The sequence below is a fragment of the Rhinopithecus bieti genome, unplaced genomic scaffold (genome assembly GCF_001698545.2).
Source record: "Rhinopithecus bieti isolate Rb0 unplaced genomic scaffold, ASM169854v2 scaffold_5497, whole genome shotgun sequence".
NCBI lineage: Eukaryota > Metazoa > Chordata > Mammalia > Primates > Cercopithecidae > Rhinopithecus > Rhinopithecus bieti.
The window spans coordinates 443828-514071 of record NW_016805006.1 but is presented as its reverse complement, the minus strand read 5'-3'; the positions used below and the strand labels follow the sequence as shown (position 1 = coordinate 514071).

The following is a 70244-nucleotide window of genomic DNA, read 5'->3' as shown; positions in this document are numbered from 1 at the left end:
TTTTTTTTTTTTTTTTTGGCTTAAACAGAGTTTTATAATTTCTTCACTGGACTCCTGGTTTCCTACTTGAGGTATTCTTCCTGTCCATGGATAGTTGTCAAAATTGATGTTTCTATGGAAGTATGAGGATTGGAATCTCCTATTCCACCATCTTACTGTCATCACTCTGGTAAAAATGTTAAGTGGTTATCTCTTTTGTTTTCTTTGCACTCTGCCATAATTACCAGATTCTCTCCAATGAGGACATTTTACCCTAAAGCAGTAGTAATAGCATGGACAATGAATAAGTCTAATCATTTTCAACCAAGTTCATTTCACTTTCAAGTAAATCTATTTACTCTGTAGTGTTGTAAATGCTTCCCAAATATTTAATAACTTGATGAAGTAAATGAGTATTATTTTGCTCATTTTACAGATGAGGAAACTGAGGATCAGAGAAGCTAAGTAGATCACCCAAGATAATACCTGAGATGTATGGACCCAGTGGCCAATCTCAACCACCATGTCATGCTGTCCCCAAACCCTCTGGGCCAAATTGTATGTAGTTTACAGCCTGTCCCAGGCTGACAAGGAGGTAACAATTGCACTAAGCTTTATGATTCTGAAGCCTGGAATCTGGAAGCCATGAAACTCCAAAAGTCTGAAGAGGCCCCCTCTTAGTTGTGTAACTTTGGAAAAGTCCCTTACCTCCCCTACGCCTTGGTTTCCTTATTTGTAAAATGTGTGTGATACCATCTGTATTCTTTCCTACTCCTCAGGGTTGTTATGAGCTCAGGTATATGTGAAAGTGTTACATAAACTGTGAAGGATGCAGGTAGGCAGGAAATCAAGGGAGAGATATCAAAGGGATGCCGTGTGAACAAAGGTGCATTAAAAGGACTGTGAAGGCCATTGTGAGGGAGCTGTGTGAAAGGGAATTTGGTTCCTGAGGAGGGGCAGTGGGACTAGGGTAGAAACAGGTTTGGTGTTAAATCTTGGAGGCCTTTAATGTCAGGTGATGCACTGGGATGTTACTGACAGTGAAATAAGGAGGGTGGGCTATGAAGGGTCATCCACTGCAAAAATACAGCAAGATTGCAGGATTGTCTTCAGCCACTCTGCTGGGCTACTAGGCCTGACTCCTGAGTGAGTCTGAGAGAGGGAGCTCCCCAAGACAGGCCCTCTGGGCAGGTGAGGACTCCAGTGGTGTATAGTGACTTGCTGGCAAGTTTTAGTCAATGCCAATCACAGGGAAGCTGGCACAGGAGGCCAGCATTATGGTTCTTTCCAGAAACCCAGGAAAACCAGAGTGTGAGCCTCTCCCATTTGGTGGCTCCTTCCAATTTATGGTAGCCAGCTCATTTGATCCTCCAACAGCTTGAAATGGAGATGAACTCTTATCTTCCCTCCACTAATCTGCTCTTCCTAATGTCCCCAGTGACTCTAACTTCCTCCTCCTTGAATCCTCCTTAATACGGTTGCCAGTACTTTACATTGCTGACTTCTCCCTTGCTCCGAAAAAGTTCTTTTGCTGCCAGGATTGCACTGTCTCAGCCAATTTTTTAACTGATTCTTCTCAGGCCCCTTTGCTGATTTCCTTTTTTTTCCACACCCTCCAAGATTCCATTCTTGGTCTCCTTTTCTTTTTCAATGAATTCTCCCTCTGTGGCCTCATCATCTACCAGTATGAATGCCCACTGTGTACTCATGTGTCTCAAATCATGATCTCCAGACCCTGTATTTCTTATCATGACTAAAATGAAACTCATCTCTGCCCATACCCACTGCCTCTTTTCTCACTTAATGTCATCACAACCACAAAAGGTTCTGTGTCAAAGCTGTGACAATGTACCTGGTTGGCTTTAGCAGAAAGGGGATTTTTTGGAAGCATGGGGCAATTCACTGACATGAAGAAAAGTCTTGAAGGTCAAGCCTCAAAAATAATGAAGGCCAGAGCAGCTCTGGGAAGCTGAACAGTGGATACAAGTAAATGGCTTCCCTAGGGAATGAAGACTGAAGAATGTAGTAGAAGAACATTACCTACCATGTAGTGTTTGTTGAATCTAAAATGAACTGTACAGTTAAGGAAGCCGAGGCCCAAAGAGGATGATTCAACTTCTATCCCTTCATTCTTTCTGCCATTAGGCTCGAGATTAGAATTACAGGAAGAAAGCATCTGAATGCGCTAACTAGGGTCACATAGTCTTAGCTGGGGGCAAGCACAACCCCTTCAGTGATGGTCCTACCAAACTGTACTCAATCCTGATATTGCCAATCTTGTTTTTAAAAGCCTCTAGAGAATGATTCTTTCTCCTAAAACTCAACCAACATTCTGAACCTGAAAAGGGGGGTATGAAGTCTGTGTGTAAAAAAATCACAACTGTCCATCATACTCTGGCCCAGAAACATCTTTAACTCCTGCCTCTTCCATTCTCCACTTCTCCTAAATATCTTTCTAATAACTTCCCTGCCTTCATAACTCCTTGCTGCCAGTCTCTACCTGCAAATCTATCTGCCCCACTACCAGTCATCTTCTACAATACAAACTGGGCTGGGCGCAGTGGCTCATGCCTGTAATCCCAGCACTTTGGGAGGCCAAGGTAGGCAGATCATTTGAGGTCAGGAGTTTGAGACCAGCCTGGCCAACATGATAAAACGCTGTCTCTACTAAAAATACAAAAATTAGCTGGACATACCGGTGGATGCCTGTAATCCCAGCTACTCAGGAGGCTGAGGCAGGAGAATCACTTGAACCTCAGAGGCGGAGGTTGCAGCGAGCAGAGATCGCGCCACTGCACTCCAGCCTGGGCAACAGAGGGAGACTGCATCTCAAAAAGATAAAATAAAATAAAATCTGATCAGTCCAAGCTTCTCCTTCCCTTCCCCCTCCTGCAAAAAGAACCCTTTATGGTTCCCCATAGCCATTAACTAAAGTTCTTCATATGGTTTACAAGGTCCTTCCCAAGCCTTATCTTTCCACAAGCTTCATTTACCACTCCAGCCCCACTACTCCTCAAACAGGCCTCTATGCATATGTCTGTATTCTTCCTTTCTCCTGGATGCCTTTCCCACATTCTCTGTCTCAAAGGATCCCATTCATATTCATCTTTCATAGATAGCATCAGATCTCACCTCTCATGGAGACTTCCTCAAACAAGCCAGGATGAGTTAGTTAATCCCTCTTTTGTATTCTCTTCACACTCAGTAAGGACTTAAGATTATAGCCCTGAGCACATTTTATTATGGCATTTGTTTACAAGTCTGTCTCCTTCACTGGACTGGGAGCTCCCCTAAAGGAGGCCCTGAGTTTTCCTCGGCTTTATTGCCCTACTGCTTACCATTGTGCCTAGCATGTGGTGCTTGATGAATTTTAAGTGAGTTGTACAGATGAGGAAACTGAAGCCCAAAGAGAGCAAGCTGCACGCTTAGAATGAGCAGCCTCCCTAATGGCAGTAAAGTTGGAGAGATAGTTGTGATCAGATTGGGCTTTGTAATCATCTAGGCAGTTGCTAAAGACTGGAAGTAAAGGGTGGTCACCAGCTATCTCCCTTTGCACTTTGAGAAAATAAGGCTCAACAGGCTCAAACTTAAATGGTCAAGAGGGATTTAAGTTAAAGAAGAGAAAGATCTTCTTGTTCCTGGGTCTGGTAGACAAAAAAGTGAGCTGACTCAGAACGTTTGTGCACTTTTTGCCTCTGGAGGCTTTAACAAACAAGATAGACCTTATTATCAGGGCTGAGTCGAAAGTCCTGTTAGAGGCGGACAAATGACTGAGCTGACATCTGAAGAAGCTGCCTGTTGAGGAAGCCCTTGAGGAGCAGAGGAACCAGTGAGAAGACTTCAGTTCCCAGGGAGGTCAGGGATGCTTGGGGGAGGGGGAGACAGAGGAGGGAGCCCTTCCTAATTAAGCCTCTACCCACGAGTGAATGTGAAGTTAATAAGGCGGCCCCATTCCAGGGCACCTCCACACCCAGCCAGCCGGTCTGCCTGTTTATTGCCCGTATGGAGATCATTAATGCCTCCTGACACTGGGGTCACTCCCGGGGTCAATCCCGGAGCCCGTTCTGGAAAACAAGGGGAAATGAACTTCCCAGCACATGTGGCTCAGCCTTGGCAGGGAGGGGGACTCTGGTCACCCCACACCTCAGCTCTGGGAGAGATCAGCACTCCAGGCAGTCAGACCCCCCAAAACAATCCCTTCTGCCCATGCTGGACTCGGGGGGGTGGTCCTGGGTAAAGGCGAGGTGGAGGCCCTTGTCTGGGCCGGGACAACCCCCACTGAGGCTGTCCCAACCGACAGACAGACACTAATCCCCTGGCGACGGACTGGGCTAGTGTCTGGGAGCTGCAGCTGCAGCTCAACAGGGGCCAGGCTGCCAGCCACAGGTGGCGGGAAGGCGCAGGCCTGGTGGCCACGTGGGCGCGAGCTTGGGCCTCGGCCCCACCCTCACCCGCTTCCCCCTCGTTGATTGGGCCCCTTCCCCCTCCGGCATCCAAGATGGTGGAGGGGGGCGGGTTTCCAGGGCGATCGGAGCTTCAATTGGTGGAATGCAGTATCTTTGAGCTGAAGGACAGCCTCAGTAGCCACTCAGGGAGCTCCTGCTGGTGATGGTGTTGTGTACTCAGTCACCTTACCTCACACTTAAGCAACCGAGATGACCTCAGGAATCGGTCTCCTGCAGGCTGGCGAGAGCAACAGTGAGAAAGAGGCAGCTCCAGACGGCCTCTGGGCAGGCCCCTTACCAGCCTGGGGCGTCTTCCTCGATAATAGAACTGAGAATCAGTCCCTACCTGTCCAGCAAGAAGACGGGAAAACCTCCAACTACCTTGGAGGAAATCAATAGGATTACAAGGTTAATGCCAGAGCAGGCTGAGTGATAGTTACCAAATAAATGATCTTGGGAGGACATGGCTGAGGTTAAACGAGGCCCAATAAATAAAGGAACATGTTCAAAGGAGAAACTTCAGAAAACCCAAGGACACAGGAGGCGGGGGTGTGGTGGTGGGGCCTAGGGACTCCTTCCTGTCCTCCCGTCGGGGGCCTGTTGAATCTCCCAGAGGAGCCACAGCCCCGGGCCTGTCTCTCGCAAACCTGCAGGCTCGGATCTGCACCCTGTTCCGTGCCAGTGTTGGCGTAGCTCCAGGGCACAGCACTCCTTGGACAGCTGCATACCCCCGGCTTTGGAGACTGAATGAGGGAATGGAAAGTCTTACTGTGGAGGCCTGACCAGTTAACAGAGCCCCAGCGCGCCTCTGACTCCTTAGAGAAAGGACCAACTGCAGCAAGAAGGGTTGAAGCTAGATGTGAGAAGGCACTTCCCAAACAGATCGATGGACAGAGCTTTTGGGCCTTGGAGGCAAGGACATTTCCCGTAGGCCTTCAGCTGAGTGTCTTTTCTTCATGAAATCTGCTAGAGAACAGTTTTGGTGACTGAGCAGTGAGCAAAGTCCGTTCTCCAATTTCTTCCAAATCTTCCCACTGATGCCCACATCAAGCCTCCTTCCATTCCCTTTTCTACTGTGCCTGTCTCTTTAGAATTGGGGATTGAAAAACCCAAGCACAGAGAGCAACCCTGGGTGAGTGGGGCCGGAGGCAGATGGGGGACGTTTGAGGAAGAGGGCAGCAGGGAGAAAAGGACCTTGGTGACATGGGTTAGGGGCACTCAGGAAGCTCCAGAACACGCTTCTTGGCACGGTGATTGGAAAAGAGACTTGAGCTTGGTACAGACTGATAGAAGGGCCCTGTGATGTGGGGAAGGGGCAGAAGGCACCAAGGACATGGCTTTTGTTGGAGTTTCATTCAGCTTTGTTGCCATGAGTCATTTGGCTTTGTGTTTATATAGTGCCTTCATAGTAATAAATCAGACTCAAGGAAGGAGAGAGAATGGTGTTCTGAGCCCCCCGTGCAACCCTGTGGTGTGTCCCTCCATACCCAGGGCTGAATTGCCTCTGGGGCAGTAGGTCTGTGGCCAAGTAGGTGGGGTGTGGGGTAGGAGCAGAGGGTTCTTTGCCCAGTGGCCTGTTATAAAGGATTTTATTCCAGATGAAAGCACAATTTTCCTTATTGTCACTTGTTTCTGATGTAGTCAAAAATTTCCTTTTTTAAAATTTGTATTTCGTAGAGATAGGATCTTTTTGTTGTTGTTGTTTGTTATTTGTTCATTTGGTTTTTGAGACAGAGTCTCACTCTGTCACCGAGGCTGGAGCAAGGTGGTGCAATCTCGGCTCACTGCAACCTCTGCCTCCTCGGTTTAAGCGATTCTCCTGCCTCAGCTCCCAAGTAGGTGGGATTACAGACGTGCACCACCACACCCAGCTAATTTTTATATTTTCAGTAGACACAGGGTTTCACCATGTTAGCGAGGCTGGTCTCCAACTCCTGACCTCAAGTGATCCACCTGCCTCAGCCTCCCAAAGTGTTGGTATTACAGGTGTTAGCCACCGCGCCCACTGGAGATAGGGTCTTGCTATTAAATATATTACTCAGGCTGGTCTTGAACTCCTGGGCTCAAGCAGTTCTCCCACCTCGGCCTCCCAAAGTGCTGGGATTACAGGCCTGAGCCATTGTCCTGGCCTAGTTTGCCTTTCTTGGCCAAGGCTATGTTCTCAGCTAGAAGGGGCCATCAACACCATCTTTGCACATGAAAAGCTTGCAGCAGAGTCTGTGTGTACAGCGCTCTTCATTCCATTAGCAATGTGTCCTGGTGAATGAGCAGCCCACTCCTGGGGTCCTGCTGGCTTTCTTCCAGTAGCTAACGTGGTAGGAGTCTGCAGGAGACAGAGAATGATGTTCTTAGGAACATCAAGGATACCGGAAGTGCCCTCTCTTGGAAATCTGAAGAGAGATGATTAAGTTTTTGGTCCCTTGGTGAGTATTTTATTTTTTAGCAAATGAACAATAATCATAACGAATAGGTTATGATCTTGGGTTCTCGAGGCCTATAGGTCCAATGACCTCTTTACTTACTGTGGGACCTTGGTCAAGTCCTATTTATAATGATATGTGTATTTGAGTGTTACCATGTGCCAGGCACTAGACATGTCACTCTTACAACAACAACGTGAAGGAGGTTGTGTTATCCCTGTTTAACAAATAAAACCTGCTTAAGTTAAGAGACTGGAGAGCAGTTTACTTAAAAGCATAGGCACTGAAAATTTGAACTAGTTTGGCTTTAAATCTTGTCTTCATTTCCTGGTTGTATGACGTTGGGCAAATTATGTGACCTCAATTTTTTCATCTGTAAAATTGGGTTTATGATAGTAACCACCTGATAAGGTAGTGAGGCTGAAATGAGATAATGTGCATAAAGTTCTTAGAATTCTGCCAGGAACTTTGTAGGTGTTTGATAAATGTTAGCTATAATTGTGAGCCCTCAAAGCACTTTTATCTATGTGCTGTCACTTCATCCTTTCTACTACCCTATGAGGTGGCTGTTATTATTAAATTCATTTATAGATGAGGAAGCAGAGCCTTAAAACTCTGCTCTAGCCTTAAAACTCTGACCTAGAACATGCTGTAGGTCCCTCTGTAAACAGACCTGAGTTCAGGCCTTTAAACTTCAAATTCCAAGCGTTTTCTGATACTCTCCCATTCTTGAATTCTAATTTATTTTAGCCCCTCATTCAGAAATATCCCCAAGAAGCCGAATTTAAAGCCAAATTTGGATTATCTATGCTTAGGAAGAATACAAAGGAGAAAGGAAAAAAAGGGAGGTGTTGAACAATTAAATCATATCTCTGATTTAGGAATTTTTTTCACCTAGCACAACGCTAGCAGATATACCTTCCTGTGGTAGTAAAATAAGCATATATTTCAGAGAAGTCTTACTGGAGGAAAGAGAAGGAAGTAAGGCTTCAGGAGCATGTAGTGTATGGACGGGGGAGGGGAAAGCTGACCTCCAGAAAATCCACTGAAGAAAAAGGTCTCTGAATCAGGAGGTCTAGATTGCTCAGCTATGCAAAACCCAGACTTGATCATTCATTCCTTACCTCTGTAGTGTCTCAAATGAGAGTTAAAGGAGGGATCCACCTGCGTGCTGTTGGTGAATCACTGTCTCTGTCCTCAGCCCCAAAGGGGCTCAGACCAGTCTGCCTTACCCAGCTCAGAGATCAAGGCAGCCCAGTCCTCAGTTCCTTCTACCTGGAAGTTTCTGGTTCTCCCTGATAGGAGAAGGCCTGGGAGAGCAGAGTGAGAGGTCGGGTAAGCAGACCTGCATCTGTGGTGGGAGGGGAAGCACCTGCAGCAGCAGCAGTTGCCACCTCTACCCATCCCCTGCTCCGTCCTTCTCCAACCTCCCAGAGGGAGCTCAAGCTCCTGCCCCACAGCTTTCCTGAGCTTGCTAATCTGAATGGGATGTGGGCTGAGGAATCTGGAACCAAGACTTGGGGCTACTGGGTGACAATAAAGCTACAAGGGACAGATCAATTCCCTGCTGCCTCATCCATCCTTTCCCTTTTGGAGCTTAATAAGGGTCCCATGCCTTAGACCACAGCATACACAGAAAAACGTAGCTGGGAAAGAATTGAAGAGAGATTTTGTTTCCTGGTTTTGAATGGGAAGGCACGAGCACATGCACTCTCAGGTAAGTATCTTTCATTAGGGAGGAAGGCACTCTGCACTGAACTGGTGAAGCAAGAGGATGGCCTTGAGCCCAGGAGTCTTTGAGGCTGCAGTGAGCTATGATTGCATGCCAGCCTGGGCAACAGAGTGAGATGCTGTTTCTTAAAAAAAACAAAAAAACAAAAAAACACTGAGTTGGGAACTTTTACATATACTTCAGGAGCATATTTGGCTATAAGTAACAGAGATCCATCCAGACTAACAATGATGAAAAGAAATAAGGTTTATTTTTCTTATTTATAAGAAGCAGGCTGGCACTGATTTACCTGCTCAATGATGCCATAAGGAACTCAGGCCCTTTCTTTTTTTCCTCAGATATTCTTAACACATTGACTTTCATCCTTCCTGCCTTAAGGTCTCTAGAGGGTAAGAACTTCAAGGATCTCATCTGCGGGGGAAAGGAAGACCACATCTTCCCCTTTATCAAGAAAGCAAAATATTTCCCACAACCTTTCTCCCCGCCAGTCTTCCGCTTAGGTCTCATTGGCCAACACTGGATTACATGGACAACTCTAGCTGCAAGAGAGACTAGGAAAGCAGAGAACAAGATTTTCATAGACCAGTGGTTCTCAGCCTTGCCTGGAACTCCTGGGCTCAAGCTATCCTCCCACCTTGGTTCCCTGAGTAGCTAGGACTACAAGCGGCACCACCACGTCCGGCTTTGGATCTGCTAGCAGAGATTCTGACTCAGTTGGTCTGGGTTGGAGCTTGGCATTAGCATTTATTAAGTGCTCCAAAAACCTATTTTTTTTTTAAATTGTAATTGCTTTTCACTACACTATGGTGCCAGCTCATCCTCCACCAAAAGGTCATCCTCAACCAAAGCCACCCCAGGCTCTAGGGAGCCACCCTACTGTGCTGACTGGCATCCCCCTCTTATCCTATAGCCCTTGCTATCTCTGAGACTGATTAGGTGATTAATTAATTAGTTTGCAGGTCATTCATTAATGAATTTGCAGTTAATGACGGGGTTGTCAAGCGGTTGGGTAACTAACAGAATGGTCAGTTGGCCTTTCCTCCTGTTTGTGTGTCTAACACATAGTAAGCATTTAATATTTCTTTGGATGAATGAATCCATAAAATAGAGAAAAAAATGGAGTTAATACAGTATCAAATGAGATGGCAGCTGTGAAACCACTTTGTAAATGGTAAAACACTGTACAGATAGAGCAATAAACATTTATATGAGAAACTACTTTTTAAAAATTTTATTTATTATTATTTTTGAGACAGAGTCTCACTCTGTCACCCAGGTTGGAGTGCAATGGCACTATTTCGGCTCACCGAAACCTCTGCCTCCCAGGTTCAAGCTATTCCCCTGCCTCAGCCTCCCGAGTAGCTGGGACTACAGGCATGCCCCACCATGTCTGGCTAATTTTTGTATTTTTAGTAGAGACAGGGTTTCACCGTGTTGGCCAGGCTGGTCTCGAACTCCAGGCCTCAAGTGATCCTCCTGCCTTGGCCTCCCAAAGTCCTGGGATTATAGGCATGAGCCACTGTGCCTATAATCCCAGCCGAGAAACTCCTCTTTAAAATTTAGGGCCAGGACAAAGTCTGTTCCTTCACCATTCACCAAAGAGTTACTGTTTCCACATTTCTGATATAGAGAACTACCATGTTGCTCTGCTGCTCATAAGCCAGATTTTATTCTCAATTATAGCAACCTTGTTAGCACTTAGTGATAGCATATATGCTTACCCCTTTTTCCTTGATCCTAATGTGTTTTCTACTTGTGTTTTATGAGCTAATTTTGGTTATAAACCACCTCAAGCCTTTTGGGGAAAAGAGAAAAGTAGAATAAATTTTTAAAATACTTGAGAGCTAGCCTTTATCAACCATGCATTAATATAGGCAATCCTCACAATAAGCTAGTAGGTTGATGTAATTATCCCCATTTTATATCAGCATTAAGGGACTTGCCCAAGGTCACATAGCTGCAAAATGGTGAGCCAGGAATCAGAGCCAGGTTTCAAAACCAAGGTGAGCCTGTTACCAAACCTGAGCACTTTCCCCCAAGCCAACTCAAATCAGTGTGACAGATGTGTGGTACAGTCAATTATTTGTGTAGCTAGTTGAGGAGGGTTTTCATACCTTGAACTCCTCAAAGTAGTTTTGGAGAAAAAAAAATTGGTCTTTTCCTCTTCTACACAGGCTCTTTTTCAGCAAATACTATGCAGCATCCATTATAAGCTTTTCTATTACTTTACTTACAACTAAGAAGAAAAAACGCTGCTAATTAAGCTGTGACACACCACTAACTATCAGATGCATCTCAGTTTCAGAGGTATCAGAATGTGAAAAATGTGTGTCTTAGAGTCAGTTAAATGAGGTATTCCATTCTGGTAATGGGGAATGTGCGTACAGAACCTCTCTCGTTTACTCACTTGCTGGCTGGTTTGCCCCTTCCTTTCCACTGCCAAAAGCTTACCTGTCCCTTCCATATCTCATTTCTCCACGTCATCATGAACCTGTTGATATTAATTTAGACTGTCTGCCATGAGTCTCCAGAAAGCCTTGCACTTGTAGGAAGGCTCCAGTCTAAGATTTTTTTTTTTTTTTAATTAAAGAACTATACTATAAGCTCTAAGTATGAACTTCTTCCAATGACTGTCAACAAATTCTTTCCAGAGTCTGGCCTAACTCTAGTCTTCCCATAGTACCTGCTGATTCACTGCCCTCCCTGTTCACCATTCCGCACAGTAGTTGGTTGCTTAGTCTGTATACTATTTATTTGCAAGGGATTTCCCTGCAGGCTGTTGGAGGGGTCATGGGAGGGGGCTTGCCAGCAGAAGCTGAAGCATGTCATCCAGGTCTCCCTGACACAGGAAACACGACTCCCAAGGCATCTCCTGAAATGCCAGGGCCTTCCCTTTCTCCCTTCCAGGAGTCCACAGGATTGGGGAAGGATTCCACTTCTCCACTCCTCTTAGATATTATTTCCCCTCCCTGGTTTGAGACTCCATGAGAGGAATGGTGATGGGGTGGTAGAATCTGGTACTGCAAGGGTGACAGGGACTTGAGCAGCGGCCCACTGTTGGGCTGGATTTCAGGCTCCTGACAGCAGCAGCGACTGGCTTTTCTGAGTTGGTGTTTTGCTCCCACCTTTGAGTGCAGGGTGGTAAAGGAGGCATTGATGCTGGCTTTCCATTTCCTAGCATTGGAACAGGGACAGACCCATCCAGGAAAAGCATTTCCCTGTCCTCTTCCCTTCAAGCTGATTTTTGAGGTCAGAATCTGGAAAGGGACAGAGAGGACACAGGTGGAGGGAGGGATGCAGCCCATGCTAAGCACTAAGGGACCACTCTGGGGATCCTTATTGATGAGGTTTCTGCAGCCTTTGCAGATGGGTGGGCAGGCCTGTTCCTGCCCCAGGATTCTGGGCATGTGACAGGCCAGGAGCCTGGGGCACAGGCTGGGGTCCACATGGGTCTGTTTGCCCGTGGAAAGCCTGGGTCCTGTAGGAGGTACAGACAGACAGAGAGAAACAGAGGTAAGTGGAGACAGAGAGCTCAGAGGCTGGGCAGGGAGGTCTGGGCGCTGAGCAGGCCTCCCTTTCTGAGGCGGGAAGGACTGGGTGGCTCGGAGCCGGACGCTCCCCAGTCTCCACTTCCTAGCCTAGGGCAGGCATTGGGCTTCCTCTTCAGCTCTCCAGGATCTCAAGGAGCTCCCGCGGAATCCTGGCCCTGGGCCGCAGTTTCCCCAGGAGGCTCTGCCAAGCCTGGCACCTTGCAGCCCGGCCTGGGCTCTGTCAAGGCCCAAACCAGACTCAGCTCCGACTCAGAGGCCGGCCCAGCACTTCCCTGCCGCCGCCGCCCCGCACCCGGCCACCGAGCTTCCTCCCTGTCCTCACCCCTGACCTCCGAAGCCGACTTCGAGGCACGCCAGGCCGGGTCCAGCGCCCGCGGCCCCCTGGGCCAGGACAAGGAGGGCGGGTGAGCAGAGGGGCCGTGCCCAGGGCCTGAAGGTGCGAGGCCGCGTAGTGGGCATGGTCGGGAAGCCGAGCGTGGGCCTGTGAGGCGCGTGTGCGCCTGCGACCTCCGGACCGGGGCTCCCAAATGAACGGCGCGCACGGCTGGGAGCGGCGCTCTGCGGGCGGGGAGCCCGCAGCCAGGGGTCCGTGGAGGTCGCTGCCTGGAAGCGGGCGCCGGCAGGGGGTGGCCAGGCCCGGTCATGGTGCGCCCTAGTCTTCGGGCACGGCGGGGCCGGGCGAGCCCTCCTGGTTGTCGAGCCTCGGCTGAGAGCCGGGTTGCTCGCCCTTGCTTCCAGCCTCTCTAATCTAAACCATGCGGGGCTCCCAGCCCCTACCCGGCTCGCGGGGCCGGAGAGCCAAGAGGAGGGCACTGGGCCGCGCGGTGGAGGAGCCGACTGCTCGCGTGGGGCTCGGGGTCCTGGGGACCGCGACGCCGGGGAACCCTGGAGCCCCCCTCCCTGGGGGACAGCGGGCGCGAACTGATTGACAGCGGCGACGTCAGCGCGGAGGGGGGGCGGCCCCAGAGGGAGGGAGGGAGGGGGAGGGAGCTGAGGCCCCAAAGTGCAGCCTTGGAGATCAAGGGCCCGCTCCAGAGCCGGGATGTGTCCAGTCCCGAGGGCACGACGGGCAGCTGGACCCTGACCCAGCGGCGCGGAGTCGGAGCCCCGGCCGTCCCGCGCTCCTCGGACCCGAACCTGCAGGGGACCTCGGGCCGCTGGCGCCTCCGCATGCGGCACCGCAATTAGGGTGAGTGTTGGTTCCAGCCGAGTGGGGACCAGCTGGGCGTGCGGGGCTGGGGCCACAGGGGCTCAGGGTTAGGCTGCGGGGTCGGACAGGACGAGAAGCTGGAAAGGGGCGAGTCTCGCGACCCGGAGAAGAACTTCAGGGGCGGTCAAAGTTGCAGGAAGACGGCGCGAAGTGTCTTGGGTCGGGCCGCCGCCTCGGCCAGACACCCAGTAGTTGGGGCACGAGCCCTCCTCTGTGTGTAACGCGACGAATTGGGTCTAGGGACCCAAGAGCATGGAAATATCGATAGCGCCAGCACCCTAAGAACAAGGCCGTGACAGGCGGAACAGTGGCCTGGAAATTGGTGTTTGCAGAATATGCAAGGCCAAGGAAGAGGGCCCCCGTACTGAAGCGAAAATCCATGTAGAAATGTGAGCGATCAGAACCTACTGGACTCAGAGCCTTTGATGCAAGACTAGTCAAAATTAAAGCAAGGAACATTATATATAAATAATGATCGATAATTAAAGATTATTAGAATGTGAACAATTACCAAAGAAAGGGCTAATCGGCATAACTGATATAACACGTGAACTTTCAAATAATACAATCGTAGTAACTTTTAGAATCAAGTGAAAATAGTAATCACGATTTTTAAAAAGATTAAAGCAAAGTAATTCTAAATGGAGGAACAATGTAAGGAGTATTGTATTAAAGCCAATTGCACTACTATAACATATAGTAATAGTCTAACAAATTACCGAACTGTTGGAAACTAGGAAACGAACTGTAGGAGAAAGATGAACAATGAAAATACTATTAAGGGAAATACTATTAATGGTAGTGATATAATAATACAATGTATTATTGATACTATAGTGAACTATTAAAACAAATATTAACTAAAATCTTAGGAGCAATAGTAATGTAAATAAAGACACATTAACAAGAATTGCTGGAGTAATATGACAATTTATGACCAATGTATTAATAGTCACAAGAACATTATAAATAATGGTTGAGTAATAAGAAGTATTGTACCAGTGTGATGAAAAATAATCAGAGTATTAAGAGCTACAGCAATATTACAAAGTATGACAAAACAGCAAGAAGTAATGATGTGATGAAAAATAACTAGCGAGTTAAGATCTGTAACATTACAAATAATGACAAAGTAACAAGATACTGTCAGGGTGTGTTGAAGAATAATACCTGGAGTGTTATGAGCAAGCCTAACAAAACAAATTGTGGTTAGATAACAAGAAGTATTATAAGGATGTGAAGAAAATTAACATGAATTTTCAGAACAGTTATATGACAAGTTATGGTAAACAAGAAGTTATTGAAACAGCGTGGCAAAGTATAAACAAAATGAAGAGCAAGCAACGGAAACGTATTAGGGATATAAAGCAAAAATAAAAAAATAATAGATTAACGTGACCTATTGTACACTATGTCAACTAGATATTGGTAATAGTATTATGAATGTGCCAGGCGACCCTGAAATGATGGTGCAGTGTCAGGAAAACAACAAATTTAGTAACAGTAAGCTAACGAATCAAACCAGGGCTTTAACCATACAGTATTAAAGATACAAAGGGGTAATAATCCACGCGATAGGATATTCTCAAAGTTCCCGAACTGACCAAAATACTACTCTCATAATAAGGACAATTAAAATATTACAAAACAGTACGAAATATTAACAATTCCCCTAGTGCAAGAAACATATCCCCAGTAACCTAAAAGTGAAAAGAAAAATGCTGTCGTCTTTGGAAAACGAGGCGACTGAAAGCAACAGATCCCATCGCAAAGGGAGAGGTGGCTGCGGCGCGGAGGAGCGGATGTGAAAGACCAGCGCGGACCGCTATCCTGGGCTGAGTGCGGGACCCCGCGGTGCGGGCGGCCGAGCGCGCCCAAGCTCGAGGTCCGAGAGGACCGCGGGGACGGCCGCCCCGGGCCAGCCGGGTGGGGAAAAAAGGAAATTGGTGGGAAGAGGGCAAGCTGTCGCGAGGTCGGGATGTGGCTTCGTGGCGGAGAGAAAAGGAAGAGGCAAACCCTGAACCTGGGAAGGAGAACACCGCGCAGGCCTCGTCCCCAGTCCGAGCTGCGGGGCCCGAGTCAGTGGACGCGGGCTGTGAACCGGCCCCTCACCCGGCAGGACTAAGCGCGTAGGACTGAGAGCGCGGGGCGCGAGCCGCAGGGCTCCGCTGCACGGCTCCGGGTGTGAGAGAGCCCAGCAGAGGACCCCGTGGCCATGCGGGCCAAGCGCGAGACGGCCCCTCCTTGCNGTCGGGATGTGGCTTCGTGGCGGAGAGAAAAGGAAGAGGCAAACCCTGAACCTGGGAAGGAGAACACCGCGCAGGCCTCGTCCCCAGTCCGAGCTGCGGGGCCCGAGTCAGTGGACGCGGGCTGTGAACCGGCCCCTCACCCGGCAGGACTAAGCGCGTAGGACTGAGAGCGCAGGGCGCGAGCCGCAGGGCTCCGCTGCACGGCTCCGGGTGTGAGAGAGCCCAGCAGAGGACCCCGTGGCCATGCGGGCCAAGCGCGAGACGGCCCCTCCTTGCGACCCCGCAGGCCGCCACGTCTGGGACCAGCCGATCGCTCGGTCGCTGGCGCCGATCCGGCCGGGGTCCTAGATATAGTTGGACCCAGCGCGCTGGCCAGAGTGGGCAGCTACCCTATTGGGGCAGCGGCCCCTTGTGTGGGGACTCCTGGGTTTCCGAGGCTCGGCCCCGCGTTCGCACGTGGTCCGAGGCGGGTGCTGGCGCTGGCAATGTCCAGCGAGTCTCACTCTCTGCGGGCTGTGGCCGAAGACCGGCCCGCCTGTCAGCCTTATCTTTATGGGTTTTTCCCAACCCGGAGTGGCCCCGGCCCCTTTTTATCTCCTCGGTTGCACTTGGCTTGTTTACTTTGCGAGGCCCTGGGAGTCGAAGTCTGAGACGGGGATGAGGAGGCCTCTGAACAGGATGGGAGAGAGGCCTGAGCCCGGGGATGCTCCGGGAGGGCCCGGGGAGAACGGGAAGAAGGTAGGAAGAGAAAGGCGGAGCATTCCGCCTCAAGAGGGGCCGCCAGACCTACAGAAAGCCCCGCTGGAGCGCCCAGGTCCAGCAGGATGGGGAAGAGCAGGAAGGTGGAAAGGCGTAGCGGAGCAAGCGGGGCACACCCCTAAAGGATGCTTCGGGCAGGGAGCAGGCATCTGCGTAGGCGAGAGAATCAGCCAAGACACCCGAAGAAATGTAGCTGTGCCAGGCAGGGCTAAGAGGTTCCTGTGAATGGGCCCAGCCTACTGGCCTGGTCCTTCGCTGGGAAGACTGTGGGTCTTTAGGCCCAAAGCAGAGCCCTGTGGCGCTAAAGTGTGCCTGAGTGAGCCTGTGAATTTGAACCCGAGCGCCAGGCAGGGGAGGCCTGGGCGGAGGGCAGAACCTGGATCAGTCACCCAGTAGAGTGTGGCTGCTCAGGCGGGTGGGATGCTGTGTGAGGGGCTGTGTTTCGGTGTGAGCATGTCTGTGCTAGAATGGGAAGAGGATGTGTGTGGACGGGGACTGTGTTGGAGTGAAAGTCTTTGGTTCAGGAAGTCTCTACCTCAGTGCTGTCTGAGGGGTTGGGTGAGGGCAGATGGGTGAGCTGGGCCTGAGGGCCCGAGGCCCTCTCTGCACACAGGTGTGGAGCTGCAGGAGCCTGGGCCCTACCCTCCAGCCTGGCTCTCCTTTCCTGCATGGCCAAGAAGTGTCCTGGTTGTCCTGGGCCCACAGAGAGGCCTGGACCCCAGTTATTGGGGAACAACCGAGAAGACCCAGGCCTCAGGCTCCACTAGAGCCCAGTAGGAGGGAGGGACTCGGGGTGCAGCTGTGGCAATGCCTAGAGGGCGGTCCCTCCGCTAGACCTACTCATCACAGAACCCCACACCCAGGGGCAGGCAGACATTGAACTGCCGCAGACCCTCCCAGGTCCACAGCCTGAAGGGAGGAGGCGAGGGACCTGCCCTCCTTGCGGGCTCCCTCCTCCAGCTCAGGAGGGGGCGGGGTCCACGTGCTCCAGGGCGGCCTCCGCGCCCCGCACGAAGTCCCGGGATCGGCTGGAGAGGGCCGCGCGGCCTCTGGCGAGTGTGGACCTGGGCGAGTGATTCGTTGTGTGCTGTGCCCGCAGGAGATGCTGCAGGATAAGGGCCTGTCCGAGAGCGAGGAGGCCTTCCGGGCCCCGGGCCCAGCGCTCGGCGAGGCCAGCGCAGCCAACGCCCCCGAGCCCGCGCTGGCAGCGCCGGGCCTCAGCGGAGCCGCGCTAGGCAGCCCCCCTGGCCCAGGGGCTGACGTCGCCGCCGCCGCCGCGGAGCAGGTAGGGCTGCGCCAGCCGTCGGGTAGAAGTCGGGCGTCGGTCTGTCTGCGGGGTCGTCTGTGTCCGTCATTCCGTCCGATCGTCGACAGGACTCACTTTCAGGGGGACCTGGCTACGTTCAGGACGGTCTGCCTGTTAGTTCTCCACTGAACAGGGCTGGCTTTCTCTGCCTTCTGGGTCGTTCTCCACTTTGAGCCCTCGGTGCTACTGTGGGACAAGCAAGAGTTAGAGCTAGAGATAGAGGAGAGGGGCAGTAAGAACGAAGGAGACCCCCGGAGCATCGGAGCGAGCCTTGACCAAGTGTCCAGCTCCAACAACCCATAGAGGGCCTGGGACCGAACGGGGGGCAAGAGAAGGCGACCCCGCCAGTGCGCACGGGAGTCGCTGCGGTGCTCCAAGGCCTCTGGGACGTCGCCGAGGGCTTCACAGTGATAATCGGATGATCACAGCGCGCGGGATGCCGCCTGGGGATCTGTGTGCACTATCTGCAGGCGCGCACCTGGCCGAGGGTGCGTGCGCCTCTCCCTGTCTGTGTCTGCCCGGGGAGCCTGTGGTGATGGCCCGCCACGGAAATGTTCATGAGTGTGCAAGAGTGTCGTCTAACCTGCGCTGGCCACTATGTGTGTCCTCTGCGGGTTCCTTCGTAGGTGCAGCTTCAAAGGAGGGAGTTTTAGCCACCGATTAGTTCTTTTAAATTTACGAGTAGTTCAAAATCATTCTGCGAAACGAAATCTGGAGCCGTGGGCTCCGGGCGGGCAGGGTGCCGCACAGCTCTTCGGGTCTGGTTCATCATTCCTCAGGCTCCGCGTGGAGCCCTGGGCCAGGCAGACACAAGTTTCTCTCCCTCCCATCCCCAGACCATCGAGAACATCAAGGTGGGGCTGCATGAGAAGGAGCTCTGGAAGAAGTTCCACGAGGCCGGCACTGAGATGATCATCACCAAGGCGGGCAGGTCAGCGCTGCGAGATTTACTTCCGGGGATGGCGGTGGAGAGCAATGGGGACCAGGGGGGTCCCTTAGAAGTCCTCTCGGCCCCAGCCTGGTGGCCTATGGGAGTCCTGTCTGCCTCCTCGGGCCTCAGTGCCACCTCCCTCCGCAGCTTGGGACTGGGCCGCCAAAGCCCGCAGGGGGCCACCGCAGCAGCCCGGGGCTTGCGGGAAAGACCGAGGGGGAGGGGCAGCGCTATGCAAATGAATCCAAACAGGGATCGCGACGCCCAGAGTCCCAGCTCCAGCACTTTTGGCCCCCTGGGGGGCTACTCTGCTCTCCTTTCTTTGAGGACCTGAGGAGGTTTCTCAGGAATGCATTGATTGCGGACCCAGAGATGCCTCTCAGCAGATGGGGAGAGCGGTTTTCATACATTTTCGTGAGTGACTGGAACCCCAAGTTTCTCATCCCAGGGGCGCCGCTCTTCTGTTTCCATCCCCATCTCTGGCCAACGGGAAAGCACCACGTTGGGCTCTCTGTGTGTTGGGGGAGCGGCTCTCGGTGGCTGCCAGAAAAGGATGATTTATAAAGTGGAAACATCTTTAAAATGCGCTGGTGTCTGTGGGAGAGAACAGGGAGGAGAGGTTGAGAGGAGGAAGACTCACAGGGGGTTGAGTGAGAGATTCACTGGGGCTGGTAGGGAGGGGGCAGGAGTGTGGAGGAGAGCGGTTATCAGGTGAAGGCGGATTGCTGTAGACAGAGACGCTGGCAAGTTCAGGTTCAGGAACTCCCTCCCCACCCATTCTGTCCCCTCCACATACACACACTTGATTTCGGTCCCTGAGGACAGATTAGGTGTGAAAATGTCCCTTTGCCTGGATATGTCTCATAATTGAGATTTTGAAGGAATAAGATGATGAAGCCTCGAGTGCCAGGAATTTGGAGTCAGAACACAGTGGGTGAGGGATCCAGTTCCAACTCAGCTACTTTCATCTGTGCAACCTCAGACAAGGTACTTAAGGGTCTCTGCTTAAGTACCCTCCCCACTCCATCTGTAGAAGAGCAGGTCTTGCCTCATACATTGTATGTAAAGCACTGAGTTCCTGTCACATGCAAGCACCCAAGAAGTGCTAGTGAATAACATTAGCGATAATTAGAGAAGTGTCTGGCATCCCACTCAGTATTTTCTTCTACTTTTTAGAGAACTCAGCTCTGCTGAACTGCTTACGGAATGATAGACTATTCAAAGGAAACAAAAAGTAGGTTGGTTTGCTGTGTGCAGTGTGTGGGGTGCTGTGGTCCTTCTTGTCTCTGCTCACTGGCAGGCCTTATAAAATTTCCTTTATTTTGTTGAGGGTGGAGGTCTGGGCACTTGGCCACCCTCAGGTCTTAGCCAGGGAGGTGGCATCACCACTCAGGGCCTCTATCAGGGAGAAAGTAGGTTTATTTTAGGGTCTGAGCTTGCTGCATTTTGGGGATGGAGATAGGGAAGGAAGACTCATGAAGGGGCTGGCAGAGGTGCCACATGGAGTAGGCATTGAGGACAGTGGAATCCAGGTGTCACAAGTCCTGCCTCTTTCTGGCTGAGTGCACTTGGGCAAGTCACAGTCTCCTTGTAGCTCAGTGGTGTCAGGGAAATGGTGACCGTAGACCTATCTGCTGTCCTTTCCTTTTCTATCACCGTGAGACTCAAACCAGGGAATCACATGGATGATGGTTGGTAAATGGGTAATCCACTTGGTCAGGTGTGAAGGGGAATGGGGCTACTCCTTGTGCCTGCTGGTGTGGAAAGAAGGTAGCAAAGAGAAAGTTTCAGAACTTACATTTTTAGGCAGCAGAAATAACTTTGTCTCTTGAAAATAACTGGTCAGCGTGTTCTCCGGGCATGTCTGGCCTCTGGCATTTTAAACAAAAGGCATTTTATGGTTTTCCTCAGTGGTGTTTCCTGCATCTGCGTGGGTCCTCCTCCTCCCTCTCCCAACACATACACTTATACACACACTTCCAGAGGTGGCCAGCTTCAGGTAGATGTTTGTGCTTGATCCTAGTTGAGGCTTAGAGGTGGACCTTAGGGAATTACGATAATACTTTTAAAATGGCTGTGATGATGTTGGCCAATTATGGATCCATCACAGCCTTTCACTTCTCTGGCAGAAACTTATCCTTGCATTGGGTCTGGTTCTTAAGAAAATCACTAGTCTCATGCCCCCAACCCCTCACCCCTCACAGACCCTATTTCCTCCTTCATAGCTGCCCCCTCCTTCAGCAACCACTGTATTGCTCTGATTTACTCTGATTTACTTTACTGAGCTGTGGTTCTTCAACATCCTGTCCAGTGCCTCTCCCTGCTCCCCAAATTCTGTGTGCCTCTACTGGAACCCTTCTTGGTACACTTCCATTTGTCAGTCTGGGCCTTGCTGCTAAACCTGGAATCATAGCTTCCTAGATAGATAGAGCTGGAGGAGAACCAAGAGAACATAACCAAACTCCAGAGAAGGGAAGTGAGGCAGTTACCAGGTCTACATAGGGAAACAGATGAGGCACTCCATCCCCAGAACACAACCCCTACTTTGATAAGTTCCCTTGATTGCTTTTTTACGGGGTCCTATTCAGTGTGGATTGTGGCTCTGCTCTAGAGACCCTGGCTAATTAGGGACATGATAACTGCCATCTGGCTGGACAGGAGCAGGCCCTGGAGAAGGGGAGCCAGAATGTTCTCAAGCCAGGTTGAGTTCTCGGGTCACAAGTTTTCTTCCTACCTTAGCCCTTTGGGTCCTTGAGAGTCTTGAAGGTCAACGGAGAGAAGAATCCCTCTCACTGGATAGTGACTTTGAACTGCCAAACAATGTGGCCTGGTGGATAAAATGCCAACCACGGTGGGAGCCACCAGTTTCTGAATACTCAGCAACCTCCATGTCAGGTGTGAAATGGGGGACACAGCCCTCCACAGCCTGTCTCAGTCTCTTGGATCTCTGTGTCCAGAGGGTTCATGCTGATAACCGCAGACAGCGGATCCCTCTCTTGGCCTGCCCACATCCCTGCCAAGCTTGATACATGTGAGAAACTGCATTTTCTCCCAAACATAGATAAAAGTGAGCTCCACAAAAAAATTTAAATATAAACCTCCCCAAAATGAAAATTGCCTAACCGTCTCACTGCCCTACTCCTAGGTCATGGTTTTGCCACCAGATAAATCTCCACTATCAGCCTTCATAGCCTGTTGAGTTCAATGTTGCTTGTGTTAGTGACAGTGAATTTGCGTTTGAAAAATGAACTACCGATGAGAACTCCTGTTGAACCTGTATTGTTTGTTATTCTGAGGCAAGGATTTGGCCCGGCTTAATCCGGGGCTTCAAAGCCAATTGCCCTCACTCTGTATACAGAGCGTCAGAGCCCAGTGGCGTGGATGATAAGAGAAGTAAGGGTTGAAGACACTGGGAAAGTGGGTTGGGGAGAGAGTGCTTTGATCTCTTTTTAAAGTATTTTCTGAAAGCAAAAGTCTATCAGAAGGAAGTGCCTTAAAAAAAAAAATCTAAGAGAAGCAACTGATCTTTCAAAACAACATCCATTCCACACACTCTCACCCCTGCCCCTCCCTCAGGGAAAAGATTTCTTAAATATGCTTTGGGTGAATTAGAAAACTGTGTGTGTATGCCTCTGTGTATGTGTGTGTGAAATGTGGAAATCGATTTATTAGCTTCGAAATCAGAACTCACTTGGCTATAAAAGGCTTGGTCTCAGTGTAGGTGGCACCAGCAGCCCTACTCCTAACCCCAGCCTTGGACTCTGGGCCCTGGCCTCTTCCCTGCACACCCAGGATTCCTCCTGAAGAGCCCCGCCCCGCCCCACATCAGGATTGGAGAAACAAAGGGTTTTCAGGGGACCCCTGTCGTTTTACTGCTGTAGGGTTCTTTTCAGACTCTGGGCTCCAAGGCGCCTGTGTATGTGTGCACACATATATAATTTTTAAACTGAATGTATTGAAGTGGAACATTCCTACAGAAGAGTCCACACGTCTTAAGGATGCAGCTTTACAGACTTGCACAAAATGAACACACTCGTGTAACCTTCATCCAGATAAGGAAATAGATCACCACCACCGCCCCAGAATCCTTGTGTGCCTACCCAGTCAGCGCCATCCCCACCCTTGAAACCACTCTCTAGACTTCTGACCCCTTCCGGCTGGTGTTCCCCTACATTAAGGGAGGGTCCGTGTAGCTATTACTGGAGTCCCCAGGGACCTCCGAGAAAGTCGGGGCTGCAGAGGGGTTGGGGATTGGGGGACCCTCCAGGTGGAGAGAATCTAGGGGTATCCCGTAGTCACTGTCCCTCTCCCCAGGAAGGGCGCTGCGAATAAGCGCCTTGAATTTGGCCACCTATTTGGCCGGGGAGCTCCCGGGGCTCTCGGAGCGCAGCTAGAACTTGCGTGTTCTCTCTCAGCAGTGAGTTCGCAGTTATGGGTTTGTTGCCAGAATAAAAAAAGCCCCAAACCCTTGCCCCGCGCCCCGCGCGCCTCCAACACCGAGAAATGTCCGAGGAAGCTTATCTTAGCAGTTCATTCTAAAGCCATTTCCGAGTATGAATAGATAAAGGCTCCAGCCCCGCACCCTTTCAGAGCCTGTTTCATGATCAGAGGAGAAGCCCCGGGCTTTCATCTCTTCCCGGGCCGGCGAGCAGGCGGCTTGTTTATTCCCCTGGCGGAGCCGTTTCCGCGTGTGCCGGGGGGAGCCCCCATCTCTCTGGGGGCGCGGGATCCCGACCGGGCGCGGGGAACTAGGGGAGCATGGAGACGGCGCTTGGGGCGCAGAGAGAAGGTGCCGGGCAAGTGGAAAGGGTGCCGAGGGGCTGAGAAGAGGGAGGGACAGGAGGACGGGGAGGGAGCAGGGAGAGGGTGGGGGTCATAGAGAGAGGTTGCAGGGAGGGGAGCGGAGGAACGCGCAGGGAGAGGGCTCGCCGGGGCGGACCCAGAGGTAGAGCACAGAGTGCCGGGGACAGGCGGGCGTCACCGCCAGCGCTGGTGGCAGGGCCTGTGTGGAGACAGGCGGCACCCGCAGTGCTTTCCCTCTTGGTCACCTCCCCCACCCACCCCAACACACAAACAGGGAGGCGTTGCTTTCCACCGTAGGGTGTTGGTTTTCAGGTGAATTCTATGCCATAAATCACAGAAACAATTTACATCTCACTCCATCATTTCAAACCTTTCATTAGAGAGGCAGAGCTCATAGGAAGTCACAGCTCCCAAACCCAGCTAGCCTCTGTCGCCTGAGGCATGACACGCTGGTGAACACCCCCAAATCAGGCATCTAGGCACCAACTTTAGTCCCTTCAGGAACCCAAGGGCAGATGCCCATGAGGCCTTGAATTCTCCCCTCGACCTGGGCAGGAAGCAGAAGGACAGGACAGAGGGGGCCTCACCTTCACAGGCAGCCCTTCCCCAACCCTGGGTGGACCCTTCCTCCTTCTGGAGCCACCTAGGCAGGGAAATGATAGTGCTTAGGGCCCCCCACCCCACCCCAGAGTGGGTTCTGCATGGCTCAGAAGCAGTCCCCCAACTGGACCCTGCCAAGACCTAGACGTCTGTTGCATTGAAGGCAATGGAACTGCCTGAGGCAGTTCAGCCCCGAGCAGAGGGCTTTTGAACTCCCCATTCAGACCAGACATCCTAGTCCCTCAGCTCCTGAGCACTGCTGCCTTAGATAGAGGGGAACTGGTGGGCAGGGGAGGCGAGGCTGGGAGGTACTCCCCTTCCCTGCAGGGATGCCACATCTCCTTATCAGTCAGGAATCTGGCCTGTGATCAGCTTCCAGGAGGGGCCAGGTCCCAAGACACCAGCTGGGGCTGCAGAGAGCAGCCTCCTCAAAGGCCTTGCCGAAAGCACTCAGTCAGTGTCAGCCGGGCCTCCTGGGCTGTGGAGATGAAGCCCAGCAGGGAGAAGGAGAGGGGAAGGCCAGGGCCCCTTAGCCTCCTCTCAGCCTAGGCTACCATGCCTGCCAAAGTGGCAGGGAGCCCTTCGCTCCCGGCCCCCTGTGTGGACACTGGCCCTGGAGGGAAGCCATGGCTGCCCTCTGCTGTTGCCACCTGGAATGATGACAGGAGACAAGCTGAGTGCAGGCCCCGGGTGCCAGGCCAGCCCAAGTATGGCCAGAACTGCCCCATTTTGTGGCTGTTTCTGTGGCAGTTACAAAATGGTGGCCTGGAGGGGGCAGGATTCTTGGCCTCACCCCAGGGAAGGGGGAGGCAAGGCAGCTGCTGCCCTTCCTGCTTCAGCTGTAGGCCCACCAGGAGAGAGGCAGGGCCGGGAAAGGGTGGTGCAAGCTCCAGCTGCGCCCCCAGGCCCCATAGCGGGGCTGGTAAGTGGGAGGCAGGGTTGGGTTCCTGAGCCCCTCACTTCCCCCATTCCTGGAGTGGGGGCGGGGTGGACATTTGAAAATGCTTTCAATTGACATCTGAGACAAATTCTTCCACACGGTTTATAAGTCCCTAGACTTGCAGCTAGAACTTCCCTCCTCCCTCCAGGCACGCACACATCCACACATGCGCACTCGCACACCCGCTCACATGTGCCTGGGCACACACACCCCACATGCCCACCTCCCCGCCCTGCGGTGTTTGCACAGGCTTCTCCTCCAGCAAGAGAGGGGCACAGGTGGGGCTGGGCGGGGCGTGGGCTGGCAAGGAAGTGAACCCTCTGCCTCAGTCGGGGTCCTGGCCTGGGCTTAGGGCCTGCTAGCTTATAGAGGCCTTGATCCTTTCTGGAAGCCCTGTCCTGTCCAGGTAAGCTGGTGCCCCTGGTGACAAAATAGGGGCCTCTGATAATCTGTTTGTGGCATCTTGGACAGCTTCTCCAGGGTCCCATACTGTCTTGGGTTAGTAAGAGGCAGAGGACCACCTGCTGGTTGTCCCAGAGTGGACCAGCCGGGCAGTGGCACAGCTCAGTGGGGCTTAGTGTCTTCACTGTGTCTTCAGCTAGGTTTGGATCCTGTTTCTCTTGGGGAACACCTTTGTGGGAGATCAGTTGGGGGTGGGGGATGGAGTCTGAGGAGGATGGTGAGGAAGTTCCATTCTTCGCTCTGCTGAAGTCAGGGACCTAGTGACCGGGGGAGGGAGCTGTGCCCAGCGCGTTTGTGTATGCACTGTGCTGTTGTGTGTGTGTATGTGCTGAGAGGTGTGCGGAAGCCCCCTCTGGAATGTGCCCTGAACCTCAAGGCCCTAGACGGCCTCAGCATGGGCTGCAGGAAATGGCAAACTTTCTGGGCTTTGGTGAACCCATTTTCGTAGAAGTAGGTCATACCACTTCTCCATTTACTTTGCTGAGGGTGTAATGCAGCAGGGGTCCGTGGTCATTCACGCAGCAATCTATGAGATAGGTGGTAATGTTATCCTTGTTTTAGAGATAAGGAAACCAAGGCACAGAGAGGTTCAAGCAAGTTGCCTAAGGCTTGTCAGTGGGGTCCAGGCTGTGACCATGGCAAGTGGTTTCAGAATCCCTGCCCTCTCTTATCCATGAGGCTCCTGGACCGACTTTCCAGGTGAGGTGTTCACAGGGAGAAATACCCCTGATAGATACACCGGAAGAACCCAAACCTAGCATGGTTTTGGATGGCAGTCTCCTGTTTTCCCACGAGCTGGTTTTAGGCCTAAGGGTTTCCACAGAGGCATGACCCAGAGGAGGCAGCTCATTATTTATGGAAGCAGCTGATGGGGATTTCCGGCCCCCTATAATTGCACCCCAGAACTTCAGTTGTGTCTGGGCTGGCAAAGGACAGGAGGGAAATTAAGGCAACAAGGTTGGCATCAGAATCTGCTCCCACAATCCTGACTGGGGTCTCTGCGCTTCAGCTGCTCACAGGCACTAGCCCCAAGTCTTAGGGGATCATGGGGGAGGGAGAAGTGAATTTGGGAAATGGGGTAAACTCTCCTCCTAGACACAGACTGAGAGCTGCAGGGCTCAGAGACAGCAGCCAGTGCCACCTTTTCCCTGCGGGCAGAGGGGGAAGTGAGTTGCGCGAGTCACACAGCTGTGACCCATGCTAGGATCGCTGGCCAAAAGGGCAGCACCTGTTAGTGGCCTTCTGCCCCCTTGCTCACTTTGTTCCACCTCTCCTGGTGCTCGGTCCACATGCTCCGCCTCACCCCTCGGCTCCCCCAGGAGGATGTTCCCCAGTTACAAGGTAAAAGTCACAGGCATGAACCCCAAGACCAAGTACATCTTGCTGATTGACATCGTCCCCGCCGATGACCATCGCTACAAGTTCTGTGACAACAAATGGTAAGTGGCTCCTTACTGCATCGCCCACCTTCCCTCAACTGCCCACTTGCTGCACGCCCCACCTAGTGTTTTGTCTGGGGGATTTCTTAGCTACCTGAGTGACTGCCCAGGTCTGCAGGCTGGAGTTCACTGCCTGGAACCGGCCTTGCAGAGGCTGAGGTGGTCAGCGAATGTCTGCATGCCTGCTGCAGGTGGGGCTGGGGTTGGGCTGAAAACCAGCTGCATGTTTGGGAGTTTGGTGGATTGCAAGGGTCTGTACTCTCCTTACGGCCATGGACAGTCAGGACTTGGTGACTATGCTGTCAGGTGACAGACAAATCATTAACACTGGCCAGATTTAGACTCTGTCAGTGCTTCACTGTGGGGAAGATGGGAGCAGTTTTCTTGGGGACTTTAAGAGCAGGGCCATTACCCGGTGTGTGGAGGCACTCTCCTGTTTCTCCATGTTCTCCTTGGCTTCAGGCCCCTCCAGCCATCCAGACAAAGTGAGGCTCCACCAGGGGGCTGGTGGATAGGAACCTTTGGCAAGGGACTGGGAGACATAGAGAGGTAAAGGGACAAAACCAAAAGGGGCCAGGTAAACAAACGCTGGGCTACCTTTCGTGAGGCCAACTCCTTAGTCTCTGACTGCCTGGGAGCTCAGAACAGCACTCCAGGAGCGAGCAGCCAGCCAGGACACTGGGCTCTGTGGCAGGTGAGCCACAGAGCTGGAGAAATTGGACTGAGGAGGCAGGATTTGGTGGCCACGTCCTGGCAAGGGCCATGCTTCTGTTTCTTCTCCCTCTCTGGGCTAGAACTCAGAGCAGGCTCTGGCTGCGGGGAGAGCTACAAAGGAAGTTCTTACCATTGTTTTGTGGACTAGCCATTTGAGAGGTCCTCTGAGAAGCTCCCTCTAAATACTATAATTTATAACATGTGACAATCAGAATCATGCGAGGTGTGGTGGCTCATGTCTGTAATCCCAGCTACTCTGGAGCCAGAGGCAGGAGGAAGACTTGAAGTTCAGGAGTCTGAGACCAGCCTGGGTAATATAGTAAGATCCCTGTCTCCGCAAAAATTTTAAAAAGTTAACTGGGCATGGATTCCACGCATGTAGTCACAGGTACTTGGGAGGCTGAGGCAGAAGGATTGCTTGAGCCCAGGAATTGGAGGCTGCAGGGAGCTATGATCATACCACTAGCATGAGTGACAGAGTGAGAATCTGTCTCTTAAAAAGAAAAAAAGTTTTAAAATCATAAGCGTAAATATACATAGGAGTGCCTAAATCTCCTCACAATATCTTTGTGATTAGCCCCAGTCCTTCAATTAAATGATCCCATTTCCCTGTAACCTCCCTTTTTTTTCTACTGCAGTAAAATCAAGAAGATTCAGAACTGCTCTCTCCTCCTCAGCATTCTCTCCTCTGTCCCTCACTCCTACCCTTGAAGTACTAATTTGACAATGTGGTGGGACCAGCAGCTATTTTTTTCTCTGGTCAATGGGGGTTTGCTCCAAGAGGGGACAGGGAATCTGGCCTCACCAGCCCCTGGAGTAATCGCCCGCTCTTATCTGCTCTGTTGGCAGGATGGTGGCAGGGAAGGCTGAGCCGGCCATGCCAGGAAGGCTGTATGTCCACCCGGATTCTCCTGCCACAGGGGCCCACTGGATGCGGCAGCTGGTCTCCTTCCAGAAGTTGAAACTGACAAACAACCACCTGGACCCCTTTGGCCATGTAAGGATGGGGGCTGCCTGGCCTCGGGAGGCAAGTCTGGGGCAGTATTAGGGGTGGGAAAGACCAGGATGGGGACGGGGAGAATCCACTCCGGGATCCAGCTCCAGGCTTTGGCACTCACTGACCAGTTTAGGGAAGGAGCTCAAGCCTTTAAGGAGTGCAGAGAGCTGGACTTCCTTGCCCACCACTTACTGGCTGGGTAACTCTGGGCAATTGTTTCAGACTCTTTGAGCCTCACTTTCCTTGTCTAGAAAATGGAGATGACCATATATACCTTTCGTGGTTGTGAGACATAAATGAGAGGGTATACAGGAAGCACTTTGCACATAGGAGGTGCTAAATAAATGGCAGCTATGATGATAAAGGTGACAGGTCAGGTCTCAGCTTCAGTTCCCCAAAATCTTCCCTTGCTGGAACATAACACAAGAGGAGTAAGCCTTTTCGAGCAACAGTCACAGATGCATTCCGAAGCCCCTCTTTGGTATGTACCATCTGCCTGGCCTGACAGCCGCCTGCTTCTGGAAGGAAAGACCTTGCTCTGGCTCCTGTGTTAGCTCCTGCTGGGTTTGGCCTGGCCCTTACAGAAGAGTTCTGAAGCCCCAGGGATGCTGCTGACGCCCCATCCAGGCTGCCCAAGCTCATTCTTTCCCCATCTGGCCCTGGCAAGTCCACAAAAAAGAGATTTTATGTGGAAATTTTAGCTCTAGTGTGTGGCAAACAGAAGTCTGGGGACCTGGTACTATCCGCCAGGGCACAGGCCCCACCCCTCGAGACTTCCCATGGTTACTGCGGAAGTGCAGGGCAGGGGCAGTGGAGGCTTCGAGATGCAGGTGTAGCTGCTGAGGTTACGAGGTGTGCAGGTATGTCCCGCTTTTACGCCCCAGCTCTGAAGCATAGTTCCTATGGAAAACTCCAGCCATGTTTCTTTTCTGATTGATGGGTATGTAACTGGCAACGAACTTCTAGTTTTAATTTCTCAGAATCTGTTCAGTTCTCTTCTGAGTCATTGGTGAGCTATAAACAAGCAGCTAGGAGAATGCTTAATTAATGCCATCAACTCCCGACTTATCTGGTTTGTGAGTCCCTATACTGGGTTTCCCATACAGGGCGGGCAGATTTCCAGTGGGGAGGATCAGCCAAGTTCCCACCTCCCCGAGCCCCAGGGCATTTCAGCTGAGAGGCAGAGGGGCTTCCTGGGTCTCCCAGGGCACCATCCTGGTCAAGACTTTGTTCCCAGTCAACTCCTACCTAACTTCCTGTGCTTGGCCAGGCTATGGCACCAGCCTCAAAGGATAGGGAGGGTCTCTGTGTTGGGAGGCTAGGGAACCTGGCCCATGACTGCACACACACACACACACACACACACACACACACCCCATGGGGGGCGAATACAGAGCTTGAGGGGAGCTGCATCTTTGGGTGGTCATTTGTCCCTAGGGATCCAAGCCTGGAGAGGATTTTGGATGCGCCAGCTTGTTGTCAGGGCTACCAGCTGTGGCGACGTCTCAGAGGACTCCTCTTTTCCCCAACCTCTAGAACGTGAGAGGGGAGGGAGTTAAGGGATGGAAAACAGGGCCTTCTATAGGAAGTGGGAGAGAGTGCTCTGGCCTTCACAGCCTAGCAGTAGCTTTTCACAGCCTGGCTAACCTCTTCAGTGGCTCTCCCTGGGTCTGTGAGTGGTTTGTGATAACCTGCATAGAAGTCAGGGCCAGTGAGGCTGCTTGATGGGCTTGTGATGCTGGACGTGCCCCTGGCTACACCTGTCATGCCTGCCTGGGGCTTCCCTTCCTTTGGCCACAGGGATACTACCCACAGGAACTCAGCTTTCTCCCTGGATGAGTGGGACGCAGAGCATCTTTCTTCTCCCTTCATCCTCACACTTACCCATACTTACAGTTTATTGGCTACAACAGCCCTGTGAGTGTGGCAGGGCCCAGGTACTGTCTTGGACCCAGACCTTCTGCTTCCCGGTCCAGTGTCCTGGGCTTCTCCACTGCCTTTCCGTACCCAGGGCTCTTGCTGCGGTATCTTCACCTATTTAGAGCACCCTTGAAGAGGGAGCAGCCCCTGGCCCTTCAGACAAGGGCTGTGGAGGGACATATCAGGGCACAGCAACCCATTTGGATGTTGACTTTCTTCTGCCCCTTGGCCCGTGCCCGTGGGAATGGTGAGCTCCCATTGAAGGGTGAAGGAGTCACCCTTCTTGGCTTCTCAGTGCAAGAGGTTGGGGAAAAGCCGCGTTGTATTGGGAATTGCCCTTCCATCTGCACAACCACTTCTACATTTTCAGCTTGCCCCGAAAGCTTCCAGGCCTCAAGGGACTTTCTCCAGCCACATGAGCTTGGACTTTTCCTGGGGATCCTCATGGTATCCCAGGAGCTTGAGCAGCTGCCTCCTCTCGGCAGCCCCCACCCCTAACTCCTGCCCAAAGGGGTGGGCTCTCTCCTCGCAAAAGGGCAAGTTGAGAGCCCATGAGAGTGGCTGCGGTATCATCTTGGGGTCCAACAAGTAGACTCATTGTCCTTCTAGCCTGGAGATCCCTGGGCCCAAGCCACCCCATTTCCTTATCCCCAGAGATGAGCAGGGTGGCTGAGAGCCCATGTGTCTGCTTGTGGGTGCATTAAGGCCTCAAAGAGCAGGAAGCCCTGACTGTCGGGGTTGGGGGTGTGGAACAGCCATTTTGGGATAATCCGGGTTTTCCTATAATTCAAGATGCCCTTCTTCCATGAATGCTGCTCTCCTCTGAAGTCTGAGGACCTTAGGTTGAAGTCTTGGGCCTGGTAGCCTGTCCTGTGTGGCAGATGGGGCCCTGACACAGGAACCTCTCAGACCACATGGCCAGAACCTCCTAAAAGACAGGACTGAGCTCTGACTAGAACACTCCTTGTGGGTTTTTGTTGTGGGATTAGGAAAGCCTTCACAGCAGAAGCCCACAAGAAATTTTCCAGTCCGAACCTTGGGGGCAGGTTCAGGAGGGCAGAGGGAGTCAGCTCCAGTCCCGCGGTTGGGCCAGGCAGGAACAGAAAGGACCGTGGGGCTGGGGCTGGATGCGCTGCCTCCAGGTGGCCTGAATTCAGCTTTGCTTCTGCTGTTCTTCTGGCCACAGAAGCTGCCTGCCCACTGTTCCTTCCTGCCTGCCACTACCTCCCGTGCCCAGCAGGGTCCTGTGCCAGGCAGCCATAAGATGGGAAGGGAAGCTGCTTCCCCCAGCTTTCTTCCTCTTCTCTTCTGAATAAGCTTCTAGAAATACCTGGGCTTCAGGAAGTTGGGGACGGCCTCACTGGGGCATAGGTGGGACCTGTATCCTGCAGCACCATGTGGAAATGGTGGCATGTGGGTATCCCAGATTGCTGAGGAGGGAGGGCCAGTTTATGATTTCTGACCCAGTGAGTCCAGCTGTCGGAGGGGCTGCATTAGCCCCTGGGCTAGAGGTGTGGACTGCAGTTCCTCAGTCACAAAGTAGCACTCATTAGTCCCCACATAAATATGTGACTTCCTGCTCTAGCCACTGGGCTTCATAATTGGCATAGGCCTGACTGCCCCACCCTTAGCCCTGGGACTATCTTCCCACCCGCTTTGCCTGGGTAGCTACTCCTGAGCTGTGGGATCCAAGCTCAAATGCACGTTCTTCAGAGAGAAAGGTTGGGGTCCTCATTCTATGCTGTCAGAGCATTATGCAACTTTTCATGCTAGTACTTGCCGAAGTTATAATTTTGTACCTATTTGCATCTTAAAATTTTATTTATGAATAGGAAGTACTTTCACAAGCTTTAAACATAAATCATTGAATAAATTAAAATGTCTACAATACGACATCTCTTTCTACTTGTTCCTGATCCACTGTTTGTTTCAACCCCCAGTACAGGCAACCACAGTTACTAATTCCCTTTCAGCATTTTTGTTTTGTTTTTGCACACAGGCAGAATGTGTAATCTGGAATCCCCTCTTTTACACACAAAAGGTGGCATACTATGGAAACATGTTTTGCATCTTGCTCTGTAAACTTAATAATATCTCTTAGAGAAGAGTGCATTCAGAGAGAGCTTCCTCATCCCTTTTGCAGCTGCACAGAATTATTATTATTTTAAATTTTTTTTGCAATGGAGTTTCACTCTTGTTACCCAGGCTGGAGTGCAATGGTGCGCTCTTGGCTCACTGCGACCTTCACCTCCCGAGTTCAATCAATTCTCCTGCCTCAGTCTCCTGAATAGCTGGGATTACAGGTGCCTGCCACTACGCCCAGCTAATTTTTGTATTTTTCCTTTTTTAGTAGAGACAGGGTTTCACCATGTTGATCAGACCGGTCTCAAACGCCTGACCTCAGGTGATCCGCCTGCCTCGGCCTCCTAAAGTGCTGGGATTGCAGGCATGTGCCACCGCGCCCGGCCTGCAGCTGCATAGAATTTTATCGAATGATTGTTTTAGAAATCATGTAGCCAGCTCTTATTGAAGGAATTAGATTTTTTTTATTCTTTGCTCTTCTGATTAAGCTTGTACATATGCCATTTTACACAGTGCCAAGTATATCTGTGAGATAAATGTCCTGTTCAAAGGGTACACGGATTTGTAACTTTGAAACTATCACCAAATTCCCCTCCATGGGAGCTGTACTGATGTATATATTTCCAGCACTGACTATGGACTTACCAATAAGGTGGGAGAACAAATGTCTGGATTTTTGTCAGTTTTACAGGTGAAAAGTGTATATCAGTTTTAGCTTTAATTTGCATTTCCTTTATTATGAGTAAGGTTAGGCATCTTCTTTTAATAAATTTCCTCTCCTGTGAACTGCTGTTCTCGTCCTTTGCTCATTTTCTTGTAGGTTTTGATATCAGTTTCTAAGAACTCTTATAAATTAGGAGGATGTAGCTCTTATCTGTGATATGAGTTACACATGTCCAGGTTATCATTTGTCATTTGGTTTTGCCTGTAGTGATATTCCCACGCCGATGCTTTTGATTGAATTGATCAGTCTTTTCCTTCTGGTTTTTGGATTTTGAGTTATTGAAAGCCCTAACCCCCTCCTTACTTATAAGGGACTTTTCTTCTAGTATTTTATGGATTTATTTTTACATTTAAACCATTGATCCTTTTGGAATTTATCCTGGCCTTGATTTGAGGTGTGAATCCAATTTTTTTTTTTTTCTAGAAAGCTGTCCAGTTGTCCCAGGATCACTAATTGAGTCGTCCACTTTCCTCCCCTGGTTGAGGTGCCTTATTTCTGAACACTAAATCCCCATATGAATGTGTGCCTGTTCACACGCCAGTCTTTTAACTGTTGAGACTGGATAATAGGTTTTAGTGTTTGGCAGGACTGGGCCTCCTTGATCTTCTTCAGAGTTTTCTTGGCTAGTCTTGTCTATTTTTTCATATAAACTTTAGAATAAGCTTGTAGTGTTAAAAGAAAAAAAGGAACTTATTTATATTTTTATTGGATGTGCTTTAAATTATAAATTTACTTAGAGAAGACTGATAGGAATCCTTTTCTATTCGCTGAAGAGTTTTCTGGTCCTTCAAGCGTATTCAGGTTTCCTTGAAGTGACCCTGCACGTTTCTCATTAGGTGCGTCACCTGATTCGTTACCATGATAAATGCAGCCTTTCTTTCACTACATTTTCTCACTGCTTATTTCTGCTCAATTTCGGGGTTACTATGTGACTTCACCACCAGATAGTAAACCATGAGGTTTCCAATCACTGTGACATCCTAGTGCCTAGCCATCGTGTCTGGCAAGCCAGTGGGTGCTGGTGGATGGTAAGTGCATGAGAAACTCCTGAAGGAGGTGGTAGTTAGACAGCAAAGCCATTTCCCCTGCCAAAGCTTACGCTGGATGCCCCCTCAAAGCTTATGCTGCAAATTTGCCAGTGGGGACCTAGAGCTATTTATCTCCCTCTTTCCTCCTTTCCTTCCACATTTGCTGATCCCTGACAATGTGCCAAGCCCTAAGCTCCAGATCAGGTCCCACCCTCCCCAGCCAGGTTGAGGTATGAACTCAGGCTTGGAAACTAGTACCAATTCTGGCTGTGCCTGAAATTGGCTGTCTGATGCTGGGCAAATGCCTGTGCCTCCCTGACCCTCAGTCCCTCGCCCGTTAAAATAAGGGCAATAATAATTAATGCCTACTTTATATGGATAATGTAAAGATTAATTTTATGGTGCATGTAAATGACTTAGCACAGGGCCTGGCACACAGGCTATGCTCAGTAAGTGCCAGCTGTTATTGCTGTTGCTGTGGCAGAGGGCAGGAAGGTTTGGAGGCCCCATGGTACCACCCCAGTGTTGCTCCCTGGACGTGAGGTCTGAGGTTCCTCTGGCCAGGGCCTCTGGAGTGGGCTGATGGGCTCCCTGATTTCGTTCTAGTTTGAATTTTCCTTGGACACACCTCTTATCATTCTGGTCTCAGTTTTCTTTCTTTTCTTCTTTGGTGTTTAAGCTGAGATCCTGTCACTGTCCTAACCTCTTGGTAGGGCTGGGGAGGATCAGAAGGATGATGGAGAAGGTAGTCACAGAAAGTAAAATTATGGTACAGGGTAAATCTGGTTTTAGTATCTGACAAAATGGACATTAGCCACACTGTTGAGGGGCTAGCATCCACATAATGTGTGTTCTGTGATGGACAGTAGGGCCTGCTGACCCAAGTCCTTTACAGTGTTTAATTGGCACCTTCTCATGAAATCTGAGCTTGTTGAGAGCGATGTGTGCTCTCTCATAGGCCATCTGGATCCTGCTGCAGACTGTGTCTCCAACCAGCTGTGTGTTCCTGGGCGAGTCACGTCTCTACTACCAGCATTCTGTTCCTCATCTGTAAAATTAGAGAGCTGGACACAAATGATCTCAATGGCCTGCCTCTCCATGCCCTAATGTTCTCTGATTCCAATGTAGATAGATCTGGGCTTTATTGGCCAAGTACGCTATGGCGATCTCTTGAGGAGAGGGATGTTTGGCGCAATTGCAGTTGTTAAAATAGAACAGGCTTCTGAATTGTGGCCAGAACATAATGAATCCCATTTCTGTGAAATGATGATGATGACGGAACCAGTCATGTAGTGGGGTTGTTGACGTGGCTGGCCCATTTGGCCCCATATCCTCTGCAGCAAATATAAATGTGAAACTCTGGCAAAGTAGTTTAATGTGGCGCCTGAGGAACTTCCGAGCAAAGCCAGGTGTGTGAGTCACTGAGTTGGTTTCACATTCTCCCGGCTGATGGGACTAAGGCTCAAGTTTATACTTGCCTTGGCTCAATGGGTGAGACTTTCTTCCAGATACTTGTCGAGGTTCTAGACTGTCGGAATCAGAAGGGGTTTTTGGGACCACTTAGTCAAAGTCCCCACTTTATACATAGGGACCCCAATGGTTGGAAAAGGAGAAGAGCTTGCTCAGGACTTGACGCAGGTGAACAGAGATCATGAAGACGTCCGCACCCTTCTTGACTTCTCTATGACTGGGGTTACCCTCACGTAGTGGCTCCCACCTGCCCCTGTAGGACTGGCAGCTTCCCTCTTTGCAGGTTTCCCTGTGAGCCTGGCTGGTTCCCTGCCTCGGAAGGTATGTTGGGCAGTCTCTCCACCCTAGTCATCAGGGACTTTGTCTGATGGGCTAAGGAGTTTGGCCTTTATTCCAAGGGTCAAGCGGGAACAATCAAAGGTGGATTGTGGATATAAGACATTTATTGAGCCCTATATACTGGCAGCAGTCATAGGAGGGGATGTGGGGGGAAGAGGAGGAAATATAAAAGGCTGTGCTCTTAAGCAATGCACATCTTCCTGAATTTCCCAGAAGGTTCTGAGCAGGGGAGTGAACTGATGGGATGTGTTGCAGGATGAAGTGAAGAGAAAGTACATGGAAGTAGGGGGAGGCTGTCCCCGCAGCCCAGCCAGAGATGGTGGGGCCTCAAGCAGGGGTGTGCAAAGGGAATGGAGGGGCTTTTGTTTTATAGATAGAGTCACAGGAATCAGTCACTGAGTGCACCTGGAGGTGGATGACAGTGAGGAGAAAGGGAGTTGATGATGATACCCAGGGCTTTGATCAGCCCACGACTGCTCATGACTGCCCAGGTGTCACAGGAGCAGGGAGGCTGCTGCCACGTGTCCTAGTGTCCTGCACAACCTTCATGAGGTGCTGGTGCCTATGGCTCTATCCTGGGTTCTCTCAGTCCAGTTTCTGTTCTCCCTTTGTGCTGCCACCTTTGGAGGGCTAGAGTGACTGGGAGAGGCCTTCATGCCAAGGAGCTGGAACACTGAGCTCATGGGAGATCGTCTCTGTGCATGTTTCATTACCACTTTTGACCTAGAAAATGCCTTAGAGATGATCTCGTCTTTAGTGAGCAAGCAAAGACCAGAGAGGAAGGGACTTGCCCACGTTCCCATGGAGGGTTTGTGGCCGTGGCCCAGATCTTCCCACTCTCAAACCCGACCTTGCCCTTACTAGATCCTGTCTGGGGGCAAAGGAGACTGGAGGTACAAAAGGATAAAAGGTATGGCCCTTTCTCCTGAGGAGTTTAGAGTGTAACTGAAGGGAAAAGAAGAAATAGGAAGCCACTAGGATGCAGAATGACAGCCAGGTAGATAACGCATGAGAAGCAAGTTTCAGAACTGGGTGTTCAGAGCAGGCCCTTGGACCTGAGCCTTCCTGGAAGAGGTGGGCCTTCCTAGAAGAGATGTTAGGCCCAGAAGGTGAGAAGAAAATGTGAAAGGAAGATCAAGACAGCAGAGGGACCTGCATGTGCAAAGGTGCGCAGGTAGAAACTGGGCACTCCTGGAGCCATCAGGCCACCTCCCAAGTATTCCACTGCCGGATCTTCTGGGAACGTGGGTCCTTTGTGGGTGCCTGGAGCTCTGTGAATAGTGCAGGGTGATGGAGTCACCTTACGGGGCTGGGAGGTGTTTTCCAGGCGCAGTTCCTTTCACCACAGGAGCATCCCCAGCATCCTGGAAAGGGACAAATAGCAAGGCCTCTCTAAGCGGGACCTGTGTCCTGTAGCCTCACTCTGCATTCCTCACATGGCAGGCGCCCAGTTGGGCGGCAGGTCCCCAGCTGCAGGACCTGCTTTGGGGTTTGGGGAGTTATGTACTCGCCTTGTGAGGGTCCAGAGGTTTGTCACTGAGGGCTGATGGGGGAGTGGCCAGTGCAGAAGGCAGAAAGTGTGGTTCCTGCTGGATGGAGTCACCCAGCTCAACTGGTGAGCAGTACCCACAACCCAGGTCCTGGCCCACCCGTTCCTCAGTTGAGCTGGCTCTCTAAGTTATCCCTGTGCCCCAGGGCACGATAAGCGCAGAGTCTTCCCAGACTAAGACTTTGGCCAAGACTTGCCATGGAAGAGCCTGACTCTGGCCTTTCTCATGGCACTCTGGTCACTAACGGGTTAAACCTTTCATTAAGCGTCAGCACCAGGCCCCATCCCTGGAAACCTAGAAGGGCGGCAGCCCAACCACCAACCCAAGGAAAGGGCACTCCCAGCTAAAGAGAAGGGAGCGCAGAGGGGAAGAGGACCCTAGGGCCTGCCTAGCCCGGCCACAGAAACCAAAGGGTTAACAGAAGCCGCAGGGCTGATAAAATGCCCCAAATTCCTGGTCCTGCCTTCAGTGGGGAGGGCGTCTGGCAAATGTCAACGATAAAAAATACATTTTAATGGCACATGATGCAGCTGCTACCGTGGGGCGCAGCCAAATGAAGCAGGTTTGGAGCAGCAACTACTGTGAGCGGCCCCAGGGGCTCTGGCGGCCGCGCCTCCAGGGCGCTTTGCTAAGCTTTGTCCAGCCACGGCAACCCACCTCCCCCAGCCCATGGCATCCTCAAGGGCCCTTGGGATTGGGGGCCTCTTGCCTTCTATGGCATTATTTTAGGAACTGTGCCGTCTCCTACCTTGGCACCTTAAACACTTGAAGAGCTTCCCTGAGGGCTGGGAGCGGCCTTGGGCAGGTCTGAAGGCAGGATACCTTTGGGTCTCCCCAGCACATCCTCAGCCAGCCTCTGTGAACATTGAGAAATGCATGAACAAGGCTAGGCACGGTGGCTCACGCCTGTAATCCCAGCACTTTGGGAGGCCGAGATGGGCGGATACTTGAGGTCAGGAGTTCGAGACCAGCCTGGCCAACATGGTGAAACCCTGTCTCTACTACAAATATAAAAAATTAGCTGGGAATGGTGGAGCACGCCTGTAATTTCAGCTACTTGGGAGGCTGAGGTATGAGAATTGCTTGACCCCAGGAGGTGGAGGTTGCAGTGAGCCGAGATTACAGTACTGCAGTCCAGCCTGGGCAACAAGAGTGAGATTCCATCAGAAAAAAAAAAAAAAAGAAAAAAAAAGAAGAAAAGAAAAGAAAGAACAAATGAGCAATGTAACAAAAAAAGTTACAGTGGGACACTTTCCTCAGCTTCCTCCCTCTCCCTCATCCTGCAAAACCCAAGTATTTCTAGAAGAGGCAGGTCATGTGTAAGAAGGGTATTGAGAAGAGGTGAGGCTGGAGGGGGACCCCTGAGGGGAGGTTACGTGTTATGATCCCGTTTACAAATGTGGAAACTGAGGCACAGAGAAGCCTAGTGACTTGTCTGAGATCAAACAGTGAGTCGGTGGCACCCTAGGGACTTTTGCTGACAGCTCAGAATTCCACCTGCTACACTGTGCTGAGTTCACAGTGGGCTTTTACACTGTTAAGGGCTTACTCCAGTTCTCCATTACCACAGTGAATAATTGGTCACATCAGGGAGGGCCTGGGGCTGGGCGTTAGTGCTGGTGCAGAGAGGCTAAGTGGGGCTGGGGTGGAGAGAGTTTGGGACCCAGGGGCTTGGTTCTTCACTTGGGAGCTCCAGTCCTGGTCCGCAGGCCCTGGATCCTGTGCTTTGAGGAGAATGAGAAAAACCAGGCCAGGGCCAGATGAATGAGGTCAAGGGCTTGGGGTTTGCGGATGGGGACCTGGAGCTCAGCATGAGATCCTTCCCTTCCAGATCATCCTCAACTCCATGCACAAGTACCAGCCGCGGCTCCACATCGTTAAGGCTGATGAGAACAACGCTTTTGGCTCCAAAAACACCGCTTTCTGCACCCATGTGTTCCCAGAGACCTCCTTCATCTCTGTGACCTCCTACCAGAATCACAAGGTACAGCCACAGCCCCACAGACCCCGCTTAAAACCATCCTGCATTCCTTCCACCATGCAGAGAGGCAGAGTATGAAGCCAGAGTCCCAGCAGGGCTTGGGCAGGCTTAGTGCAGGGCCCTCAGAAGCCTAGAGTCCCTCAGAACCGTGAACAAATCGAATGATGAACAGAAAAGGACCCTAGACACGTCCATCTCCAGCGCAGAGGAATTACGGTCTCTGTGTTTTGCGGAATGGAGAAAATTGGCAACTGTGAAAACCAGGAGCTTAGAGCCTGCCTTGTGGTTTGAGCATTGGACCCTTTCATTCCACAATCTTCTTTCTCTTGGTTCATCTCCTGGTGCCTTCAGAGAGAGGGGTAGGGAATGGGGAGAGGAGCCCTGGGGTGCTGTCAGCTGGGGTGTGGAAGCAGAGCCTGAGCAGAGGCACCTCCCAGGCTGTGGTCGGCCACCTCCCACCCTCGCTACTGCCCCACCCAGCCCAGCCATCCCCACTGTGTCCCAGTCACTGACAGCCGTGCTCTGCCACCCATCTGCTTTCCACAGTATGCACACAGGGACTGGCAAGGTAGGCAGGGGTCACTGGGGAAGGGCCGTGGCTGTGGTGGATTTTAGGCAGAAGAGTGACAGAGTCAGAACTGCATCTAGAACGGTCACCCAGAGCCTGATGTGGTAGTTGCACAGACTCAGGCGGCAGGCCTGGGATGCTGACTGGGAAGCTGTTACAGGTCCCCAGGAGAGACCCATGGGGACAGAATCCCGGCAGTGCAGAGGGCTGGGCAGCAGCAGAAAGAATCAGAGGGTGGAGAGCAAGGAGAAGGGATCAGAGCCAGGAACAAACCAGGTGGGAATGGCAAGGCCCACTTCCCCAGACCTACCCTAGTTCTGACTTTGCCTGGGGTTGGGGAGGCAGGAGGGCCAGAGGTCAGCCCAGTCTCGCCCTCCTCCCGGTGACCCTGTGTGTTTTCTCCCCACAGATCACCCAGCTGAAAATTGAGAACAACCCTTTTGCCAAGGGATTCCGGGGCAGTGATGACAGTGACCTGCGTGTGGCCCGGCTGCAGAGGTGGGGCTGCGCGGCCCGGGGGTGGGGCGGGCAGATGGGATTCAGGCATGTGGCCTCTGTGACCCTCAGTGTATCTTCACTCTCTTCCTGTCTCTCCTCCTGTCCTCCCCACCCCTTCAGCAAAGAATACCCCGTGATTTCCAAAAGCATCATGAGGCAGAGGCTCATCTCCCCCCAACTCTCGGCCACACCGGACGTGGGCCCCCTGCTCGGCACCCACCAGGCGCTCCAGCACTACCAGCACGAGAATGGCGCTCACTCGCAGCTCGCGGAGCCGCAGGACCTGCCCCTCAGCACCTTTCCTGCCCAGAGGGACTCAAGCCTCTTCTATCACTGCCTGAAAAGACGAGGTAGTGCTCTCCTGGTCTAGAAGCCCTAGGGGGTCAGAGAAGGGGTGAGGTTCTCCCCGAAACCACTCTGCAGCCCCCCCGACCTCCCAACACACACACACGCATCTGGTGCTTGTGTGGCCTGGGAGAGTGAGCCTGAAGAGTTAGGGATCACAGCTGGGCGCAGGGCCATCTTTTCCAGTGCAGGGATGCTGGTTCTCATCTTTAATGCTGCCTTTGGAACCCTCACAGACAGCTTGTAGCCCTGGTGTCCCCAGATGCCTTTCCAAGTGTTGCTTTGCAGTCACTGCTCTGAGCGCCTCATGGGATGAGCTGGGCTCTGCCTGGAAGTGCAGGAAGAGGCTGACACTTCCCGGTCCAGAGGTTTTGGGATTGGAGCTGTTATTTGTCAAAGCAACCTCAATTCCAGAACAGGGAGGACTTGGTGTCTCACATGCAGGGCCTTCCATCCGATCATTCCTTCCAGGATCTGCAGTGGCTGCTTGAGAGTTGAGATGAGCTATTGTGGATGTAGATGGGGCTGGTAAGACAAGCCACAGCACCCTCTGTGCCAGGCCTCTTCGTAAAGAGGAGGAGCCCGGAGCTAGGCACCATCACGTCTGTGCTCTGTGCCAGGTTTTGATTCCTCCATGGATAGAATTGCGATGATTCATGTTACTCCACCAGAAGACCTCACGGGGCCGCTGAAATTCCCTTCAGAATGAGCCTGGGGACTTTTGCTTGCCATCCAGAATGTTCCCTCAGCCCTGCTCCTAGGGACTAGCCCGGCAGAGCTCCGAGATCCCCTGCATCAGTCTCATTAGAACTCAGTGACCTAGACCACGGGTCGTCAAGCTGTGGCCTTTGGACCTAACCCAGCCTGCTACCTGTACAAAATAGTTTTTACATTTCAAAACAATTGAAAAAAATCAAAAGGAGAATATTTAATGAAATGTGAGCATTATGTGAAATTAAAGTTTTAGTGTCCATAAAGTTTTACTGGAACACAGCCATACTCATTTACTTACAGGTTGTCTATAGCTGCTTTCATGGGACAACAGCAGAGTTTTGTAGTTGCAACAGATACCCTGTGGCCCACAAAGCCTAAGATATTTAGTATCTGGCCCTTTGCAGAAAAAGTTTGCCAACTCCTGACCTAGAGTGAGTAAGCCACCGGCCAGGATCAAGAGCTTAGCGCAGGGAGAAGAGAGGGATTTGGAGAGAAGACAGAGAATCGGGCTGAGTGAGGGGCAAAGGAGAGAGCTGGACCAGGGAGAGGAGCAGGTCTCCCTGGAAAGGGCAGATGCCACCAGCAGGGGCAGAGGAGAGAGGTGAGCACAGGCCTTCACACCCACTCAGCCCCTCTGCTTCCAGCCCTGTGTGTGCACACACAGAGCTCCCAGAATGAATCCCTGGAGAAAACAGGAGGAGGGAGGCCAAGATGAGCCATGGATGTGTGGGGTTTGTGTTTTTTTTTTTTTTTGAGATAGAGTCTTGCTCTGTCTCCCAGGCTGGAGTGTAATGGTGCAATCTGGGCTCACTGCAACCTCTGCCTCCTGAATTCAAACGATTCTTCTGCCTCAGCCTCCCCAGTAGCTGGGATTACAGGTGCATGCCACCACGCCCAGCTAAGTTTTGTATTTTTAATAGAGATGGGGTTTCACCATGTTGGTCAGGCTGTCTTGAACTCCTGACCTCAAGTGATCCGCCCACCTTGGCCTCCCAGAGTGCTGGAATTACAGGTGTGAGCCACCGCACCCAGCCCGGATGAGTGTTCTTAAATTGGCTCAGTGGGCTGCTCCCCAGATCCTCAGGTCTGGGTCAGCCCTGGATCCCAGGGGAGGGCGCACCACTCCAGATAGTTAGACCTTCCTGGTGGAGGATGTCGAAAGGCACATACATGATTTGTGGCATCTGATGTCGTCTTCCTCCAGAGTATCTGCTTAGCCTGAAAAGTATGTCACCTTTTTCACTTATTATCAGTTCTATTTCTTAATTTTGTAGACACTGTTATGTTGGAATCTGTGTAGTAAAACTCCGATGGCTCTTCTTTAAACACATGTGAGGTTAGTTCCTCTTCTAAAAACAACAGAAACATGCCTACAAGTGGCTTTGGCTCCCTGAGGTCTTCCTGGGAGCTGAGGATGGAGGCAGAAACCTCATGGCCTTAATTTTCTGGCTCCTTCAGACAGATGTGGCCTCTGGGCCTGGGCTGGCCTGGCAAGGGCCTCCACTTTCCTTGGCCAGGGTGGGCCTAGCCTGAGAATGCCACTGCACACCAAGGCCTCTTACTCTCTCAAGAGTCAGGCTGGCGAAGGATCAAAGCCGAGTGCTGCCTGGCTAAGCCCGGCCCTCCGTGTCCGGTGATGTGGTGTCCCCCGTGGCCTCTGAGTAGGGTCCGTAATCTGACTACTTCTTGGCGGCTGCCACCCTATAAAAGCTGTGGCTGATTGAAATGGCTCTGGGAGTGCCATGGCAACATGGGGAGGGCGGGCGCCGAGGGAAAAGGACAGGCTGTCCCAGCGTCCAGCAGGGTGCCCTGGGGCCTGGGCTGGTGGAAATGGTTCTTCCTGAGTGTTACTTTGTCTTTCAGCAGATGGTGCCCGACACCTGGACTTACCCTGCAAGCGATCCTATCTGGAAGCCCCCTCTTCGGTGGGGGAGGATCACTATTTCCGTTCTCCCCCTCCCTACGACCAGCAGATGCTGAGCCCCTCCTACTGCAGTGAGGTGACCCCCAGAGAAGCCTGTATGTACTCAGGTTCAGGGCCCGAGATTGCCGGGGTGTCTGGGGTGGACGACCTGCCCCCACCTCCGCTGAGCTGTAACATGTGGACTTCAGTGTCACCGTACACCAGCTATAGCGTGCAGACGATGGAGACTGTGCCATACCAGCCCTTCCCCACCCACTTCACCGCCACCACCATGATGCCGCGGCTGCCCACCCTCTCCGCTCAGAGCTCCCAGCCACCAGGAAATGCCCACTTCAGCGTCTACAATCAGCTCTCCCAGTCTCAGGTCCGAGAGCGGGGGCCCAGTGCCTCATTCCCAAGAGAGCGCGGCCTTCCCCCAGGATGTGAGAGGAAGCCACCCTCACCACATCTAAATGCTGCCAATGAGTTTCTCTACTCTCAAACCTTCTCCTTGTCCCGAGAGTCTTCCTTACAGTACCATTCAGGAATGGGGACTGTGGAGAACTGGACTGATGGATGACTCTCACGTCTCCTCCACAGCCCCGGGACTGTGTTGCTCCAGTATTAACCTCTGTGGGTGGCCTGCACTACCAAGAAACACAGGAAGGTATTCCAGAGGGAGTGTGTGTGTGTGTGTGTGTCTGCATGCGAGCACGTATGTATTTGGAGAGCATCCATCTTCTGACATACAACTGAGGTCATGACAAGGAAAAAAAAACACCACATTTATCTAAGAAGTGATTTTGGCTGCAGGACCTGGGTCCATTGTTATCTGACATCTCTTGACATGCCCGTGGGTGGGATGGGAGTGGAGGGTTCTTATGAGTTATTGGAAAGGTTTTATAATTGTTGATTTACTCAGGGGCCAGGTGGGGAGGTCTGTCCCATGGGGAAAGATTCTCATTGCTGGGGTAGGAAGATTCTTGCTGGGGTGTGACGGCTCTGTGCACACCTTAGAGTTCCTGGCCTTCTATTTGCAAGGGGAGTTGAGAGTCTGGTTTTGGTAGCAGGAGGCCCATTCCTTGGGCTTCTGGAGAGGCTGTAAGACTGCCTGAGAGGTGGGCTCAGCTAAGCCACAACATGTACTTTGATAGTACAGCTGGCTGCTCAGTTAGTGGCCTAGACATTGATGACTGGAACTCTGAGGTCTGAGGGATGACGTTCGGAAAGGGTCATGTGCTAAATGTCACCTGAGGGGTATTTTTAAAGGTTTTTTTTTTTCCTTCAAGAGGAGGGAAAATGCAACCAGTAGCATCTCTGTCATCATTCAGGTTTTGTAGTAAAGTACAGAACCCCTTCCCCCTAGGTCCCCAACATACAGTCTCTCATTCTGGTTTGCGGAGATTCGGCCTCCCAGGCATCATACCATCTGCATCCTATGATGGGCAATTATGAAACACGCCTCAGCTGGCATCATCCCCAGGAAGCCACACTGGAGCTGATGTCTGGCATCTCCAGGGCCTGTTCCGCTCACAGAAAATCTACGCTTCTGGAGCGAGAAAGCCCAACAGAAATAAAGATAGTTGAGAAAAATTCGTTTCTTCCAGTAAACTCAGCCAGTGAGCTCAGAAGAGCAAAGAGAATTCTCCAGTGTGGCACTCACACAGTCCTCAGCCCTGCGTTTTAGCATTGAACACCAGCAGGCCGTCAATGTGGCTGGGGTGAACTCTCCATCAAACTTGGGAAATCACTAAATTTTGCATGCTGAATAGCTATTTATATATTATATAAATAAATAAATATATTATATATATATATATCTCACAAATGCAGGCCACATGTCAAATTCAGCTTTGCTTTTACAAATGAATGAACTTAATAAAATAAATGTTGGAGGAGGTATTTGGAAAGACATCTATTTAAATTTTATTACATGTTTGATATTAAAACTAAGAATGGTTTAGATAAAACATATAAATAAATATATATATATATAAACACACACACACTACAGATAAAGCTTTTTTAGAAAACACATTAGCTAACAGGTGATATGGAACTTCAAGTGTTTTGTTATATAGCATGGACGTTTTATTTTGCATATCGGAACATAAAGCCATTTTACAACTGTGAAGTGTGTGGATGCTCTTTATTACTGACTGGTCATTTCTTGGTTCTGCAATGGCCTCTGCCTCTTTTTTGCTGGTATTTTTTTTTTTTTCCTCAAGTGTCAGGTGAGGCCTTCAGTGCCTCTGAATATTTGTACCGTGGAGCCTCTGAGCTCAGAGTGAAGTCACTTAGGACCAACAGAGCAATTGTACCTTTGATCTCATGCTACCCCCTGGGTTATGAATCGGGATTCCAGGGTCCACAAAGACCCCAGAAGGGCAGGGCAGGCAGTAGAGCAAGAATCTGTCTCCTTTCAGCAGTGACCACATAAGCTGGCCATTTGAGGGAAGTGGTCTCATAAGTAGGGAATTACTGGTGGGATTTATGCAGCTGCTTCAGAAAAGGAAGTGAAGAGCAGGCTCGAGTCAGCACCGGGGGCTTCCTGGAGCAGTCAGGGGCATGAGCTCATCACCACCGTCACCCCAGAGAGGGTGAGTCAAGGCCTGGCAAAGTACCATTCGCCGGCACCTTGGCCAGATCCCTGAAGCTCGGCCACAAGATGGAGAGAGGAAAAAAGAGGTGAAATCCAGCCCAGGTTCACCCTAGATTGGAAGAGGCAGGCATAGGAAGGTGCTGCTGGCTTTCCCTCCTTATGACCTTGCCATCTGCCGTGCCCCTCATGGCTCCTTCCCCAAAGCTGCTTACCCGCATCCACCATCTCCACTGCAGGCTGGTCTGGGAACCCAGGAAAAGAGAAGTCAAGGGAGGTGTGCCCTTGAATCCTTGCCCTGTCAGGACTGAGATGAGATTTCCTGCTGGGTAAAGAGTCAACCTTGTCTCCTGTTTCCCCAGAGTCCTTTTGTGGCTCTAGGCTGCTCTCTGGCTGGACTTCTTCCTGCAGAAGAGGAAGCCAAGCTCCATCCTCCCTTAGCTGTTGGCGCACACCTTGGGCTTCTTGGTCATGGAGAAAGATGTTAACTGAGCTTGGCTCAGGGGACAGGGAAGGGGGGAATCTTCCTAACTCCCACCTGCTGTGCTCTTTTCTTTCTGGGTGAAGACAGCACATCTGGGACACTCCACACCTTCTAGAGCCCAGGCAGAGGGCTGGGGGCAATGCGGATGTTCCCAGGTTCTCTCCAAACACATGGTTGGCTGAGTCTTACATGAAGAAAGCCACTTCTTAAAGGGGTATTTTGCCTCGAGGCAGCCCACGGCTTCCTGCCAGCTTGCTGGGAAGCGTGAGGTCCCTGGGCTTCCCCACCTGGGCATGGCCAGAGCCGGGCCTGCAGTGGGATTTGTGGAACTTTCCTGCCCCTCTGAATCAACAGCTCAATAAAAAGGGGGCACATGGGATATCCTGAAACAAAGGGCACCATTCAGGAGCGCCAACAGGTCATACATCATCGGCCAGAAACCTGCCACATGAAAAGGGTCTGCTTCTGCTGTGCCCTGCCTGGGAAGGGGACAAAAGCCAATTAACATTCAGCTGCATGTCCATGGGAAGGCAGCCTTGGGGGCTGTGCTCTCCAGCCCAGGGCCAGGCCCCTGGGGGGAAGCTGGGGCAGGCCTCTCAGCAGCAACTCAGCCACCGACAGTTGGCCCTCAACCGCAGAAGAGCCTGGAATAACAAAAGGGAGAAGGGAAAGAGAAGCTGGGTCAGACTGACAAATTGTTAAAAAACCAAACCAACTTCCAGCCTTGGCTGGGCCTCAGGGGGTCAAGAGGCCTCGGCTCGCCCCACTAATGGAGCCTGCTGGAGGAGTAGCAGCCCAGCCTCACAGTGTCTTATCTTACAACATAAAATTAAAACCCACTTAAAAGGCCGGAGGGCATGTTAACATTCCCCCTGCTGTCTAATTGAAGTAGTTCCCAGCGCAAAGGATTTCACTTGAAAGATGCCTCACTCCCAGCCCGGGTCTCCAGCTCAGCCGGCAGGGGAAACGGGAGGGGCGAGGGGAACGACTGTTTGCTTGCCACCCCCACCCAGGCGGCAGGTGGCGACAGCAAAGGTTAGAACAGGCTGGGTTGTTTTGTATTTTTAAAAAAATTTACAAATTCATTAGCAGCTATGTCAGCAGAGGCCACACTCCTGACAAGAAGACCTGGTAATGATTCAAACATGGTGAGCCCTGCTGTGAAACCTGACTGTTCCTGCAGCCAAGAGATTTCCATGCCGTCCCCCAGCAAGCCCTCTCTCCCCCCACCAAATCTATGACAGGTCTCCAAGGCATACGGAACCAATCAGGGACATCCTGTCAAGGTGATGAACTTGCACTGGCCATCCCGAGTAATGGGAACCAGTCAGCCTGAAGCCGGGCTGGACTGAAAGCCAAGGTGACAGCTATTAAGCAATTGTGCGCCGAACAAAATGGCAAAGGGGCCGGGTAATCAATTCAATTTCAATGGGCGATCCGAGCAACCACAGCGGCTGTCGCAGCTGATTAGGGAGCGCCGGGCTGGAGCTTTCAATGCGAGCCCATCACAGATCAGAAACAGGCCTGGGATGAAAAGGGAAAGAGTCGTCTCCTGAGAAGCAGGCGATGAAGGACTCTGTTTTATGTGACTGTGTTCTTCCTCCTCTCCTTGAAGAAAGAGGAGAAAAAAAAAAGCAAGCAGTTTGGAGATTAGATAGTTTTCTTTCCAGCCATTTATCATTATGAAGGAAAGTAGACAGCACAGGGGCAGAAGAATCTCCAATGGGATTTCTGCGAAGTCTCACTCGGAAGGGCCAGGTTTACATGATGCAGCTCAAACAGCCCTGCTTATCACCGCAGCCTGACGGGGTCTGCAGAGCATCGAGGGTTCCTCTTCTGTAACAAGGGCGAACAGGCCCCAGTGCCCCGAGGAGTGCAGAAATTCTCCTGCAGAAACCCCAAACCAGCACACTGCATCATTTATGAAAGTTAAAGCCTGAGTCAGAATAACGGGGAGAGGAGGAAAAATGGAAAAGGAAAAGATGAGGGGATTGTGCACGGTCCCTGCAGAGGAAGCCGCAGTGGTGGCCGCCCATTTCTCCCTGGCCCAGGTCGGGGCATCAGAGGTCCTTGCTGTGTCTGCTGGCCTGTCTGCACTGGTCCCAGTCCAATGGCAGGCCCTGGCAGCCTGCTTGAGCATTCTAGGCTTGTGTTTGGTTGTTCTGTGCAAGGGTTTTAGGGTGCAGCGAAAGGAGCACTCACAGGCACAGAAGCCAAGAGAGAGAGGCCAGCCATGGGGATGTGGAGGGAATGGAAGATGCCTGAGAACAGATGGCAAGGGATGCAGAACCAGGAGGAAAAGGGCCATTTTGGAACCAAGGGTGGATGCAAACCTCTGAGGCAGGAGGGCTCAGGGCTGGGACTGGGCGGGTGGTGAGGGAGGAAGGCTGACCACCTCCTCTTTGGAAAACTAGAGCAATGGGTGCATATTCAGATAATTCTTAGAAGAATTGCAAATGCAGAATTAACCACACTAGTCATCTAAAATGCAAAGTGAAGTGATAACTGCCACTTTGATCTACCAGATTAGTAAACATTTAAGAAAAAGTGTTGGGAGCCTCTCTCAGTCATTGCTAGTGGGACTACAGATTGATACGGTTTTTCTGGAAAGAGCAATTTGGTAGCATGGACAAAGACTCTAAAAGTGTTCATATCCTAAAGAAAATAACCAGAAATGTGGGCATAGTTTAATACTGTATGATATGCATTGTGGTTTTACTTTTCAATAGCCCCAAACTGGCTGAAAGTAAATTGGTAAATTATGAGATACTCACATTCTGGAATATGATGCTGTCATTGAAATCATGTTTACAAAGGGCCCTTAATGATATGAGACTTGATTTAAAACTAAGTGAAAAAAGAGGATCCTAATGTAGAGTACAATTTCAAGAACATTTGAAGTAAAAACAAAAAGATTGGTGTGTAGCCAAACTATAGATCATTAAATAGCAGGGAACAAGGGGATGAACTATCTCTGTATATACATGAAATACTATGTGAAAAAAAGTTCCTGACATGTGGTCTCCCATGTGTGTGCAATACAAAACAAAAAAACACTCTGGAGGTCCTAACATCGATTAAGCAGAAATGTCCAGGAGATGGGGTGCATTTGTGTGTATATGATGTATGCGTGCACGGTGTATGTGTACGACGTGTATCTGTGTGTGTGTTAGGGACACAGACGCAATTTAGAAGAAACTGCTTATGATGATTCCCTCATATATCTCTGTTTTGTTTAACTTGTTACAATGGGCATGTATTACTTCTGCAATTAAAAAATTTAACTGAACTAAAAAAAAAAAATTGTGATTATAGAAGTACCCGAAGAAAAGAAAAAGAAGAAAGGCTAAAAGAAACTGTGCCCAGTGCTAACAGCAGTAACTTCAGGAAGTGGTGGATCTGCTGAATTGCTGCCTGGGTGGACGAAGGTTGACTTCTGTGCCTCCTCCCCGTGTTTGTTTTCCTCCCTTCCCTGGCTCTCCCCTTCAGACACCTTGCTCCTGCCCAGTCCTGTGATGCTGCTATTGTTCAGGATGGGGCTTTAGCATTTTCCACTCCTCTCTAGGTCCTCTCCCTGGGTGATGACATCTGTTCGCACGGCTTCTCTCACCAACATATGCCAACGAACCTCAACTCCAATCTCATTTCTCTCTCCTGATACCGTCTTCTGGACGTTTCTGCCAGAAAGAGATGTTAAGTCCTCCAATTCAGACTGGAACCCAGACTGTCCCTCCAGGTCTCCCTCATGTCCTCCGTTTTGGTAATGGCACCACCAGCCAGCATCCAGTTGCCCAAGTCAGAAACCTGGGCTTCCCTCCTCTCCCTACCTGCCCACCCCAAATGCTCACCAAACTGCAGATTCTACCTCCTAAAGATCCTCTACATCTCGGCTCAAGCCTGTAATCCCAGCACTTTGGGAGGCCGAGACGGGCGGATCACGAGGTCAGGAGATCGAGGCCATCTTGGCTAGCACGGTGAAACTCCGTCTCTACTAAAAAATAAAAAAAAAAAACTAGCCGGGCGAGGTGGCAGGAGCCTATAGTCCCAGCTACTCCAGAGGCTGAGGCAGGAGAATGGCGTGAACCCGGGAGGCGGAGCTTGCAGTGAGCTGAGATCCGGCCACTGCACTCCAGCCCGGGTGACAGAACAAGACTCCGTCTCAAAAAAAAAAAAGAAAAGAAAAGAAAGATCCTCTACATCTCTACACATTTCCTCTCTTCCAGCAGGCCTGGCAGTGTTTGCTATAACGGCAAATCCCCGGGGGTCTGGGCTGGCCAAGATGTCAGCTGTGTGAGGCTATGGAGCTTGGGGCCGCTGTGAATGGTCCACCTGGGCCCTAAGCTGTTGTTCATGGAGTGATGGTTTTCTGACATGTGGAGCCAGGGAACTGCCCAAGATGCGAGGCCACTCAACGAGAAGACTGCTGCTTTCATTGGTGACCCTGCTTTCAGCTGTGCGTGACCTGAATCTTGCACTCTGGCTGCCACGTTGTGCGTGGTGAGGAAGCAGGGCACTGCTACAGGCCATCCGCCAGAGTCACAGGCTGCTGGAGAGGCCTATTGCTTCCTAGGGGCAGGTGGGCCTGGGAGTGCTGGATCAGGGGTTTCCAGCATCTGACCCGACACCTCTTTCTCCTCCAAAGGTTCCAAATGGTCTCTTCCTTCAAACCCTTCCATAGGAGGCCACTCAGTCTATGCCAAGATGGGACAGGTCTTCCCTCTCTCTTAAGAAGAGAAAAAAACCTGGCCGGGCACGGTGGCTCAAGCCTGTAATCCCAGCACTTTGGGAGGCCGAGACGGGCGGATCACGAGGTCAGGAGATCGAGACCATCCTGGCTAACACAGTGAAACCCCGTCTCTACTAAAAATACAAAAACTAGCCGGGCGAGGTGGCTGGCGCCTGTAGTCCCAGCTACTCGGGAGGCTGAGGCAGGAGAATGGCATAAACCCGTGAGGCGGAGCTTGCAGTGAGCTGAGATCCGGCCACTGCACTCCAGTCCGGGCCACAGAGCGAGACTCCGCCTCAAAAAAAAAAAAAAAAAAAAAAGAAGAGAAAAAAACCTGAAACAAACCAAACTAAGGCCAAGAAGCCTCCAAATATGTCTCCTCGTGTAAAGCCTCCAGCCCAGGGCCTGGCACAGGGCACACTCTTGGGAAACAACAGTGCTCCTGCATCCTTCATCCCTTCACAGCCTGACCTCTCTCCCTCTCTCCAACCCTAGCAGGTACCTGCACGGACCATCGGACAGCAGACGAGGAGCCAGCCACTCGCCAACCTGCCTGCAGATAAGCTATTCAGCAAGACAAGTCTCTCAGCACGTGCTAATATAAACCTTTGGCATCGGGTGTAAGGAATTGTGAGACTCCTCCAGATATAATTGAGCGAATCATCTGTGGCATTGAGAGGGCACCGCTCTAATGGGAAGGTGGAAAGTGTACTCCTATTTTATAACTGAGCACATTGAGGCTCCTCTCAGACCCTTCCCAGCTGTCATGCTTTCTTCTTTTAGAAACACCCTCAACGGGAGAAATGCTTATCCCAGCAAGAGCCACCAGAGACCCCCTGGTTCTGAGGGTGTAAGGCAGCTTTGTGTGCCTCCTCCTTTTCCAGGCCAGGCAGGACAGTCCCAAGTAGGGCTCTTTGGAATTGGGAGCTGATCAAAAATAAGGAGGCCAAGGCCAGAGGGTCTTTGGAGGCTCGGCTGGTGAGTACTGTAGAGGATCCTCCAGCATCAGGTTTGACAGAGTCTGAGTCAGGTATTATTTATTATTTATTTTTAAACAAGATCTCCCTCAGCCACCCACACTGGAGTGCAGTGGCACCATCTCAGCTCACTGCAACCTCCACTTCCCAGGTTCAAACGATTCTCATTCTTGTGCCTCAGCCTCCTGAGTAGCTGGGGTTACAGGCATGCTCCACCACCCCAGCTAGTTTTGTATTTTAGTAGAGACAGGGTTTCACCATGTTGGCCAGGCTGGTCTTGAACTCCTGACCTCAGGAGATCCTTCCGCCTCGGCCTCCCAAAGTGCTGGTATTACGGGTGTGAGCCGCTGCGCCTGTGGGCCAGGTATTCTTTACGCCTGCTGGCTACCTGCAGCCTTAAGAGTTGATGACTTGGCCGGCTTGGTCTGAATTTTGCACTCTGATCTCCCCTTTTCCCCCGAAGGGTAAATGCTATCTCACTGAAGTAGATGTCTCAGCATCCGTGAGGTAGTGGCACCAACTCTGCCTCTTGAGCCGGAAATCCTGGGTTCAATACTTGGCTCTGTCACTTTCTGGTTTGTGCCTGTAAGCATAGCCACTCCTTCTGCGCCTGTCAATGCAATGGAGATAATATTGCAAATAACATCTGCTTCTTGGGATCATGGAGATTAAAATAACATATGTGAGAGGGCTTGGCACATTCTCTGTCCCTGATGCTCCAATACCAAACAGGAACTCAACAAATGCTGGTTCCCACCCTCCTTCCTTCCCCTCTTATGGAAGGGCATTGCTTTAGATTTCAGATTCAGAAAAGGAGGGTTGAATCTGAACTGAGTTTTAGTTTTCTCATCTATAAAATGAGAAAAGAAAAAGACATTTACATTGCGTTTCTTAGTAATCAGCCACCAGCCATTGGACTTGGCACTACTATACTAGGATTATTATCTCTAATCCTCCCCACAACTTGGTAGGACAGGCATTATCACCTCTACCTCACAGAGGAGGAAACTGAGGCTCAAGGAGGTGAAGAAACTTGCTTGAGGTTATGGGCTAAGGGTCAGAACTGGCTTCAAACCCAGGTCTCTCTAACCCGAAGCATTCGCTTTTTTCTCTAAGATGCCACTACTGCTGCCATTATCACCACTACCACTGCGTGTTCTGTGCCAGTCTTGCCTTCTTGCCTTTTCCTCTGAAGCCACTGGACCCAATCGATGTGTATTTTTAGTGACTTTGAGCTTATTAACAAAAAGGAAACAAACAAGTTTTAAAATAAGTTTATGACTTATTTTTAAATAGTCACTGATCCAAGTTCATACGAGAATTTTTTAAAGGAGAGAATGAAAAGGTAAAAAAATAAAGAGGTCTTCTCAAATTGTACCGGAGACACAATCGGACTTAACATTCGATTTTATGAAAGCTCCTTCAATTAGACCTGCTAAGCACCAACCTTGTGCAATGAAGCGTACAGAATGGCAGAGTTACCTTTTTAGAGGATGATAATTTACAGTCACCTCCACGAACTCCAACCACCCATCCCCACTGGGCCATGAAGTTGTGTTGTCTTTTGCCCTCCACTTCACAGAGAAGGGGCTGATCAAAGGAAGGCTGTCGTTGCACCAGCTCTCGCTCTCCCCATGTGGGTGAATCAGCTCGGCCCAAGCTGGTAGAGTCAGGAAATAGTTCAGGTACCTGGAAAACAACTGTTTAAAGTGTTTGGAGGAAAATAAAGAGTTTTGGGGATATCCCCAAGCCCCACTTGGCATGGGTAGCAAAGCTAGGGTGTCCTTTCCTTGCCTTTCCAACTCTTGGTCAAAATATGCTTCCTTGGGATGACTTAGAAGAGACTTGTTTGGGAATCACTTTTCTTTAACTTCCAGAATTCCTAACCAGGGTGCCTGAAGCAAGGGCTGGGTCTGTGAAATGACGCAGCTCCATTAGGAATGATGGAAACTATGTGAGCTGCTTTTAATAGCATCAAATATGGCACAGCACAGTCCTCCTTCTCCCTAGCCCCCACGTGCTGCTAGCCTGGCCCACATGTTCTGTGGCCCAGATTGAAAAGACAGTGGCTGTCTCTTTAGGGCAGCGATGGACCTGAATGTACCCGGGACACAGCATAGGAGGTTCAGGCATTAAGCTCCAGCCTGTCCCATGAGAGACCCAAATGTAATTTTCTGGCCCGAAAAAATGAACCTTTGGCTTCTTTTTCTATCAGTGTAGAGGAAAGCACAGAGCTTGGGACTCAGCATGAGGAGATGTAGTCCTAGTTGCATCTGTCACATGCTGGCCATATCTCCCCTCTCTCTGAGCCTCCTTTTCCTCTTCCACACAGCTCCTCACAACCCTTGCAGCACTAAAGTTCGATGATTCCCAAATCACGTTCGCAATCACGAATTTCTCAGCCATGGCAGGGCTCTGCCTGAATCTATAGCAGACCTCTCTGGAGCAAAATTAGGGACGGAGGAGCTAGAACTTCTTTTTCTATTTATCTTACATTTTAAACTTATTCTCATACTGTTCAAATATCAAATGTCTATAGTTGTATAGTAGTACATATGTATAATTTGTAAATCAATTTGTAAATAAGATACTGGTAGCTTGTGCTTTAAGGTTTGTTTGTTTGTTTGTTTGAGACGGAGTCTCGCTCTGTTGCCCAGGCTGGAGTACAGTGACACCACCTCGGCTCACTGCAACTTCTGCCTCCCAGGTTCCAGCAAGTCTCATGCCTCAGCCTCCCGGGCAGCTGGGACTACAGGTGCGCACCACCACACTCAGTGAATTTTTAAATTTTTAGTAGAGATTGGGTTTCACCATGTTGGCCAGGCTGGTCTTGAACTCCTGGCCTCACATGATCCGCCTGCCTCGGCCTCCCAAAGTCCTGGGATTACAGGTGTGAGCTACTTTATCCAGCCTTAAGGTTTTTTGCTAAAGGGAGGGGAGGTTTCAAAAACGTGTGGAGACCCACAGGGGGATGGGGAAGTCACCATGAGGCTCTGCTCACAGGCTGGGACCTCTGCCACTCCTGTCATGCTCTGGGCTCTCCACCGTCCTCCCAGAGGTGGATCACCAGAGCTCTGGGTGGAGAGACCAGGCCCAGGAGTAGAAAGAGAAGAGGCCTGGAGCTTCACTCCTCATTACATGTCTGCCTAATCTCTGTGAGTCTGTCTCCCCACGTTAATTAGGGGCAATAAAATACTCCCTATCTTTCAAGGTTATAGAAAAGATTAAATGAGATGATAGAGATGAAACGTGTGCTCAGTTCAAGTTGTCCCCTTCCCCCTACATAATTTGCCTGTCTGCACAGGACTCATTTTAGATGTCTAAAAGAGTGAGATTTTTCTTTTCTGGGAAATTCTATTTATTGACTTTATTGCATCTCCTGTCTCACAGTTAAGCCTCCTTTACCAGATGCCAAAGTCCAGATCTACGTGTGGTTAGGTGCACAAGGCCAGCAGCAGGAGAGCGACGCTGGAGGAATCCTGCCTGGTCCTCCCAGCCCTCTGAGCGCCCCCCACTACCAGGGGTTTGGGACTCATCCAGGATGCAGGATAGCATTCAAGGACACTTAGAAAAGAGTGTGCCTCCAGCAGGTCAGCCAGCCATCCTCACCAGTGTCTCCAGGAAGGGATGGCTTGAGCTTTGCTCCCTCATTCCAAGTCTGTTGTCACACTCGGTGACACTGGGGATACATCGATTGTCGAAAGAAAGTCCCAGCTTTGTTGCTGTCTTTTTGGAGGCCTTGGGCAAGTCCCTCTATCTTTCTTGGCTTCAATGTCCTCTGTTATAAAAAGGGATGAGTAATATCTGTGTTGCCAAACGAGATACTTCTGAATGAAAATACACAGTAAGAAATGAAAAGGATTGTGACGAGTAAGCTTCTTGTTGGTCCAATCAGTGCCAGTCCATGCTCATTTCTTCATGAAAAGACCCACTGCTTTTTATAGGATAAGGAGGGGGAATGATGATTGGCAAGGCACTGACCAATCCCATTAGCTCTGAGAGGGGGATGATTTAGCATCACTTGCCTTATCAATCTCCCTGCCCTGCCTGCATCCTTAGCTTTTGGGGAGGTCAATTTCCGGCACACACAGAAAAGCCTGTGGCTGTGGCCGGGAACAATCGGCCACAGTGCTCCTCTCGTGTTGATCCTTTCATTTCCTCCTGCCGGGGACAGCGGTTCTAAGTTTTGCGCTACTCTTTTGGACTAATCACTTACAACAGCCCTGAGCACTCAGCCCCTCTCTCACTCTTGCTGTCCAGCTACTGCTCTGTATGGCAAGGTCGCTAATTGGGACATGATCCTGGCCAAATGGCAAGAGAGATTCAAGGAGCTGGTTCCCTGGACCTCAAATATCCTGCCCCCAACTTTACAGCTCAGGCGGCCATGGAGGAAGCGTGAGTCACACTCGAGAGGTGAGGCGGCGGCTTAGGAAAGGCTTCGGCAATGACATTTTTCACGCTTTTAATAAACCCCTGTATTATTAGAACTTGCCAAAGCTGAATTTAATGAAAGTCTTAGGCCCTAAGGCCGGAATTTTTCTTTTGTATCGCAAAATGAAACCAACTGGTTCAATTCAAATTAACCCCAGAAAATGTGAAGGCTTTATATTTCTTTCTTCCCCCACCCTTCTTCTCTCTCTCTTTCTCTGTTCTCTCATTTTGAAATTTTTCTGTGATTACAATCTCTTGGAAGAAAAGGAAATGTACAGGAGGAAGAAGAAATCAAACACGAGAAACATATTCAGATAGTTACAGCCTTCTCTAGAGGATTCCTTAAGCAGAGTTACCCATTACTGATCCAAGTTCATATGAGAATTTTTTAAAGGAGAGAATGAAAAGGCAAAAAATAAAGAGGTCTTCTCAAATTGTACCGGAGACACAATCGGACTTAACATTCGATTTTATGAAAGAAAGCTCCTTCAATTAGACCTGCTAAGCATCAACCTTGTGCAATACCAGTGCCCCCAAACAAACAAACAAACAAACAAACAACCATTCCAGAAATAATAAAATGACATGTTCTTTATTTTTCAGATTTCTGAGGCTGAGCCTTTGGAAACTACCCTGGGGGGGCGGTATTAGGGGTGGTAAAGCAATGTGCCACTGGGCACCTGGCCTTCAACTATTCAGAAGCTACGGTGGCAGGAAATAGCTCAGCGGCAGCTTCCATGTTTGCAGGAGCTAATGAAAAGACATCTTTTTTCCCCCTCACAGCTACGTTCATAAACAAATGTTCACTATCCAACCTTCACTCCCTTTTGGCACATAGTTCTCAACAGAGCAGGCCTTCAAATGCCTCCTTGTCCTGTATGGAGCAGAAAGGTACAAGAGCTCAGCCTTCAAGGCCTTCCCTGCGGGCCTTCCTGAAGGCAGGTCAGTCAGCCTCAGGGCCACACGACCCCCACTGGAACTACTGGACTAGAAAGTTACCCAAGATGTCGGGAGGGAAACGACTGCAGATACCCTGCCTTCAGCATCTAGAGGCAGGCAGTTGAAGGGGGCTGGGAAAAACCCACGCCCAGAGCTGCCTTTGTTTTGGCTGATTCCTCCTTTTGGGAATCGGGCTCAGCTCTGATTCCTGCAGGGAAGTCCCTGCTTGGCACCAAGGCTGGCCTCAGGCATAAGATCCTAATTATTTGAATGGTATTTGTTTTCATAGCTCTTTTTTTTTTTTTTTTTTTAAATGTGTCCAGGTCGATGGCATTTTAATGCCTTATTAAACAGGGGTTTTACAGCAGTCTGTCTGTTCAGTCTCTGGGCCCATGCCTGCACTTTGTGTGCAGGGATTTTATCTTTCCTGCTGGCCGAAAATATTTTCCGAATTCCCTATAAAAGTTTTCGAGATTTTCTAAGACAAATAGAGCTCCACCAGCTCTAAAATGACCTTGATGCAGTCGGAATTATATTCAGACACAGGCGTTCTCCCCTGTTTACACAAAGAACTGAACCTCGCTTGTACTCATTAACTGCCGTTACGAGGACACCAAGTTTGCTCCACAAATGTGCTGGTGCATAAAAACACGACTGTACCTGGGATGGCTCACCCGCGTCCCATACTTTACTGGTTTCTTCCATCCTCTCAGATGGCTGCCTTGGCTTTGAAGGCGGCATCAATAAAGCCTGTCCTGGATGCGGTTTCCATAAGAGTGGGCAGCAGCTCCCAGCTGAGGGAGCAGCCAGGCCTGTAGCCGGAACATGGCTGTCGTGAAGACCACAGAGCCAACTCCTTTTGTTTCCTTGCCAGTGTTTAAACCTTTATGAAAATGAATTGTCTTTTTGGAAAGAAGCTGGATTTAGAAAACATTATCAAAAGCCACAAGTCAGGCTACTTAGTGTCATGGAAAAAACCTGGAACAGACATGGATTCAAATCTCCTTTCTGACATGCTGTAGGGTGAGATCTTGGGCAAAATAAAAATAAAAAATAGTACCAAGTTCTTTATTTTAAAAAATGGGGGAAATTATATATGTATATGTCTCAGGGTGGTTATGAGAATTGAAATGAAGTAACTTGGCTGGGCGTGGTGCCTCACGCCCATAATCCCAGCACTTCGAAATGCTGAGGCAGGTGGATCACCTGAGGTCAGGAGTTCGAGACCAGCCTGGCCAACATGGCGAAACCCCATGTCTACTAAAAATACAAAAATTAGCTGGGCTTGGTGGCAGGCGCCTGTAATCCCAGCTACTTGGGAGGCCGAAGCAGAAGAATCACTTGAACCTGGGAGACGGAGGCTGCAGTGAGCCGAGATCGTGCCATTGCACTCCAGCCTGGGCAACAGAGTGAGACTCTGTCTCAAAAAAGAAAAGGAAAAAGAAATGAAGTAACGTATATAAAGCACCGAGGGCAATGACTGGCAAGAGTAATTGTAAATAGTAGCTACTATCTCCATTTCCTGAGGGTCCTTAGGACTCAGATGGGCAGACGCACAGCCACTGTGTGTCCTGAGCCTTTGATAAGGATTCTGGAGGTGGGAGGGGAAAGAAGGTCTCAGAGATTGAGTGTCAACTCTGGGCCAGATACAGCGGTAGGCAGTGAAATTAGAATTTAAATTCCAATCTGACTCCAAGATCTGCAAGGGCTGATTCCACTATGCAGATTGGGGAAAGTGTTGAAATTAAATATGGGGAATTATGTCAGCTGCCTGCAACACAGCCTAAGCCTGAACCAAGCCAGATGGGGCTCATTTTGCGTAGGTGGCATTAAAAAACCCCTCCAATGGTAACTGTGTAGCCACCAGGAAGCTCCCTCTGAATTTCTATTTTGCTAGGTCATTTTGCAGCATTCCCTTTTGGTGGTATTTCACTAAAAATGCCACATTTAGTATTTAAGGCAGACAGACAAATACCCTGGGAAGGAGTTGGTAGGGATGTCCAGCCCATTCAGAACATTCCTGCTTATTCCATGTCTGCTGGTGTTAAGCACATCCCAACCAAAGATGGAGGGTTGTCTGATGGCTGCAATGCAAAAGGACAATTAACCAGGGGTTATGTTTATGCTTCTATGGTTAGCACCAGTCATTTATTTAACTAAGACTTTTATGGAATCAATGAATACTCTCAATTTCAAGGACTATTGTATGTTTCATTCCTTGAAACTCTATTTGATTCTTTCTCAAGTCAGCTTAGTCTTAAAAGTATTGCTTTTCTGATATTCACAGTCTCTTCTTTTTTGCATTTAATTATCGTAAACAATTTTAAAATAATCTCTAGATGATAATTCTGGTATCTGAAGTTCTTGTGGGGAGGAGGTGACTAATCTAACTGCCATTTATTGGGTCTACTGATATTTCACAACAGATATTTGTCTTTTATTGTTTTATAATTTTGTGAGAATTCATCCTAAGCTAGGCTTTATCTCCTGTCAGATTCCTTCAGAAAAGTTTTGTTTGCTTTTGAAGATTAACCTCTTATGTTGATTTTTACTTTGGAGATTGTTAGACTATGCAGGAAGTATAAATTTAGATGTGAAAACCAACAGAGGACAAAATTTCTTTGTCTTGTGCTGAGTGAGAGGGTTTTTTTTATTTTTATTTTTTATTTTTATTTGAGACAGTCTCACACTGTTGCCCAGGCTGGAGTGCAGTGGCACCATCTCCGCTCACTGCAATCTCTGCCTCCTGGGTTCAAGCGATTCTCGTACCTCAGACTCCCAAGTAGCTGGTACTAGAGGCTCGCACCACCATGCCCAGCTAATTTTTGTATTTTTAGTAGAGACAGGGTTTCACCACATGTCACCCATGCTGGTCTCCAATTCCTGACCTCAAGTGACCCGTCCGCCTTGGCCTCCCAAAGTGCTGGGATTATAGGCGTGAACCACTGCTCCTGGCTAGCGTGGGAGTTTTGGGGGTGTGGTTTCAGCTATTCATAAGTCTCAGTATCAACTCCTTTAATTTCTTGTCCCCATATGTCAGTTAAAACTTAACCTCCTGGCTGTCTTGAGAAGAAGAAAACTGGAGGGGTCTTACACTACAAGAGGACTTATCATAAAGCCATAGCAGTTAAGGCTGGTGCAAAGGTAGATGAATGGGCCACTGAACAGAACAGAAAGTCCAGAAACAGATGCATACACATATGATACCTGAATTAGGAAAAGGGTGGCATTGTAGTGGAAAAGGGTGGTGCTGGGCCAATCGGACATCCCTATGGAACAAAATGAAGTTTGAGTCCTGACTCATACCATACACAAAAAATAACTTCCAGATTGTTTGTGATCTATATATGAACTGAAAACAATAAAATACTTAAAAGAAAACATAAAATAATATCTCCATGACCTTAGACTAAGCAGAGATTTCTTAAAGAGGACACAAAAAACACTATCATAATGGAAAACTGACAGATTGGTCTATATTGAAATAAAAATATGTGTGTATCAAAAGATCTGCTATGATAACAGCAAGAAAGCAAAGAATAGAAGATATTGAAGACTCAAATGCAGAACGTATTTTAAAACTTCTGTAAATCAATAAGAAAAATGCAGACAACCCAATAGAAAAATGGGCAAAAGACTTGTAAGGGCTGTTTGCAAAAGAGGATACTCAACTTGCCAAGAAACATATGAAAAGGTGCTCAACTTCAATAGCCATCTGGAAATTGCAAATTATGACTGCAATACTGCTATACTCCCACCAGAATAGCTAATAAAAGAAGGTAATACTGAGTGTTAGTGGAACTTTCATCCACGGCTGGTGGGAATGTAAATCGGTACAACCACTTTGGAAAATTGTTTGTCAGTATCTACTAAACTGTCAATATCCTGTAACTATGTTTAGTAGGAACATACCCTATGGCCAAGCAACTTCCCTCTTAGTTATATCCAAAAGAAATGCATACATGTTCTTTACAAAAGACATGTATAAACAACCCAAATGTTTATCTGCAGTAGAAAGAATAAATTGTGGAATTCATACAGCAGTGGGAATGAAATCAGTTACAACTAAATGCAAAAGCATAGCTAAATCTTACAAACATCATGTTATGCAACAGAAGCCAGGCTTAAATGAGTACACACCTCATGTTTTCATTATACAGAGTCCAAACAGGCAGAGCTTCTTCAATGTTGTTAGAAGTTAGAATAGAGATTTCCTTGGAGGGATGAGTAGTGACTGAATAGGTTACAAGCGGGGGCCTCTGGAGTGGTGGTAAAAGTCTGTTTCTTGGTATGGGTACTAATTGCATGGTTGTGTTCACTTTGTGAAAATATATCCAGGTATATAACTTTAACTTGAGCAAATTTTTGAATGCCTGTTACACTTAAAAAAACTTTACTCAAGCCAGGTGCGGTGGCTCATACCTGTAATCCCAACACTTTGGAAGGCCGAGGCGGGTGGATCATGAGGTCAGGAGATCCAGACCATCCTGGCTAACACAGTGAAACCCCATCTCTACCAAAAATATAAAAAATCAGCCGGGTGTGGTGGCAGGCGCCTGTAGCCCCAGCTACTTGGGAGACTGAGGCAGGAGAATGGCGTTAACCCAGGAGGCGGAGCTTGCAATGAGCGGAGATCGCGCCACTGCACTCCAGCCTGGGCGACACAGCAAGACTCTGTCTCAAAAAAACAAACAAACAAACAAACAAAAAACACTTTACTCAAAATAAGTTTATTTTTAAAAACTAATCTTCTGGGTGGTGTGGCTCGCCCCTGTAAACCCAGCACTTTGAGAGGCCTAGGCAGGAGGATCATTTAAGCCCAGCCTGGGTAACATAGCGATACCCCATGTCTACTAAAAAATTTTTAAAAACAGCCAGTCTGAGTGGCACGCATATTGTCCTAGCTGCTTGGGAGGCTGAGGTGGGAGGATAATTTGAGCCCAGGAGTTTAAGGCTGTAGTGAGATATGGTTGCACCACTGCACTCCAACTTGAGTGACAGAGCAAGACCCTGTCTCTAAATAATAACAAAAATAATAACCATAATCTTTAACCAATTATTAACAGAAAAATAGAATTTAAGCCCTTTTATTAATAACACAGGTTCTCTTACCCCGGGTAGTCCCAGCATCGGCTTAAAGGCACACCTTTAGTTTGTACATTTGTGGCCTTTGAGGGTTTCTTTTACCTTCCTGCAAGTTCAGTTGTGTATTTCAGTGAACGTTGCTATATTTTTAATCCATCTTCCAAGAGTTTTCTGAGCAGGAGTACTTTCAGGGTATCTAAGTCACAATATTGCCAAAATCAGAAGTTTTCTATGAAAAGGTGCTCAACTTCAGTAGTCATCAGGGAAATACAAATTATAGCCACAATGCATACCATTATGCCCGTTTTTTAAAATTTCCGTAAGCATTTTTACTTCCCAAATGGCTCTGTTCTAACTGAAACAGGGATCTAGGCTGAGTCAACCATGAGACAAAAGACACTGGTGATTTAGAATAGTCTTCAGTTCACAAATGATTCTTTAAACATCATCCAGGACTCACAGATGAACCAAGTACCTTCCTTGTTGTACCGGGTAACCTATCTGTCAGCGAAAAGGTGGGAAGAGAGTAATGATAGGAGAGAGGGAACCCTGATTTGAAAGAGTTTGCTTTCTCTGTCTTTTGGCCGTAGTGTGTTTGAGAATGCTGGTTCAGATCCATTTTTGAAAGGTCTGGTGATAAAATGTGCTGAGATGGAGCAAATAAATTTAATAGGCATACAGACACTGAATCTTATGGAACTGTTAGTCTTCAGGTTGGCAGGGAGAGGGTTAGATTAATTTTGATATAGAGATATTTTCTCTTTAGTTCATCAAGTGATTATTTCTTTCTGTTGAGTCTCTAAAGTTTTAGTCAAAGTGAGAGAAATGTCCAAAAACAGGATGAATCAGGTAGTTTCAGGCCTCTGCCTCTGCGCTGAGCTCTCTAGTATATTTCATATGGGAAACAGACGGCGGACATGGTCCTGTAGTCTAGGAGCATGTTCTTTAACTGGGCACTCAGAAGTAGCACGTGAGCAGTAATGGCAACAATGGGGGTATAATTACCACCCACAACATTGGCTATATGAAAGAAATTCCCCTAACTTCCTTCCTCTGCATCTCCAAACTTAGTTCATTCTTTGTTTTTATTGTGCATGGTATTTGTTTTGATACTTTTCCACTATATTTTCTAAGTGGTTATTTCTGAGATGTAGTAGGAAAACGGTTTTTATTTTGTAAAGGACTACTATGACTTCCTTGAGTCTAGAAGTTTTTGTTTCCTTTAGATTTTCTAGTTAATCTTGTCATTTTCAAATTATAGTGACATGTCTGCTAACAATGGGACACATTCTGAGAAAGATGTTGTTATGCAAACATCAGAGAGTGTATTCACACAAACCTAGACGGAATAGCCTACTACATACTCAGGCTATGTGGAACAGCCTGTTGCTCCTACGCTACAAACCTGTATAGCATGTTACTGTACTGTATAATATAAGCAATTGGAATATAATGGTAAATATTTGTGGATCTAAACATATTTGAACATAGAAATGGTGTAGTAAATATATAGTATAAAAGATTTAAAAAATGGTACACCTGTGTAGGGCACTTACCATGAATGGATCTTGCAGGACTGGAAATTGGTCTGGGTGAGTGAGTGGTGAGTGAATGTGAAGGCCTAGAACATTACTATACACTACTGTAGACTTTAGAAATGCTGTACACTTAGGCAACACTAAATTTATTTTTTAATAATAATTTTGTTTTTTGAGACAGGGTCTTGCTTTGTCACCCAGGCTGGAGTGCAGTGGCGAGATCATGGCTCACTGCAGCCTTGACCTCCCAGGCTCAGGTGATCTTCCCACCTCAGCCTCCTGGGTAGCTGGGACTACAGGGGCATGCCACCACACCCAGCTAATTTTTGTATTTTTTGTAGAGACAGGGTTTGGCCATGTTGCCCAGGCTGGTCTTGAATTCCTGGACTCCAGTGATCTGCCCACCTCGGCCTCCCAAAGTGCTGGGATTGCAGGTGTGGGCCACCATGCCGAGCTTTAATAATAAATTAACCTTAGTTTACTGTAGCTTTTTATTTTGTAGATGTTTTAATTTTAATTTTTTCAACTTTTGACTCTTTTGTAATAAACAATACTTAGCTTAAAACACAAACTCACTGTACAACCGTACAAAATATTTCATTTCATTCTATTTTATAAGCTTTTTTTCTATTTTAAAATTATTTATTTATTTTGCTTCTAAAACATTTTTGGTTAAAAATGAAGACACAAACACACACCTTAGCCTAGGCCTACGCAGGGTCAGGATCATCAGCATCACTGTCTTCCACTTTCATGTCTTGCCCACTGGAAGGTCTTCAGGGGCAGTAACACACAGGGTGCTGTCATCTCCTATGGTAACGATGCCTTCTGGAATAACCCTGAAGGGCCTGCCTGAGGCTATTCTATAATAACTTTTTTTAATAAGTAGAAGGAGTACACTGTAAAATAATGATAAAAAGTATAGTAAGTGCATAAACCGATAACATAGTGGCTCATTATCAAATATTATGTACTGTGAATAATGGCATGTGCTGTACTTTTATATGACTGGCCCCACAGTGGGCTTGTTTACACCAGTATCACCACAAACACCCGAGTAACGTGCTGCACTCAGATGTTAGGGTGGCTGCCTAACGTAGAATTTTGCAGCACTATTACAATCTCATGGGATCACCTCGTAGCATATGTAGTAGGTCATTGACTGAAATGTCAACTGTATTGATATATCAACCTCTCTGCTTCCTTCCTTCCTGTCTTCCCCTCTTCATTCCATTGTTCCTTTCTATCTTTTTGTCGGATGAAACTTACTTTAATGCTAACGATAAATAAATGCAATGATAGTTGACCTTCTTGTCTTGACTCTTTTATTGAAATCCTTCTCGTGTTTTATTATATTTTCTTTCATTGTATGTTTGATGATTGCATCTGTTTCCATTTGATCTTCAAGAACGTTATTTATTTACTGATTTCTACATCTATCATCTTATTCCTAATTTTTTTTTCCCTTGGCAGTCTGAGTGATTTCTCTTTTAGGTTAACCTAGACACTAAGGATGTACAAATCAAGAGACAAACCACGTCTCTCGGTCTCTCCAGTACCAACCTCTGTATTTCTGTTGCCATCTGGGTATTGTTATTTGATGTCCTGTAGATAACTCAAGCTTGACATGTTCAAAACTGAACTCTTTTCTTTTCCAAAAAAAAAAAAAAAGTCCTCCTCTTGTGTGTCTTAAGCAGAAGTTGATGATTCACCTGGTCATCTAAGCGAGAAACCTCAGAGTCAATGTTGTCTTCCTCTTTTTCTTCCCCCTCCTTTTCACATATGATTGGAATGCAAGTGTTTTTGTTGAACAAGGTCCAAAGAGTGGAACAGCAAATTAGAAGCTTTCATGTGCAAGTTGCTATGAATGATGTGAAATAAGATATGGTCCCCACATTTGTAGTAGTAAGAAATGAAACTGCTATTTCAAACAAAAATTGATAGCAGACACTCCTATAGGAAAGTTACAAAACTGATTTTCAGGGTAGATAACATTATTGTTTAGGAAAACACCTGATGGAACTTCTCGGCTGAGAGAGGCACAGCTGAGATGTAGTAGACAGAGAGAGAGCTGAACTTCCCTGTGGAATAAAGTGAGCCGACTTGAGTTTCTGCAGAGAATCAGTGTGAAGGGGATGGGTGGCCATCAGAGATGACAGAGATGTCAGGCTATATGAGAAGAATTAGGGAAAAAAGAGGGCTTAGGAAGACGGCAGTAAGCCAGAACCAAAGGACAGAATAATTTCTTTCTTTCTTTCTTTCTAGGAAAAACTCTCTGTCGTGGGGAGGGCTTCGGGGTTTTCAGACCCTGCTGTCTCGTGTTCACTCCCAAGTTGTTTGCTCCACCACCTTGTTAGCCCTTCTGTGACTCCCATAAAAATATACTATCCCTAACAGCCTGTGTAGATGGTGTTGAAGGAAACGAAGGGTGAGGGCAATAAAAAGAAGTACAGCCTCCTCCACATCACCCCTCCCTGAGCCCAGTGTGGCTGGGAGCAGCACCGCGTGAGGAAGGACGGTTTAGGACTGTGGCCTTGAAACAAAACCCCCTTTCCTCAAGCATACCAGAAAAAAAAGTGACATTTGAAAGGGGGCAGGCAGAAACACTTGGAATGCACTTTCACTCTAGTGCACTTTGTAACTGTGTTACAAAGCAGCGTCAGCTAGGTGCCATAGAGTGGTACATGCGTAAGACAGTTGGAGTTCATTAGAGGAAAACAGAAACACTGAAAATCACCAGGTGTGGGGAGGCCTTTGATACTAATGAAAATGGAATGAGATAGAAGTATCTGAATAATGCCAGGTGCAGTGGCTCACACTTGTAATCTCACCTACTCAGGAGGCTGAGGGAGGAGGATCGTTTGAGCCCAGAAGTTCAAGGCTGCAGTGAGCTATGATCACGCCACTGCATTCCAGCCTAAGTGACAGAGCAAGACCCCATCTCTAAAAAATAAAATAAAATAAAAACAATGATCTAAATATAAATAACAAAAGCAACGTGCACACCAACAACACAAACACAGATCAATGGGCTATGAGTTACTAAACACTATGACAATGGCTTTGGCAAGTTTAAGAGCACATTTTAAAAAGTAAAACAACGCTCAACATTTGCTGACTAAATGAATGAATGAAGAATCTGTTTAAAGTAATTCCGAATGGGAAGGTGATAAATGAACCAGTGCTGCTGATCAAGTGGGAAAGATTGTAAAATAAAGGAATGAATGGCTTACAAGGAATATTTGAGATCTTGAATTTGTATGTGTACTGAAAAATAAATTTGGCTAATGAAGAAATAAGCAGCATAAACACTAGGGCATCTAATTACTTTACCAACATCATGTACCTAGTGCTAGCCGGACCAAGGTCAACTGATGAAAAGATCAACCGAGGGGAAAAAACCTTAGAAAGATTCTTAAATTCTGCACTGAAGAGCAGTAAAGATGGAATTGGAGGATTTGAATCCAAACACCACTGCAACTGCCTCCTGATTCATTCTGATCATAGCTGGCTACTCTGAGTATATTAAAGTAACAGAGAAAAACCTGTGCAGGAGGGTGTGTGTGTGTGTGTGCGCGCGCGCACATGTGTGTTTGGGGTTTGGGTCTGTGTGCTATAACAGGGATGGGGAAGGATAATATGAATGAAGGTCTAGGGGGCATTTTTGCATGAAACTTTGTGATTAACAAAATAAACATTGGAATGCCTAATTGTACTTTGTACAATCCTGGCCTAAAATTTTGTGCTTGTAAATAATAATATTGGCTTTTCATTTGACAAATACGTGGAACGTGGTGAGTTGAGTTAGAACGGTTAAACACATGATGCTAATATTTCTGAGTATTTAAAGAAAAGAATCAGACCCCGGGCCAACAATTATTTCTCTGCTGCAGTCTTCACATGGGCCAAATGTGTGGATGTGAGTTGGGGAGACTGGCGGAGGACAGGTTTGTGGCAGAGCTCACAGGTGGGCTGAGCAGTTTGACTGCTGGCGAAGGGCTACGCTTCCTAAGGCAATGGGAGCATTTGCTGAGAGCTGTGTGCCTTGTAGGCAGTTGATCTGGATCATCTTATAGATTCCCACAAGCGACTGAGGCAGGTACAATTATCTTCATTTAGCAGACAGGAGACTGAGGGTCTGAGAACTTACATAGTGGATAAGGATTGGAACTTGGTTTAGATACCAGCTTTGTTCAGCTCCACAGTGAACCCTAAGCAAGGGTAAGGGTTTCTTTTTACAATTTCGTACTGACTCTCAGGAATAAATAATCTTTTTGTGACTCTGATAGCTGTTTGACACTAAGCAAAATTCCCCTAGAACAGGTGAAAGTTATCAACCAAAGCCTGTGCTTTTTGGGGGCCTCTAGAGATGGACTCCTGCTTTGAAAAAAAATGTGTGTGGAATAAACTGAATCAACTCCAGATTCCTCCCAACCAACACTACCCAAGAGGCACCGAGGGAGGCACTCACTAAGGGTGAACTAAATCCCCGCTTATTTTTCCTCCTGTGAGAAACAATTATGTAGGAAAAGAATGAAGACAGTAATTACAAACTATATTAAAACTTCTGCTTATCAAAAGTCAGCATAAGTCAGTGAAAAGATGAGTTAGTAATATATTTGCAACACATTAGCTAACAAAGATATACCACATGTAAAGAATTTCTATAACTTAATAAGAAAAAGACAAACAATTCTATAGAAAACCAGGTAAAAGATGTGCACCGTGGCACGCACCTGTAGTCCTGGCTACTCAAGAGGTTGAGGTGGGAGTCTCATTTGAACCCAGGAGCTTGAGGCTGCCGTGTACTGTGATCGTGCCTGTCATAGCATTGCACTTCAACCTGGGCAACCAAACAAGACCCTGTCTCTAACAAAGTTGGGCAAAAGGCTTGAACATTGTATTAGTCTGTTTTTACACTGCTATAAAGACACTACCTGAAACTGGATAATTTATAAACAAAAGAGGTTTAATTGACTTACAGTTCTGCATGGCTGAGAGGCATCCGGAAACTTACAATCACGGTGGAAGGTGAAGATGAAGCAAGGCATGTCTTACATGGTGGCAGGACAGAGGGAGGATGGGGAAACTGTCACTTTTAAAGCATCAGATCTCATGAGAACTCACTCACTGTCACAAGAACAGCATGGGGGAAACTGCCCCATGATCCAATTACCTTCCACCAGGTCCCTCCCTCAACACATGGGGATTACAATTCTAGATGAGGTTTGGGTGTGGACACAGAGCCAAACCATATCAAACATGTACTTCACAAAAGAACAAATAGGACTGACTGATAAATGTATGAAAAAGATGCTCAATCTCATTGAAAATCAGGAAAATGCAAATTAAAATCACAAAGAGTTACCATTTCACATTTACTAGATTGTCAAAACTTAAAAAGTCAAATAAAACCAAAAATTAAAAGAACATAGAGCAACTGAAACAAATACACACTGTTGGTGGTTGTATACGACCATTTGGAGAACAATTTGGCATTATTTGGGAAGTTGAAGATGTACAAACTCTAAATCCAGCAGAAAGAAATACCTGGAGAAATTCTTGCCACGTTGCCTGGGGACAGATACAGTAATGTTCAAAGCAGTATTGTTTGCAATAGCAAAACACTGGAATCAATCCAAGTATCTATCAAGAGGAGAATTGTTAAATACATTTTAGTATAGTCAAGCAATAGAATATTAAACATAAGTGAATGTTGCAAACATGTTGAATGAAATAAATTGTGGAAGGGTACATACAGTATGATATCATATATATATATATATATATATATATATATTTTTTT

The 70244-nt window shown here is 49.1% G+C and overlaps 1 protein-coding gene across 2 annotated transcripts; it reads left to right on the top strand.

Moving 5' to 3' along the window:
• The first annotated feature begins 13132 nt into the window (after positions 1-13132).
• On the top strand, positions 13133-45793 carry TBX4 (T-box transcription factor 4). 2 transcript variants are annotated; one of them, XM_017870824.1, is made up of 9 exons: positions 13133-13316; positions 17445-17630; positions 18488-18582; positions 26707-26826; positions 28390-28537; positions 39482-39634; positions 40609-40697; positions 40818-41047; positions 43620-45793. In XM_017870824.1, the coding sequence occupies exons 2-9, from the start codon at positions 17448-17450 to the stop codon at positions 44237-44239; spliced, it is 1638 nt and encodes a 545-aa protein (XP_017726313.1). In that variant the 5' UTR covers positions 13133-13316; positions 17445-17447; the 3' UTR covers positions 44240-45793. The 2 variants fall into 2 exon arrangements, with proteins under 2 accessions (XP_017726313.1, XP_017726314.1); XM_017870825.1 differs by lacking the exon at positions 13133-13316 and having other exon boundaries at positions 17056-17630; positions 43623-45793.
• The last annotated feature ends 24451 nt before the right edge of the window (positions 45794-70244 follow it).

Bases quoted from the DNA above. Each gene is read 5' to 3' on its own strand.
- TBX4 (XM_017870824.1), top strand. From the start codon at position 17,448: ATGCTGCAGGATAAGGGCCTGTCCGAGAGCGAGGAGGCCTTCCGGGCC. The intron at 18,583-26,706 runs GTCAGCGCTGCG...CGGCTCCCCCAG, and splicing joins ATCATCACCAAGGCGGGCAG to GAGGATGTTCCCCAGTTACA. The intron at 40,698-40,817 runs GTGGGGCTGCGC...CCACCCCTTCAG, and splicing joins CGTGTGGCCCGGCTGCAGAG to CAAAGAATACCCCGTGATTT.